The sequence below is a fragment of the Eretmochelys imbricata genome, chromosome 2 (assembly GCF_965152235.1).
Source record: "Eretmochelys imbricata isolate rEreImb1 chromosome 2, rEreImb1.hap1, whole genome shotgun sequence".
NCBI classification, from domain to species: Eukaryota; Metazoa; Chordata; order Testudines; family Cheloniidae; genus Eretmochelys; species Eretmochelys imbricata.
Window position 1 is genome coordinate 5,420,418 of NC_135573.1, and position 70,818 is coordinate 5,491,235.

Here is a 70,818-nt window from a genome sequence, read left to right on the forward strand (position 1 = left end):
TCCAGAGGTCATCTAGTCTGGCCCCCTGTGCTGAGGCAGAACCAACTATAAATAGACCATCGCTGACAGGTGTTTGTCCAACTTGTTCTTACAAACCTCCAGTGATGGGGATTCTTCAGCCGCCCTTGGAAACCTAGTCCAGAGCTTAACTCCCTTTACAGTTCAAAAGTTTTTCCTAATATCTAACCTAAACCTCCCTTGCTGCAGATTAAGCCTGTTAACTTCTTGTTCTATCTGCTGTGGTCATGGAGAACAATTGATCCCCATCCTCCTTTTAACAGCCCTTAACGTATTTGAAGACTGTTATCAGGTGCCCCCTTCATCTTCTTTTCTCAAGCCTAAACATGCCCAGTTTTATTCAGCTTTTCTCATTGGTCAGATTTTTCTAAACCTTTTTATCATTTTTGTTGCTGTCCTGTGGACTCTCTCCAGTTTTTCCATATCATTCTCAAAATGTGGCACCCAGAACTGGGCACAGTACTCCAGCTGGGGCCTCACCAGTGCCGAGTATAGTGGGACAATGACCACCCATGTCTTAACATATGACACTCCTGTTAATACCATTGCATCACATTATTGACTCCTATCCAGTTTGTGAGCCACTATAACTCCTAAATCCTGTTCAGCAGTACCACCACGTAGCCAGTTATTCCCTATTTTGTAGTTGTGCGTTTGATTTTTCCTTTTGAAGTGCAGTACTTTGCACTTGTCTTTATTATTTCATCTTGTTGATTTCAGACCGATTCTCCAATTTGTCAAGGTTGTTTTGAATCCTGATCTTATCCTCCAAAGTGCTTGCAACCCCTCCCAGTTTTGTGTCATCAACAAATTTTATAAGCATGCTCTCCATGCCATTATCCAAGTCATTAATAAATATATTGAATAATACCAGACCTAGGACTGATCCCTGCAGGACTCCACCGGATACACTCCCCCAGTTTGACAGTGAACCATTGATAACTACGCTTTGAGTATGGTCTTTCAACCAGTTGTACGCTCACTTTGTAGTAATTTCATCTAGACCACATTTCCATATTTTGATTGAGACTGTCTCGTGAGACTGTGTCAAAGGCCTTACTAAAAATCAAGCTATATCATGTCTACAGATTCTCCCCATCCACTAGACCAGTAACCCTAACTAAAAAGGAAATTAGGTGAGTTTGGCATGATTCGTTCTTGATAAATCCATGTTGGCTATTACTTATCTCCCTACTATCTTCTAGGTGCCTATAAATTGATCGTTTAGTTACTTATTCCAGTGTCTTTCTGGGCATTAAAGTTAGGCTGACTGGTCTATAATACCCCAGATTCTCTTTATGCCCCTTTTGAAAGATGGGTACTAGGTTTGCCCTTCTCCAGACCCCTGTCCTACATAAGTTCTCGAAGATAATTGCTAATGGTTCTGAAATTGTTTCAGCTAGTTCCTTAAGTACCTTAGGGTGCATTTCATCAGGCCCGGCTGACTTGAATACATCTATTTAAATATTTTTAACCTGTTCTTTCCCTATTTTGGCTTGCATTCCTTCCCCCTTCTTAATATTAATTGTGTTAAGTATTTGGTCACAATTTGCCTTTTTAGCAAAGACTGATGCAAAATAGGCATTAAACACCTCAGCCTTCTTGATGTCATCCATTATTAGCTCTCCCTCCCTGCTAAGTAGAGGGACCTACACTTCCCTTCATCTTTCTCTTGCTCCTAATGTATTTAAAGAACCTCTTCTTCTTGCCTTTTACATCCCTTGCTCTGTGAAACTCATTGTGTGCCTCAGCCTATATGCTTGTGCTATTCTTTCGTACTCCTCCTTAGCAATTTGTCCAGGTGTCCACTTTTTGTAGGATTCCTTTTAGATTTTGCATGTCATTAAAGAGTTCTTGATGAAGCCACATGGGCCTCTTACTATTCTTCCTTTCTTTTGCAGCAGAATAGTTTGCTGTTGCACCTTTACTATTGTCTATGGGAAACTGCCAGCTTTCCTGAACTTCTTTTTCCCTTACATTTTCTACCCAGGGGGTTACTAGTTATTTGAGTTTGTTTAAGTCTGCTTTTTTGAAATCCGTTGTCCTTATAACACTCCTCTCACTTCTTCCTTCCCTAAGAAACATGAAATTTATCAAAAAGAAAAGGAGTACTTGTGGCACCTTAGAGACTAACTAATTTATTTGAGCATGAGCTTTCGTGAGCTACAGCTCACTTCATCAGATGTATACCGTGGAAACTGCAGCAGACTTTATATATACACAGAGAATATGAAACAATACCTCCTCCCACCCCACTGTCCTGCTGGTAATAGCTTATCTAAAGTAATCGTCAGGTTAGGCCATTTCCAGCACAAATCCAGGTTTTCTCACCCTCCACCCCCCCACACAAATTCACTCTCCTGCTGGTGATAGCCCATCCAAAGTGACAACTCTTTACACAATGTGCATGATAATGAAGTTAGGCCATTTCCTGCACAAATCCAGGTTCTCTCACTCCCTCACCCCCCTCCAAAAACCACCCCCATACACACACAGACTCACTCTCCTGCTGGTAATAGCTCGTCCAAACTGACCACTCTCCAAGTTTAAATCCAAGTTAAACCAGAACATCTGGGGGGAGGGGGGGGTAGGAAAAAACAAGAGGAAATAGGCTACCTTGCATAATGACTTAGCCACTCCCAGTCTCTATTTAAGCCTAAATTAATAGTATCCAATTTGCAAATGAATTCCAATTCAGCAGTTTCTCGCTGGAGTCTGGATTTGAAGTTTTTTTGTTTTAAGATAGCGACCTTCATGTCTGTGATTGCGTGACCAGAGAGATTGAAGTGTTCTCCGAGTGGTTTATGAATGTTATAATTCTTGACATCTGATTTGTGTCCATTTATTCTTTTACGTAGAGACTGTCCAGTTTGACCAATGTACATGGCAGAGGGGCATTGCTGGCACATGATGGCATAAATCACATTGGTGGATGTGCAGGTGAACGAGCCTCTGATAGTGCCAGCAATGCCCCTCTGCCATGTACATTGGTCAAACTGGACAGTCTCTACGTAAAAGAATAAATGGACACAAATCAGATGTCAAGAATTATAACATTCATAAACCAGTCGGAGAACACTTCAATCTCTCTGGTCACGCAATCACAGACATGAAGGTCGCTATCTTAAAACAAAAAAACTTCAAATCCAGACTCCAGCGAGAAACTGCTGAATTGGAATTCATTTGCAAATTGGATACTATTAATTTAGGCTTAAATAGAGACTGGGAGTGGCTAAGTCATTATGCAAGGTAGCCTATTTCCTCTTGTTTTTTCCTACCCCCCCCTCCCCCCAGATGTTCTGGTTTAACTTGGATTTAAACTTGGAGAGTGGTCAGTTTGGACGAGCTATTACCAGCAGGAGAGTGAGTCTGTGTGTGTATGGGGGTGGTTTTTGGAGGGGGGTGAGGGAGTGAGAGAACCTGGATTTGTGCAGGAAATGGCCTAACTTCATTATCATGCACATTGTGTAAAGAGTTGTCACTTTGGATGGGCTATCACCAGCAGGAGAGTGAATTTGTGTGGGGGGGTGGAGGGTGAGAAAACCTGGATTTGAGCTGGAAATGGCCTAACCTGACGATTACTTTAGATAAGCTATTACCAGCAGGACAGTGGGGTGGGAGGAGGTATTGTTTCATATTCTCTGTGTATATATAAAGTCTGCTGCAGTTTCCACGGTATACATCTGATGAAGTGAGCTGTAGCTCACGAAAGCTCATGCTCAAATAAATTAGTTAGTCTCTAAGGTGCCACAAGTACTCCTTTTCTTTTTGCGAATACAGACTAACACGGCTGTTACTCTGAAACATGAAATTTATCATTTCATGAGCACTGTCACCTAAATTGCCTTTAACCTTCAGAATTACAACCTGTTCCTCCCTCTTAGTCGAATCCAGTCTAAAATGGTTATCCCCTGGTTGCTTCTTCCACTTTCCAAAACAAAAAGTTGTCCTCAGTACCTTCCAAGAACTTACGGGACATTTTGTGTTTTGCCATATTATATTCCCACAGATCTCTGTGTCTTTGAAGTCCCCCGTTACTAACAGGTCTTGTGTCTTGGATATTTCTGTTTGTTCTAGAAAGGCCTCAGAATCATAGGACTGGAGGGGACCTCGAGAAGTTGTCTAGTCCAGTCTCCTGCACTCATGGTAGGACTAAGTATTATCTAGACCATCCCTCTTCCTGACTTGGTGGTCTACTATGACATCATGTTTGGTGTTTTCCCCCTTTTTGGCTTCGCCCAGCGATTTTCATCTGCTCTGCCTCTCACCTGTTTATGGACCTCAAAACAAGTATCTATTCTTCATGTGTAATGCAACATCTCCTCCCTTTTTTCCCTGCCTGACAAGCTATACACCTCCGTGGTCCTTGCAAATAATGACACAACTGATTTGCCACACTGACATTATTTATTCTGAATAATTAGTCACAGGTTCTTTCCCAAAACGGGCTCCACACAAGTTTCCCTTAGAAACTCGTCTCTGTCTCTCTGGGATTGAAGTGACTGGCAGTAGATAGTGTAGATTCCACTGTAACCTTACAAAGAAAAGGAATAATTGTAATACCCATAATCATTAAACAGCTTAAACCTATCCAAATAGACAGGCTATGCACCCATTAGGGCCAGGCTAATAGATGCATTTTGTACTTATGCTCTAAAAGATTAGAAGAATTCAGGGATGAAGAATTAGTGAGTGGAGAACCTCAGGAGGCCACAGATCAGTTGACACCCAGTGCAGAGCCAAAGAGATTCTGAGAAAATGGAAATACGTGGTGGTGTCTTATACCCCACATTATGCAGATGTTAGGGATGTATATCCATATTTGTTTTGGTACCCCAATTACCATAAGGTCAGTGCCTGCCCCCGTTCCATCTGTGACATTCTGGGTGTCCATAATTAACCATAATCATTAATATTAACAAACCACGTCAATACTGCCTCAATCTTTCTTAATTCTTATGCGTCAGTGCAGTCTAATTGCCTAGGAACCTAACTGCAACCCCCCAAAACCCTCCCATTTTACAGAATCTTGCAGTGGTCCCTCACAAGAACATAGGAAAGGCCCTACTGGGTCAAACCAAAGGTCCATCTAGCCCAGTATCCTGTCTTCTGACAGTGGCCAATGCCAGGTGCCCCAGAGGGAATGAACAGAACAGGGAATCGTCAAGTGATCCATCCCCTTTCTCTCTTCCTTAGCTTCTGGCAAACAGAGGCTAGGGACACCATCCCTGCCCATCCTGGCTAATAGCCATTGATGGACCTATCCTCCATGAATTTATCTAGTTCTTTTTTGAACCATGTTATAGTCTTGGCCTTCTCAACATCCTCTGGCAAAGAGTTTCACAGGTTGACTGTGCGTTGTGTGAAGAAATACTTCCTTTTGTTTGTTTTAAACCTGCTGCCCATTAATGGTTCATTTGGTGACCCCTAGATCTTGTGTTATGAGAAGGAGTAAACAACACTTCTTTATTTACTTTCTCCACATCAGTCATGATTTTACAGAACTCTATCATATCCCCCCTTAGCCAAGATGAAAAGTCTCAATCGTATTAATCTCTCCTCATACAGAAGCCATTCCATACCCCAATCATTTTTGTTGCCCTTTTCTGAACCTTTTCCAATTCCAATATATCTCCTTTGAGATGGGGTGACCACATCTGCACGCAGTATTCAAGAAGTGGGTGTATCATGGATTTATATCGAGGCAATAGGATATTTTCTCTGTTATGATCTATCTCTTTCTTAATGGTTTCCAACATTCTGTGCGCTTTTTTGACTGCCGCTGCACACTGAGTGGATGTTTTCAGAGAATTATCCACAATGACGCCACGATCTCTCTCTGGAGTGGTAACAGCTAATTTAGACCCCATCATTTTATATGTATAGTTGGGATTATGTTTCCCAATGTGCATTACTTTGTATTTATCAACATTGAATTTAATCTGTCATTTTGTTGCCCAGTCACCCAGTTTTGAGAGACCCTTTTATAGCTCTTTGCAGTCTGCCTGGGACTTAACTATCTTGAGTAGTTTTGTATCACCTTCCTGTTTACCCCTTTTCCCAGATCATTTATAAATATGTTGAATAGGACTGGTCCCAGTACAGAGCCCTAAGGCTTGGCAGTGCTACCCTGTGTGCTTTTGTCACCTGGCCTCTTTGAACCTGATCTTTATATAAAACTTCCCTGAGCCACCAGTGCATGCGCCTGGTTATCTGTGGTTAGACTGAGGGTACCAGAGCATGCCCGTGAAGATGCACTGACAAAATCTAGGCTTCGGTCTGCTAATTTTAACCCCCCCCCCCCTTTTTTTGTTGGTAAGGTTCCAAGATACCATGGAACAAAAACCAATGGGGTTGGTGATGAGAACGCGGCCTTCTCTGGAGAGCTGGATGGTTCAGCTGAGGAAGTGGACATTATAGCCAAAGGCAGAACAAAAGAGGAAGAGGGGGAGAAAAATACTGAGAGGGAGTCAGGTTCATTCATCCCTGAGGGGCAAAGAGGGGAGAAACGAGTCAAAGACAGGAAAAGAAAAAGGGAAGAGGAAACGGAGAGAGGGAGCAGGGACCAGAAGGAAACTGAGCGGAGGAAGAAAGAGATCAGAGAGCAGGGGAAACATGAACTAAAGGAAAGTCAAGGGGGTATGAGTAAGAAAGAGAAACCTAAGAAGGAAAGTGCTTATGGGGAGGGAAAGGATGAGGAGAAGAGAGATGGTTCAGAGCCCAGTAAAGCCAAGAGGGAGAAGGGCATCACTGAAGCCATCTCTGGAAAGGGCGAAGGGCTAAAAGAGATGGGAAGGCAAGAGGATCACCCTAGGTTGGAAAGAGCAAAGGAGTCCAAGCAGATGAAGAGTGAGGATGATGCAGAGGGATTGGATGGGGGCGCTGGTGATCGAAGGGAAAAGGAAAAGCGAGGGAGTGAGGCAGCAGGGGAGGTGGAGAACAGGGCCAATACAGGGGAGGATGAAATACAGACAGAAAGAGGAAAGAACAGAATGGAAGAGAGAGAAAGGGCAGAGGGAGAAGAGAAGCCTGCACAACGGCCAGCAAGAGCAGCAGAGGATGAGGAGAAAAGGGAAGGTAAAGACATAGAGGGAGAGAAAAAGAATGTCAAAGCAAATAAGGAAGTGAAGGCAGGAAAGAACCAGAAAGAGAAAAGGCAGGAAAAGAGGGAAGAAAAGATAAAGGAAGCAAAAAACAAGAGGGAGAAAAGGGAAGGAGAGAAGAACAAAGAGAGTGAAGAAAAGACCGGAAGGAAAAAAACACAGAAGGATAAAAAGGTGGAAGATGAGAAAGAAATGGAAAAGGCAGAAGATGGGGCAATAGACGAACAAGAGGGAAGGGATGAGAAAAAGACTGAGAAAAGAGATGATGTGGAGGAAGAGAGGAAAAGAGAGGACAAAAGAATGAAGGATGAAAAAGAAATTAAGGAAGAGGAGGAGGAGGAGGAACAAGAGGGAGAAGGATGGGAAAGGAATGAAAGAATGGGAAGTGAACAGGAAATGGAGGAAAATAGCATTAGAGAGGAAAAGGAAGATCAGATGGAGAAAGATGAGATGAGGGAAACAAAGGAGAAACAAGGAAATGAGACGAACCAGGCCAAGAAAAAAAACAAGGAGAGAACAGCGAAGGATAAAAATAAAGGCACAGAAGAGAAGGGAAGAAAGAGCAAAGAGAAATCCAAGGAGGTGGAGAATGAGGGGGGATCAAGGAAAAGGAAAAGCAAAGAGGAAGGAGACAAGAAGAAACACAAGAAATTAAAGAAGGAGGAAGATGAGAAGGAAAAGAAGAAAGAGGAAAACAAGTGGAAGTGGTAAGCTTTCTGTGGGTTACCAGAGTGTGCTGGTGTTTGACCTGGGGGGAGATGTCAGGGATTATAGAGCCAATGGAATTTTATACTGATATTTTAAAATGTCAAAATATCAAATCTTATTAACTTTTTTTGTGGAATTTTTCCCGTTTTCCAACCAGCTACAGAGGAGGTCACATATTTTTGGAAATCTCAAAACTTTTTGGGGTGGGGGGGGACAAAACAGGAAAAATGCATGGAATTTTTTTGCTACATTTTTCCTTTTTTCTAACCAGCTTTAGCAAAATATACCCATGCATGTGCATTATAGAGCAGTGGGTGTAATTTCAATGCATGGGCATCATCTCATGTATTAATGCTGGCGTGTTTGCCTCACTGCTTTAAGAGAAAAGAAAATGGTTAAAAATAAAAGGGCGTGTGCAAGATAGAGAGATCCTTATACTGTACCATATACACAGGTTTCAGAATAGCAGCTGTGTTAGTCTGTATTCGCAAAAAGAACAGGAGGACTTGTGGCACCTTAGAGACTAACCAATTTATTTGAGCATAAGTTTAAGTGAGCTGTAGCTCGTGAAAGCTTATGCTCAAATAAATTGGTTAGTCTCTAAGATGCCACAAGTCCTCCTTTTCTTAGAGACTAACCAATTTATCTGAGCATAAGCTTTCGTGAGCTACAGCTCACTTCATCGGATGCCTTGAAGTGAGCTGTAGCTCACGAAAGCTTATGCTCAGATAAATTTGTTAGTCTCTAAGGTGCCACAAGTCCTCCTTTTCTTTGTACCATATACAGTATGTTTAAAAAGCACCTGCTATGATTGGTGTAGCCAGCAGATGTCACTGTATGCTGGAGTTTTGTCACAGGTGGTTAGAATTCAGATGGTAGATCAGTGGTTTTCAACCGGGGGGTCCGCAGAGCATGTCTAAGGGGTCCCACGAAAGGTGGTGGTTACCATAGAACAGTGATTTTCAATCTGTGGCTCGGGTCCACAGACGCTGTCTAAGATTTCCAAAGGGGTCCGCACCTCCATTTGAAAATGTTTAGGGGTCGGCAAATGAGAAAACCGCTGGGTTAGAAGATAGAGCCATCAGTTGGATGTTGTCAGGGAATTTTTAACAAGTCCCATCTGCATGATGGTCCACTGCTTTCCTTGCAGAGCTGACCAGTACTTCCCTCAGCAATAATTTTGCTGCAGTTCTTAAATTATCTGGAGTCCAACCCTGTTTTAAATGGTATAATTTGCATTCCCCCTTGGTATGGGGAATCTTATTTAGTGATCCTACCTCCTTGAGCGGAGGGTATCTTTTGATTACTCGCTGGACAAGTGTGGCTTGGCTGAATGAGGTGGTTGCATAGTAACTAGTTAGCTTGCACCATGTGGTCCCCATGCTGACACACGTCTGTGACTACATTTCCCAGGATGCTGTGCTGCCCTGGCATTGAATGAAGTCCAGCGACCTGCAAATTGTTTGGATAGGAATTGCATTTCTTAACTTTTTTTTATAGCAAGTGCCATTCTTTCAAAAGCAATGCCACCCTGGAGTGACCGGCCTTTGCAGCTCAGCCCAGGGGGAGCTGTGGAGGAAGGTGATGAAACACTTCCACGTGAAAGGTCATGGGATGTAACCGAGCTGAGACTGCTGTTAGCATGTGGCTAGCTGCAGAGTGCCTGGCTCTTGCATGTGGTCGCTCTTACCCATGGAGGTGTCATAGCAGCTTCTGCCATGTGACATGACTGGATTTCGGGCATGTTCCAGCGTGGTGGGGGGCTGGTTAGCCAAGCCCTGGGTCATTTTCACCCCAGTCCTGGCCGGGGGTGGCTCAGCAGCCTCCAGTCTTTGATACGCTTGCAGGTCAGTGCCGCTCGCAAGGGAGTGGTGACTGGCAAAGCCAGGTAAGGTGGGTGAGGTGAGATCTTTCATTGGACCAAGTTTCTGTTGGGGAGAGAGGCCAGTTTTCGAGCTACCCCGAGCTCTGCTCCAGGTCTGGGCACTGTCCTCAGCGTCACTGCTAAATACAAAGTGTGGGACAGATTGTTTAGCATAAATATGTATTTCCAGGGACCATTCAAGGTGAAATGGCCTGTTCACACCCCTCCAGTCATGGGGGGCAGGAGGTGGCGAGAAACAGCTGGGGTTATAGATTGTTGTAATAAATCGAGTGTCTCTGTTCGGTCCATGATTTTTAGTGTTTAGCAAAGTTATGAATGCAGGTTTCCTTGGCGGATGAGGGACTGACGGGTCAGATATGGACTGATCGCTTTGGGAAAAGTGTTCCCCCACAGGTGATGTGGTATTCTATCATTTGCCTGTGGGCGTTCATTCGAAAGCGTAGCGATTGTCTGGTTTCACCCACATAGTTGCTATTTGGGTCCGTGCCAATTTGAAGGGCCCTGCAGGAGCGCTGAAACCTGGGTAGAAGTGGGGGGCCAAACCAGGCAGAGATAAGAGCTGCTTAGGGTGCCCGGGCCAATGTGGGGAGCCCTGGACCCTCCCCCTGCCCTGTGAGGGGACTCCGGGGGCCCGAGAGCAGCCCCCAGCCTGTGTCCCTGCCTCGCGGGGCGTGCCGCCCAGGGCAGGTGGAGGGTCTGGGGCTCCCCCACAGCAGCCCGGGCTCCTTGGGCGGCTCTTAGCATGGCCCGGCTCCAGCTTCTGGCCTGGCCAGGGGTGAGGCCTACTGGGGAAGAGGAGGAGCAGGGGGCAGGGCCCCTTGGCAAGGGGGGGCTAAGGCCCACCTTAGCCCCCGCCACTGGGAAGAGTCTGGTGCCACTAGCAGGGGCTGCGTTTCACGGCAGGGGAGCTCATCATGTGAATGTGGTCCTCCTGCCCCCAAAGTATGCCCATGTTAAAAAGTGGGCAGGCGTGGCCCTCCCACTTTTAAAAGCGGGGGAAGGGCATGGCCCCTTGGCTCCCTGGTTCTGGTGCCCCTGGGCCCCCAGGGTGTGGGGGGCCCTAATGTTCTTTGTGCCCAGGGCCCCACTAAATCTGTATCAGCCTCTGTACGTGGGGCATTTAGTGCACGTGTGTGATAGGCGTGTGTAGGACCCCTGGATCCTGAAAGGTGCTTGTGGAAAGTGTTGATCATTGTAGCAGTGGAGGTATGTCTGCAGGTTTTGCATCTGTGGTTCTGGCAGGGCCTGGTGCCGCTTTGAGTTGGTGGGTCCTGGTCTGTGGGGAGCTTGCTTCTGATGATGAGGTTGAGCGGGGTTGAAGGCCAGAAGAGGGGGTTCAGGACAGATTTCATTCAGGAGGGGGTCCCCATTGCGTGTGGGTTGCATTACAACAATACTGCGTGCAAAGGCAGGTCAGGCATTGGTGATACTGTCAGTCTGGGGTAAATTAAACATCTGTGCAGTGTCTGTCTGTATCATGTGAATTGTTGCAGAGCATAGCTATCGAAGGCTCCATCAGAGAGCTGCTTTGGGCCAGCTTCTCAGCTGGTGTAACTCAGTGTAGTCCCACAATTCCTGGATTCTTTAGCCAGATTTTTGCCTTGATTGTCTTTCTGCAGACAGCAAACCTGCTGGTCTGATGTGTTCTTCCTGTTCCATATTACACCCCCCAGGGGAGGGGAAAAGCTAAACTACTTTCTACTCCCACCCAAAAAGGCGTGGAAGTTCTCAGCAGGCTTCGGGGGCCTCCTTAGTCATTTTGCTTATTGTGCCAGGGTTTGGCAGGGCAGCGTGGCGCACGCTTCGGATTTGCCAGTTTGCCTTGCGCGTGGCAGTGTTTTGGCATGACGGGATGATGTGAGAGCTTGGTGTGTCTAGGTCAAAGTCCAAGGGCACAAAATGTATCTGTTATCTAGATCGTCCTCACCCCCAAACTCCCCTCAATTAATTTTTCTCCATCACAGATGTTTGTTGAAGGATCCTCATTCCACAGCTAGGGTTGCAGCGATCTTAGAATCCTAGCTGATCAGCTGGGGTGGGGGGGCAAACTTTGTTAGCGTGAGGATCACACATGTCAGCAATAGTGATCAGGGTGTCCTTGCCTTGGCTCCTGCTCTTGAGCATAGGTGTGTCATCTGTTTCAGTCCCACAAAAATGAAGCCGGCTGGGGGTGGGAGGGGAGCATAGCAGACGGCATAACCTCCCTCCCTTCACAGCCACCGTGCAAGCCTGAGTCTATGTCCCAGCTTAGCTGGGATTTTCAGTCCCCTTCCCAAGCCCTTGCTTGGAGGCTAATGCATTAGGGCGTAAATAAAAGGTGAGTGGACAAATATCCTCCTGCAAGTGCTGCTGTTAGAGGAAACTGCATCACGAAAGGAGCCGTAAGGGTTATGCCGTGGCATTTAGGGACTCTGCATAAAACCAACACTGCGGCTCTGGTTTTTAGTTATGTTAAACGTGGGGGTCTAGAAGTGATTATAACACAGCTGGTTTGTCTGACACTCTCCACCGTATTGTGGTCAAGCCCCACACTGCTTATCTGCCCTTGTCTCCTACCATGCACCTGCTTCACTCCGCTCACCCTCCATTCGACTGCTTCTCCCATCTCCATGCCTTCTATCTAGATGCTTGTGTCACAGCATGTCACCATTACTAACGGATTTTAGACTCACCACACTTCTGTGAGGGAGGACAGTATTATCCCCATTGTACAGATGGGGAAACTGAGGCATGGGGTGGCTTAAGTGACTTGCCCAAGGTCATATAGGGAGTCAGTGGCTGAGCTGGAAATTGGACTCAAGTCTCCTGAGTACCAGTGCAGCACCCTGTCCACTAGAGCTAGACCATCCTCCCTAGCCTGGTTCCTTCCACACCATCCCCCTACCCATGGGGTAACCTCCTCAGCTGGTCCACAAGCCCTCTGCTCCAAATCTTTTCCTAAGACCCATTTCTCCCACGATGCCTACAGGAAGCTCACCGACTGGGTCCCCACTGTGTCCTGGGCTGGTGGTATCCCAAACGGAGCAGTAGGGAATTGAGGATCTGAGTAATGTAAGTGCTGAGACGCTCCCCAACCTTTCCCGATGTTTTTCTCTATAAGGTGGGAAGAGGAGAAGACAGACGATGGGGTGAAATGGAAACAGCTGGAGCACAAAGGCCCCTACTTCGCCCCTCTCTACGAGCCACTCCCTGACGATGTCAAGTTCTATTACGACGGTGCGTCCTGTTTTATCACTGATGCTGCCAAACGTAGCAATATTCATGACACGGCGCAGCTCGTAAAATGGGCCGAACAAAGAATACGGTTCATCTGAAGCAGACTGTCGCTCGCTCTGAGATGAGAGCCCACGTTAACCAGTCAGTTCAGGTCCACGGGCCTGGCAAGAGGCTAATTTTGCAGCCTCTCTGATTGCAGAACGTGGTGTTAAACATTGACTGTTTTTTAAAAGCCAATGCATTTAGAGTAATCCCGGGCATTCAGAAATCATGAGATTGTTCCCCCCCCCACCCCCCAGTTGGTTTGCAAATTGTAGAAGAAAAAAATTTTTTTAAAAGAAAATAATAAATGGTGAGGTTAGGGGAGGGGTAATTGCCTTACAGTATGCAAGCCTTTAGGGTTAATTCGCTTCACGCTTTCAAGTGTTTCTCTGCAGCCAGCTTGGATGGAGGGGGGATTCGAGCAGGCAGGTGACCGATGATAAAGCACACTGTGTTCCTGTACAGGCAAACCCATGAAGCTGAATGTGGCCACGGAGGAAATTGCCACCTTCTATGCAAAAATGCTAGATCACGAATATACAACCAAGGAGATTTTCCAGAACAATTTCTTCCATGACTGGAGAAAGGTACCTGCTTTGTGGGCCCGTAGTCACTGCTCCTTGGCCATAAGAACGCACGTGTGGGGGGCGGAAGGCTACGTCTCTAGGGGACGGAGCTGAGCTTGCGGTGCATGGCCTGTGCTGGGAACGGTAAGGGGTGTGTTTATGGGTGGAGCAGGAGAGGGGATGTACCGTGAGGAGGCTTAGCATTTTCACGTCATTGCTTTTGTGGGTTTGAGTCAAGAGGTGTTTGTAGCATCCCGGCCCGGACTGCTTCACATTAGTTTTTGGGTATTAATTGCCTAGGTTTTTTAAAAAAATGTTTAATAGGAGGTGGGGTTAGATGAGAAGGGGAAGGGTAGGGGTGTGTGTGTGTGTGTGAGTGAGAGAGAGACAGAGAGAGAGCCGTGGTGGGGGTATGAGCTGGGTTAAGCCTTGTCATGGGTTGAGTTAAACCTCATTGGAACTGGTGTGTGAATGTGTCCTTCACTTAACTGACAGTTAAGGGACCATGCCTAAAACAAGGCTTAACAGTCTGCCCAGAAGCTCGCACCATGTGGGCATGGGGTTCACTGGGTTTTGTTCTGCCTAGTTGCGTGTCTGTGAGTGTGGGAAAACGTTGAGCTGGGGGCAGACGAGGACCAGATTGATTGAGGCAAAGAAAGAAAGCTTAGCAAGAGCCTATAACCTCAGTGTAACCCTGGGAGAAGCGTAGAGAGAGAGTTTGGGGGTCTGGTTCTGGCTAAAGGGGTGTAGGGCTGTAAGCATAGAAGCTAGCCCCTGGTTTTGGTTCCTCCTGCGTTTGGAGAAGCAGGACTTTCAGCATTTCTTGTCAATAAACCAGATGGCATCAAATAAAATACCAGATTCCATCCACAGTTTCTGCTCTCAACTGGAACACCACCAGGTCTCTGAACTCTGACTAGCCGCTCAGGGGCAACCGTATTTTATCATGCAGCAGCTACACGTAAGCGATTCTATGTTGCAGGAGAAAATCTCACAGAACAGTGACTCCTCTCAGAGCAGGTTTTATGTGCACCTGGCCACTGGCTATAACGTATCCATGCCCAGCAACCCCATGTAGATCGGGCTTGTCTGCGCCTGGCTTGGAATTTCTTCCCTGTCTGCGCTGAGCTGTGGTTTAGTGCTGCTGTGCCACCCCAGAGGTGGTTGCATTGCACGGCTGTATGAAGTGATCCCCATACACAGACTTTGAAGTATTCAGTTTTGATCGGTAAATGTGGATTTCACCAAACACGTGCAATCCAAAGCAAAAAGGTTCCCACCAGTAATTGAAATTTACAGATAGGCGAAGTAAGAAAAATGGTGTTTGAGAACTTAGTAGAGTTTGGTTTAAGGATATTCACTGGGTAAGTTTTGACATGGAGTGTTGACAGGTTTTGTTTGAACGGTTATAAAGCTTCAACTTTTTTTTTTTTTTGAATCTCAGCAGCAGCTGTCATTAAATAAACATTGTTTGACTCGCCCCCGCCCCCAACCGTGAAAGTTTAAGTCAAGAAAAAATTGGACAGAATGATTGCAAATAAACATGGATATTATCCACTGAAATTATAAACAAACAAACATTGAATTCTGTCAGCCCTGCCTGTACACAGGCCCAGGCTTTCAAAAGCGGCCACTCGTTTAGAAAATAAACGTTTCTGACGCAGCGAAGCCTAGCCTAGCCTAGCACAGCTGCCAGCCTGCTGCTCGGCAGACCCTCCGGACAGCAAGCTTATTTTCCCCCCATGTGGCTTATCCCCCGTCGAAAATGAGATTTGCCTGCCTGTTCTCCAAGTCTCTTCTGGCTTTTGCTCAGGAAATGACCTCGGAGGAGCAGAAGAAGATAAAGCACCTGGAGAAGTGCGACTTCAAAGAGATGCACAAGTACTTTGTGGACAAAAATGAGGCCCGGAAAGCTTTGTCCAAAGAGGAGAAACAGGTTAGGAGGCTGTTTCTAATGACTCCTGTGGATGGTTGGTAGATATTTAGTCTGGGTGTGGGGGGCTTAATTTCCCTTATGTCAGCTGGTGTGTTTCACTGTATGCAATTGGAAAATTAATACTTCTGATTCAAAATCCTAAATCTGTTCTCTGTGCCTGGGTAGTTGTCGATAACCTCTTCCTGTTACCCTCCTCCATCCCTGCCCGTTTCTCACACTCATTTGCTGCATCTTGTCTTAAAATAGGGCAAGGAAAAACTTATTTTTCAAACTTTTCTGGGTAGAGACATGGAAGCAAAGTCAGACTCCAGTAGGTTTCAATTCTCATCCCTCAAACGCCCATAACATTTGCCTTTTTGGATTTGTGTCTATGGAGTTACTGGCCCATTCTCCAGAAGAAAGAATTTGTTTCTGATGCAACTGCTCAGACTTAGGCTCCTGTCCTGTTGACTTCACTGTGACTCCACACAAGCCTCAAGTTCTGCGAGTGTGGATCATCTGGCAGGGTCGTGACTGTTCGAATTCTGTGAGGACACATTAAGCCATTAGTCACGTTCTTATCACTGAGCGTACTTGGGCTACCTGTGGGTGTGGGTAATGTAGTGGCTTTAGAGGATGTAATCCTGTCTCTCTCCTAACGGCTCTCCCCAGCAATGATAAAATCCACGCTAATTACGGGCAATCCGTGAAATTGCTCGTTTAGCTCCAGTGCACTGGGGCTTGTGCTTTTCCTGTCCAGGCTTGATCCGTGATCACAGGTGCTGACTTTTATTTCTCCCGGTGGGTGCTCCACCCGTGCTCTGCCTGGAGACCCCGTCCCTACCCCTTCCCCGAGGCTCCACCCATGCCCCGCCTCTTCCCACCCCCATTACGCCCCTGAGTCTGCTCGCTGCTCTCCGCCCTTCCCAGAGTGCCTCCTGCCAGCCACCAAACAGCTGATTGTTGGCCCTGCCGAACAGCTGTGGCTGGTGGGTGTGGTGCATCCTCTATTTTTTGGTCTGTGGTTGCTTGACCCCCGGAGCGCCCACGGAGTCGGCGCCTACCTTCTGTATCTATACAGCCAGGGATCATTTAACAATGTACCGATTAATACTGGTTCTACCTCTTCCAGTCCCCCTGCTTCCGAAAAGAGAGGGTTGACTTATTTCCAGCCATTGGGTGTCCACTCACTGCCAGTGCTGGTGATTGCTGGCAGTCGGTTTGAAACGCCGTGGGAAGGGGCTTAGGTTTCTGATTCTTAAAGCTCTTGAATTTGTGAACCAGCTTTCTCCTGGAAGACCCGTGGGCAGTGGTAGGCGCAGCACCCGGGGTAGCACTTTGGACTGGTGTTTTCTTCATTGATTGTTTTTTAAATCAGAAACTGAAGGAGGAGGCAGATAAGATCCAGGAGGAGTATGGGTACTGCATCCTCGACGGGCACCGGGAGAAAATAGGCAACTTCAAAACCGAGCCCCCCGGGCTGTTCCGTGGGCGCGGGGACCACCCTAAAATGGGCATGCTGAAGAAGAGGATCATGCCGGAGGACGTCATCATAAACTGCAGCAAGTGAGTGAGTTCCCATTAGCTAGAGCGTAGCTCTTCTGGCCAGCTCCTCAGCTGGCGTCAATGGACTTTGCTCCATTAAAGGCCAACATTTTCTCCCCGGCGTTATCCCTGGCTTTATTCAAGTCACTCTGCAGCCCGCCTGCTTCCAGCAGGGCTAAGTCACTGCTTTGCTCTACTGTTACTCCTGAGATTTAAATTCACATGGGACATCCTGAGCCACCTTCTGAGGAGTTTTCCCCTTTCTACACGACAGGTACATTTCACAGTCAGATCCTTTGTAGATACAGATGGAGTGGCCCAGGAGTAGCCAGTCAACTCCAATTTCACATCTGACCAGGGATTTCTTATTAAAGCTTTGCAAAGGAGAAACACGTGTTGCGATGCCCTCATTGCTGCTTTGGGAGGTCTGAAGAAAGCCCAAGAGATTCTCTCCCTACCCTGCCCCTCCTGCCCCGAATCCTGCTTGTTTCTACCTCAGAAATATCAGGGACGCAGTTGTCAACGTTTTGCCTGTTGGAGGACTGCATGGAGGGCTGTGAGCTGCGGCTTGGAAACTTTCTGAGCCCTTCGTTAAAGAGGGCAGGGTTAGCAAAGAGCGTTTCTTCCTTGGATTTGAGTCAAATAAGTGTTAATCCGATATTATGAAGTTTGGGTAAAAAAGTCACGTCCCCACTCAATGAGTTTCAATTGCTTGGCGTACCCAGTGCTATCAAACCCACTACTTCTCCAGTTGTCTCTAGTCTTCTGGGTAAAAGACTTGGATGTTTAATATTATAACTCAGCAGAAAGTCTCTTTACTCCTTTACAAGAACAAACCTGGCCCATCCAAAAAGAAGCCATCGGGGCTCAAGTCCATTTTTTCCCCTTGGTTGGCGTTTTGTGTCATTAGCTTTGGGTTGGTTTCGGTTGGTCTTTGAATAGAAGGGCCCAGGGGAGTGGTTGTAATTTTGCTTTGTATCCTCTCCACCCACCAGGGACTCTGAAACCCCCAAGCCCCCATCGGGTCACAAGTGGAAGGAAGTGCGCTGTGACAACACTGTCACGTGGCTGGCTTCGTGGACTGAGAACATCCAGAACTCGATTAAGTACATCATGCTGAACCCTAGTTCCAAGCTAAAGGTGGGGTGTGCTGTTCCCTGTCAGCCCACCTGTTTGCCATTTGATTGACCCCTTTTATGCCACAGTCCACGTACATGCCCGTGGAGGAGCAGTTGGCAAAATCTTCTGTGTGCCGCGTCTTTGTGTATTTGTCTGGTGGGACTGTCGGTGCGTCGTACGGCTACCCCAGTAACATCACAAGCCTTGCGAGAGAAGCTAGAGTCTCTTGAAAGTGGAGGCTTTTGCAGTTATGCCTCTGACTTTGGATTTGTATGGAAAGACCTTTCTGGCTTAAAGAGAGGCCAGGTGGCCTAATGGATAGAGCATTGGATGGGTCTCAGGAGACACGGGTTCTATCCCCGTCTCTGCCGGGTAAGCCCCTGTGAAATCTGTTCCTTTGTGTGCTTTTACCCTATACTATACTGATTTCACGGGGGGAGACCAGTGTTTCTCAAATCGAGGGTCCTGACCCAAAAGGGAGTTGCAAGGGAGGTCACAAGGTTATTTTAGGGGGCTTGCAGTATTGCCACCCTGACTTCTGCGCTGCTGCCTTCAGAGCTGGGCAGCTGGAGAGCGGCAGCTGCTGACTGAGGGCCCAGCTCTGCAGGCAGCGGTGCAGAAGTAAGGGTGGAAACACCACACCAGGCCACCCTGACTTCTCCGCTGGTGCTGGCTCTGCCTTCAGCTCCGGGCTCCCGACCAGCAGCCGCCGCTCTCCAGCTGCCCAGCTCTGAAGGCAGCATCGCCGCCAGCAGCAGCACAGAAGTAAGGGTAGCCGTACTGCAGCCCCCCCCACAATACCCTTGCATTCCCCCCCCCCCCCCACACACACAACTTCTTTTTGGATTAGGACCCCCTACAATTACAATACCATGAAATTTCAGATTTCAATAGCTGAAATCATGAAATTTACCATTTTTAAATCCTATGACCGTTAAATTGACCAAAATGGACCGTGAATTTGATAGGCCCTAGTTATAATGATTCACTAAGATGGGTAGAACATGGCTGGGGAGACTGTTCTGTTTTACAGTAACCCAGGCAGTGGTGGTTTTGATAGTCTAAATGGGCCCGTATTGGGCTTAATATTAGCAACATGCTTTGTTCTCCCTTTTTACTTTAAAAAAGGCAGTTTAAATCCAGAAATGTTCTACAAATACAACAGGGAGGTTAATAAACGTGCAAAAGTCAGGGCACAATGTCAAAGCTTTCATTGTAGCGTTAACTCAGCTACGTTGCATTTAGGTTCACATTGAACAATCTGTTAGTAATCAAATATTATAGATGTGCAAAAATTGAGAGTTAGTGCTTTATCATTGCTTGATTTATATTCTTAATCTAACAATGAGACGCGCGTTAGAATGATCTTCTTACAATAAGTACGGTGAAGTCAGTGCTGGTTCAGTGCTTCTGCACAGCCATCAGGGGGCGCCGAAACCATTCTTCCAAAAATTGTCGTTATTCCTCTTTAACTTGAGTGACATGGATAGGTGATTTATTTAAAAAAAATCAACCGAACACTGAACAGTATTTAGAAGCTGGACAGTGTTCTTAATGATTTTCTATCTTCAAAGTAGGTCCAATCTGGAACCAGGAACTTTCCTTGTACAGGGTTTTATTCCTGGAGCAGATTAGGAATTGTTTGACACAACGGTTTTGGCTGGAAAAGGCTGCTTTGTCAAAGTCAAACGGTTTCCATGGGAAAGGGTCTGCTTTGGTTGATTTTCCTACACCAAAAAATTTTTAAAAAAATCTTTTTTTTTTTTTAATTGTTGAAATGAAAAACTCTGGTTTTCTGGCTCAAAATAACTTTTCACTTAGAAATTTAAGCTAACTCTAGTTGGGAAACAATGGTCAAAATCCAAACAAAATGTTTTGAAATGATTGAAAGGAAGCGGTTTGATTGACCTGAACCAGTTATTTTTTAAGATGTTTGATTGGTGAAAATTTTAGATGTCGACTTTTTGCCCCAAACCCAGGATGGGAAATTTTTTGCTTGATCTCGAAATGTTTTGCAGGATGGGAAAGCAGTATCTTGCCTAGCTCTGTTTATTACCTGTGACAGTGGCCGGGTGGCAGTGGATGCTGTTCAGGGCAAGTAGAAACATCCATTTTTCCTTCCAGGGGGAGAAGGACTGGCAGAAATATGAAGTAGCCAGACGTTTAAAAGGTGTAGTCGGCAAGATCCGCTCTCAGTATCGTGCAGACTGGAAATCCAGGGAGATGAAGAAACGGCAAAGATCTGTGGCCCTCTACTTCATTGACAAGGTGCCGGCTTGCTTCTCTGTCTTGTTGGGCTTGTTGCTTGTAAAATTACTTTATCTGAGGTACAGTCACACTTGCTGGTAGCTGCGAGTCATGGGTTAGCCCACGAGTGGAAGCCACTCGTGGTCACAGAGAGCGTGGGAGTGCATTGCGATGGGAAGTGTCCAGAGCTGTCCGTGAAAGCATGCTGGTGATACAGCATCATATGGACTGTTACACACATTTCCTAGAAAAAAACAGCCCTGCCTTTGCTACCCCCCAACACACACTGATTTCCAGCATGCGCGCGATGCTTGTCAAACCTGCTGCCGCTTGCACAGACGAATAAGGGACGCTGCATCCGCTGACAACAGAGTTCTGTGTTGTGAGGGTTATTTCAATGCTGCTGCTTGTTGCAGGGAATTCTCCGACTGAAAATAGGGCTGTATTATCCTTGCTGCATGTAAATGCAACTGAGTCTGTGTCCTCTTCTGATATCCCTCCCCTGGGCCATCTAATTCCTGAACTATTTCCTGCCTCTCTCCGGCCTAGCTGAAGGCATAAGCATAATGATACATGCGTAGCAAGGGCCCTTGAGATGCTTTCCTGCCAGGGCATTTCTGCACAGCTGTTCGAAGGGGTGTAAACATGAGCATAAAGATGAACGATGGAGCAAAGAAACTCAAGATGCTAATGGGGCATTTAGAGTCTGCGGTGATTGGGGCTGTGCCGACCCCGCGGTGGAAAGAAGTATACAGTGTGTTTCTCACAGCATCGTGGCCTCTTTAGCACTGTTTTTGGGGGGAGGAGGTGTATAATGGAAGATTAGGGGTTTCCATCCCTCCTCTGCTGTGTTCCTCCCAGCTGGCCCTGAGAGCCGGTAACGAGAAGGAAGAAGGGGAGACTGCGGACACAGTTGGCTGCTGCTCCCTGCGTGTTGAGCACATTAAGCTGCACCCAGAGCTGGACGGGCAGGAGCACGTTGTGGAGTTTGACTTCCTGGGGAAAGACTCGATCCGGTATTACAACAAAGTGCCTGTGGAGAAACCGGTGAGCAGGGCTGGAGGGAGGTTCGCACGCACTCCCACAGATAGCTAATCGATCCACAGTGCCTGTCCATCTCCCTAGTACCTAAGCGTCTCACAATCTTTAACGAATGTATTCTCCCAACTCCCATGTGAGGTAGGATAGGGTTATTATCTCCATTGTACAGATGGGGAAACTGAGTCATGGTGGGACTAAGTGACTCACCCCTGAATGTACAGGGAGGCTGTGTCAAAGCAGAGACATGAACCCAGGTCTCTCAACTCCCAGACTAGTGCCCTAACCACTTGGCCATCCTTCCTATAAGAGCATAAGAACGCCTGTGCTGGGTCAGAGCAATGGTCCATCTAGCCCAACATCCTGTCTTCCGACAGTGGTCAGTGCCAGGTGCTTCTGCGGAATGAACAGAACCGGACAGTTTATCAAGTGATCCTGCTGCCTATTAATTTCATTGGATGACCCCTAAGTCTTGTATTATTTGAAGGGGTAAAAAACACTTCCCTATTAACCCCTCCTTCCCCCTTCATGTTTTTATAAACCTCTGTCATATGCCCCCTTGGTCATCCCTTTTCCAAGCTGAACGGTCCCAGTCTTATTAATCTCTCCTCATACGGAAGCCATTCCATACCCCTCATCATTTTTGTTGCCCTTTTCTGTACCTTTTCCGATGCCAATATATCTTTTTTGAGATGGGACAACCAGAACTGCACACAGTATTCCAGGCGTGGACATACTAGGGATTTATATAGTGGCATTATGATATTTTCTATCTTATTATGGTCTCATTTCCTCAAGAAAATTGAAACAAAATATTGACACTGGTCTGATTGTCAACTCCAGCCAGTCGTGTGCCATCATCAAGGGCCGGGCCCTCAGCTGGTGGAACTCAGCGTAGTTCTGTTGATTTGAGATTCACACCCGCTGGAGACCTGGTCCAACTTTTCTCCTAGGAAAATGGACTCGAGCTCTTCTGTGTCTTAACACTTCTGAGCTCAGAGACTTTATTTTCGGTCGCCACACCTTCTCCCCCCCGCTTTGTAGTTATTGTCACCATACTGGGTGGAGTCAGTGTAGTTATTTGTACCACATACATGCGGATCTTAGTTTCCCCAGACCATCCAACGTCATTGGGTTTGCACTTGTAAGTTGGTGAAAGATGCTGAAATACACTTGAGTGACAAGCTTTTTAAATCACAAGTTACAGTATAGAGGAAAAAAATGTACTGGGCCATATGTCACTGGCCTCTGCGTATTTAGGGTAATGCTTTTCTGTCCTCATTGACTTCAGCCTAAATTAGCAAACGATTCAAATGCATCGTTATCTACCTGGGGTCTACACTCTATGCTGCCACGCTGTCAATTGGCAAGAGCGTTACCTCTGTGTCCCTTTTCCTGATCTATAACATAGTGTGATACGCACCTCACAAGAATGGTAAGGCTAAATGCAGGTGGGTAATCTTGTGTCCGAGGTAAAAACATTTGCCCAAGGTCACAAGAAGACAGTGGATAACCTGGGGATTAAATCTAGGAGCCCCAGCCTTCAGATGGAAGATGGTGTGATATATCCATCATGAGGGTATTGAGGCTTAGCTAACGTTGCTTTGGGATTCTGGGATGAAGAATCCAGTGGAGGGTAGCATCCGTGAGAGCTGCCACCTCACTTTTGCATGGCCCTTTGATGTAATTCTTCGTGTCGTTGCAGGTGTTCAAGAACTTACAGTTATTCATGGAGAACAAAGACCCAGGGGACGACCTCTTTGACAGGCTGAATGTAAGCTGGATTCGTCTTGCTCTTGAAACCGAAGGGCCAGTCGTGCCGACTTGAGCTAGGCAGATAGTGCAAACAGTTGCCCCAGTCTTGCCTGCAGCACCCCAAGCTAGTTCAGTTCCATACTTCCCTTGAGCAGAGAGGCTGCCAGACCCGGCAATACGGTATTTGCATAAGGGGGTCAGTTGGGTGAGGCCCCTCGTTTCATTTTTACCCATGACCTTGATTTTTAATGCCCATCTTCTCCCGTGATTAGCTAGTGCGACCAGCTGTGTCCCCCAGCACCCCACTGTAATCTTTGATTTCTCAATCCAGTTGCTGCGTGAGTAGTAACTCGGCAGCTGGGCTTTCTGGACCCCGCGCCACGATGGCAGACCCGCTGTCTCCAGCAGGTTATAAAACTGCCTGCAGCAGCTTAGGACAGCTCCAAACAGTCCAGGGGTTCAAAGTCTGCAGCAGACCCACAGTCTTGAGGCCGTATTTAAACAGAGCCAAACCTTTCCCTCACCAACAGGGCAAGTCGCTATTTCCTGAGGGCAGCCATGCTGTCAGAAATGGCCTACATCCACCAGTTTCTGTGGGGGTAGCCTGAGCCACCCTTCAGAAAAGAGGCTAAGCAAGGCTGGGCCTTGAGATTGAGGGCCTGCTTCTCTGGTGCCCTTCACCTGTGCAGAGTGGGGGTTTAACCTGACCTTTCTGACATGTGAGAGGTTTTAACACCTCTCAAGGTGCAGGGCAATTTAGAGCCTGGCCCAGAGCCTTCTGTGGTTTCTCTCCTGGAATCTGGCCTCCTGCCGAGTTGTGTTAGCCACCAGCCCATAAATACACGCTAACGAATCGTTTCCATTTCTGTGGGCACTTCAAAGACTTGTGAGCCGCCCTCTCCCAGGCCACCTCAGCTTTTGTACCCAGTCTGCTCCCCTATGCTGCATTCACACCCCCCAAAACATTGTGTCTTCAAATGCATGTTGTTCTATGGGAGGGCTCTTATCTGTGAGGCCAAGGATGCCTAGCTAAGTAATTGGGTCCTGCGACAGTTTTTGACCCCCCCCCCCCCAAGCACAAACACCGGTGGTCTTGGTGTTTAGTATCTGCGTCTTTTGATGGGACTGTGACTCCATATGGCTCAGCAGTATAAATTCAAGCCGATGTTGGATCTGATCATTAGCTAGTGCAGATCCATTGAGTTCAATGGAGCTATGCCAGTATACTCCATCCCGTATACTCACCAATTTCAGAGCTGATGTGCAAAATGACAAGAAATCTACGCACTTCTCTGCTCCTCATCACTGTAGTTTTTTGTGCCTAAAGTCTGCCCGCTTACAAATAAAAGGGAAATTGAAAACCAAGCACTTTGTTTTCCCGCTTTTTACTACTTTTCCCCTCTGCCTTGTCTCTTTTTTTCAGACAACGGTCTTGAACAAACATCTTCAGGATTTGATGGACGGGCTGACAGCCAAGGTGTTCAGAACTTACAACGCTTCCATCACTCTGCAGGAGCAGCTGAAAGCACTCACGAACGGTAAGAGAACGTTTCCTTCAGCAGCTTGTGGAACTTATGGCCACACGAGGCAGTGGAATCAAATGCCACATGCCCATAGCAACATGCAGTTAATGTGAGTTAGGCTGAAAGTTATCAAAGCCTCCGAGATACCAAATGAGTGTAGTAATAGTCAGGAAGGGAATATTTTTTGCCTTTGCTGCACAGTGGATTAGCGGTATTATCTTGGGCCTATTGTTTTGCCTTGCTCTGGAACATGAGTTGTTAGCTATCTCTGGAGGCAAGATAATGGGCAAACCCTATGCACCTCTGGGCCCTCTTTCCTTCTTCCAACCTCTGATACATCATAGGGTAGCCCGTGATTTTAGTTTATTGTTCATTTATTATGTGATGTTATGATTAACATGTCATATTTTATATAATTATTGTATGTTAAATAGAGTTAAGTTGTAGGATTATAGAGGTATAAGATTGATCAGTGTGTCGTTGATTGATTTCTGTAGTTATAACTGGTACATTGATGTGTATAGGAGCCGGGTATGCTGTGACATTCATAACTTTGTTGGCAACTTCAATACAGTGGATAGAAGATAGTGGGCCTTGCAATCGTCTGTGTTACTTGCCTGTGGTTTCATCTGTTCCGATGAGCTCTAGATCTAAAACAAGCGGAGATAATTCTGTTTAACTTGAGGCTGTAGCTACCAGAGCTTAACCCTCAATGGTGTCACATAACACTGCTAAAATGAACCTGCAATAAAAATAAAGGCTGCAGATAAATAGGGGAGGGATAGCTCAGTGGTTTGAGCATTGGCCTGCTAAACCCAGGGTTGTGAGTTCAATCCTTGAGGGGGCCATTTGGGGATTGGTCCTGCTTTGAACAGGGGGTTGGACTAGATGATCTCCTGAGGTCCCTTCCATCTCTGATATTCTATGATTCTATGATTCTAAATAGGTATATCCTGTAAATCAGTTAAATTTTTTCCCATCTTGAAAGCCTGTAATTTTTACCCTCCTTCCATTTCCTTTACCGGGTGCTTAACAATTACATTGTGTTTTTCCAGCTGAGGACAACGTAGCAGCAAAACTCCTCTCCTACAACCGAGCCAACCGAGCAGTGGCCATTCTGTGCAACCATCAGAGAGCCACGCCCAAGAGCTTTGAGAAGTCGATGCAGAACCTCCAGGCCAAGGTAACAGAGGAAGGATGCTGATAACAGCCCGAAGAGTTATTGCTTCTGTGTATCAGATGCATTTCAGGGTTGCTAATCCGGACTTTGACCAGGTGCTGTGTGGTTTGGGAGAGTTTTTGTTTTGAAATTACTTACCGGGCATCAAAAATGATTTGAGGGCTGGAAAAAATGCCTCGCGGAGAAACTTAAGGAGTCATTCTGTTTAGCTTATGAGAAAGGAAGTCAAGAGGTGGCTTGATTACAGCGTAATGGCGGGAAAATCCTGGGTACTAACCAGCTCTTTAATCAGAACAAGAGCCGGTGGCAGGAAGCTGAAGCCAGCCCAATTCAAATTAAAAACTGGACACACATTTTGACTAGTGAGGATGACGGAACTCAAACACTGGAGCAAACTCCAATGGGAAGCGCTGGGTTCTCCATCTCTTGATGTCTTCAGATCCAGACTGGCTGCTTTTCTGGATGCTTTGGCCACGCACGAGCGATTGGATTTGGTATGGGGGGTAACTGGCTGAAATTCTATGGCCTCTTGTGCAGGAGCTTGGATTAGATCTGTGAATTCAGGGTGCTTTTCCTTAGCCCCGCCAGACAGTCCTATTGATGTATCCCTTACATTTCTATCGCTTAATTATTTCAGTGTCTGAGCTCATTATCAGCTGTCTTTATTTGTTACACTGCCGTAGATTAGAGTTTAAGGCCAAAAGGAACCACCAGATCATTCAGTCCAACCTCCTGTATCTCGCAGGCCACAAGCAGCACCCAGCACCCACACACCAAACCCAACAACCAGAATTAGACCAAAGTGTCACAGCCCTCAGGAAAGCTAACTAGTGCATGTCACAAGCAGAGAACAGGAGGGACTGAAGTGCACCAGTGCCTGAAACTCCTGCCGTGGTCACAGCAGGAGTCGTGAGCTCTCTGAGCAGCGAGGCTGCTTTCTGAGACCAGCTCTGTCCGTCTTTTTACGATGCGAAATGCCTAAAACCAGGCCAGCAAAAAGGGACTGGCCTGTGGGACACGCAAAATTCTGGAGCAGGTGTGATAGGAAACCCAGGGTGGAGGTGACAAGGAAACCCAGTAGCGCGTATGATGGAGGCACTGGGTCGCCGTTGGGGTGGAAGCGATGTCAGGTCTTCTCCGGGAAGAAGGGAAGTTCAGGGTAGTTTGTGTTTGTTTTCCCAGATCGACGCCAAGAAGGATCAGCTGGCCGAGGCGCAGATTGAGTTGAAAAGAGCCAAGGCTGATCTCAAAGCCAAAAAGGATGTGAAATCTAAAGCGTGAGGATCTCGTTTATTACAGTCTTTGTTAGCAGAGGGAAGCGGGCAGGACTGGGGACATGGCTAGACTATACGATTCAGCTGATTTAAGTTAAGTCGACATACAGCCACCGCAGTAATTAAGTTGATTTTTAATGTCCACACTATGCTCTTTCTGTCGGCGGTGAGCATCCTGACCAAGAGCACTTGCAGCATTTTAACTGGCATTTTGGGGCCCTTGCAGCCGGAGCCCCGCTGCCTGGGCCTGACAGCCGGAGCCCCACTACCCAGGCTCAGGCTCTCCTCTCTCTTTTGCCCCCCACCCCCACCAATCCCTCACCAGGCAATGGGGCTCCGGCTGTCAGCCCCTGGTGGCAACAGTCAGTGTAAGCACAACCCAGTGTCTGCCCGGACATTGCGTTGATCTAACTACATCGACCTGAGCGCTATGCCTCTCGCGGCAGTGGAGTGAAGTCCGTGTAGCGGGAGAGTTACATCAGCGGGAGCGATGTTTTAGTGTAGATGCTTGCAGAGTTAGATCGAGGTCAGCTGCCTTATGGCGACCTAACTCTGTAGTGTACACCAGGCCTGGGTGATACGGGATCCATGGACTGGGGAGAGGGATCGGGCTTGGTAGTTTTTCTTAGCCTTGTTTTCAGTTTCTCCTGCCACTCCAAAATTAGAAAACCCTTGCTGTGAAGCATCAGTGTGGGAGTCACTGGGGGCCATCATGACTTTGAGGATGTTCCTTACTAGCATGGCCTGCTGGTTAAAAATGAGCTTCTGACCTGGCTCTTAGGCCTGGAGCCTGCAAGAGTGGAGGGTGAGGGGGTTTCTTTATGGGAAATCATCCTGTATAAAGGCAGGTTTTGGACACCACGAGCCGCCCACCTTTATCGATGCTCCTGCTAAAGTACTGCCCAGACAAGTGGCACATGCTTCAAGCTTCTTGTGGATAGAGACATTTGATCTGGCACAAAGCTGTGCCCTTGGCCGGAATAGGAGGGGAGGAGGAGGAGGAGCACTGGCATTGATAGAAGGCACCTTTGCCATCCAGCGATGGTTTCAGAGCTCTTAATCGCTTCACTGATTTCCCTTCTGGGGACTGGTTGTCATGGTGACCCTACTCTCGAAGATCACATAAAAACCCAGGTGTTTTGGTTTGTTGAGTCTGTCTTTTGAGATCCACCTTAGTGCCCTAACCAAATCCTCCTCGTCGCTATCTTAGGAACATCTCTAGGCTTCATGCCATGCGGTCTCATCCTGTCGATGCTAATCTATGCAGCGATTGGCCCTAAAATGGGTTATTGGTTGCTTCATGGACTAGCAGATTGGATGCTGTGTAGGTCTAACAGGCTTGTGCACAATGCTGAAGCCAAAGACTCTTTCCAAGCAGTCGAGTCTTTCAATCTACTTCTCCAACATTAATCTTTACACTGTCTCCCACATCATTGTTACCAAATTTCCTTGCAAATGATGGAACACTCTCCATCAAACGAATCCCATATATCCATGACCTTGTGCCACCTTTATCCTGTAGCCTTTTATTTTATTTAAAGTGAATGTAGTAATGGGGTATTACACCACCGTGGGTTTGGCTCTGGCGGCTAGTTTCAAGTTCAATACAGTGCAAGTCACCTCTGCTACTTGCTTCAGATATAGAGTCTCTAGGACACATAAAGACCCAGGATAGTGACCACACAGACATTCAAGTACAAGGTCTAGTCTGTTTTACAAGTTTTATTAAAGTTATGATTACCCAAGCATGTAGAAATGCTATACAGACTTATGCACAAGTTACAGCTATAGTTATACTCACATCCTTAACTATAATGTTAGGGTCTGATGGGTCTCTCATGGCTTGATCGTCAGTAGAGGAATGGTTCCTGCTGGAGTTTCCCATAGGGAGCTCAATTTTCCCAGTCTGGCCACCCCTTTTGTATAATGTGGTTCTGTTTAAACCTACATTCTGCGCATGTCCATAAAAGGGTCAACCCTCTTTTTCCTTATTGGTCTGATGTCCCCATGAAACTTAAGGGACCCCAATTTCTATAGGTTGTGTAGATTCTCTTTATTCTCATTAGCACTGATGCCCCCTGTGGTTAGGGCATGTGTTAGAACAATGTGATTACCGGGTATCTTGTAAGCAAAAAAACTTTTACTGTTAATTTTTTGCGATATCACCCATTGGTGCATCTTTTCCCTTAATTTTAGGGCATCGGGTTATTCTTCAGTCACTTATTTATGTCAGCATATCTTATCGAAAGGCCTAGTATGGCTAAGCTAAAATCTTACAGGCCTCAACCTGTAGGCCTTGCGTTTCAGCTGTACTTACTTAGATGCCTAATGCATGATTATTCCCTTCTAACTACTGATCAATCTTATACTTCAAGAATCTTACAACGTAATTCTATTTAGCATACATTGATTATATATAAGATAATTAGGAGGCTGGAGCACACGACTTATGAGGAGAGGCTGAGGGAACTGGGATTGTTTAGTCTGCAGAATGAGGGGGGATTTGATAGCTGCTTTCAACTACCTGAAAGGGGATTCCAAAGAGGATGGATCTAGATTGTTCTCAGTGGTAGCAGATGACAGAACAAGGAGTAATGGTCTCAAGTTGCAGTGGGGGAGGTTTAGGTTGGATATTAGGAAAAGCTTTTTCACTAGGAGGGTGGTGAAGCACTGGAAGGGGTTACCTAGGGAGGTGGTGGAATCTCCTTCCTTTGAAGTTTTTAAGGTCAGGCTTGACAAAGCCCTGGCTGGGATGATTTAGTTGGGGATGGGTCCTGCTTTGAGCAGGGGGTTGGACTAGATGACCTCCTGAGGTCCCTTCCAACCTGGATATCCTATGATTCTATGATAACGTTAGTTAATTATAACATCACACAATAAATGAACAATAAACTAAAATCATTGGCTACAATCCCTAGCATTTATAGTTGACACCAATGGGAGCCTTTCCACTCACTTTAATGGATCAGCGCCTCAGGTCTTAGTGACTGTTAAACAAAACCTCTGGGACTCGACCCTCGTGGCTGTGGCAAACCGGGGGTCTTGGCTCCTTCTCCTGGCTTGGTCAGAGCGGCAGGCTCCGTCTCTGTTGTTGAAGCTAGGTGTACGGCGTATTTGCTTGCCGTGCCGCACGTAGGACGGCTAGAGCGCTGAGGGGCTGCACTGCAGTGTATCGCTCTGTATTTCAGCCCTGCTTTGTTTCCCTTTTTTAACGTCCCGTCTGCCTTGTCCCTGCTCTTCCGCCAGCGCCGTGGAGAAGAAAAAGAAGCTGCTGGAGAAGATCCAAGAACAGCTGCTGAAGCTGAACGTTCAAGCCACAGACAAAGAGGAAAACAAGCAGATTGCTCTGGGCACATCCAAGCTGAACTATCTGGATCCCAGGATTAGTGTGGCCTGGTAGGCTGCTGGCTCTCTTCAGAGCTGTTCCTTTACCCTCCTATGTGCCTATCCCATTGACGCGGAGCAAGCGCTGCCCACGCCGAATGAAACATCCACTTGCCCCCTCAAACATAGGCGCCGACTCCGCGAGTGCTCTGGGGCTGGAGCCACCCACGGGGAAAAAAGTGAGTGCTCAGCACCCACTGGCAGCCCCACTAATCAGCTCCTGCCCCCCACCCCCAGCCCTCCCGCCAATCAGCTCCTGCCCCTCCCTCCAGCCCCTCCCACCTGCCACAATCAGCTGTTCAGCAGCAAGCAGGAGGCAGCTGGGTGCATTTGGGGAATGTGGCGGAGCAGAGGCAGAACAGGGGCGGGGAAGGGGTGGCGTGGGGGCGGGGCCTGGGGCGGAGCAGGGGTTGAGCATCCCCCGGGAAACGACAAAGTCGGCGCCTGTGGCCTCAAGTCTCTGGATCTGGGGGAAAGGGGGCGTTTTGCAGACAAAACCAGGCTTGGCAGGGCCAAGGCTGCCAGGAGAGGGGCCGAGTTGCAAAGCTGCGCATCCCTCACAGGGAATGTCCTGCAAGCAGCTCTTCTTGTGTATGACAAGGGAGCTTCAGCTAAGGCAGCTCTGCTCTCCCCCGCTGTGGCAGGATGGCCCCGGGCACAAAGGCGATCCCTCAGGAAACTGGGTCCCAAACCAGCCTCTGAGGGCTCGTCTGTACAGTGAGCCAGCGTACGGCAAACTGGGGTGGGAATCTACAGTGCTGTAGCCTGCAGCCCCCGACTGGCCTTATGGACCTGCTCCCGTGCGCTAGAAGTTGTGTAGCATGGCACCGGGGTCCCTACCGAATGGTCAGTGTGCAGCGGCCTGCCCTAAGTTAAAACCAACACCTTGAGTTGCACCCATTGGAAGCTAGTGCGGATCCCAGGGCACCTGGTGTCTTGCACTGCTAGTGGGAAACTCGGCTTCCCTTATCTTTCTAGCCCTGTGGTATCTGAGCACTTCACAGTCGTTAATGGTTTTATTCCTCCCAGCACCCCTGAGAGGTAGGGAAGGGGTATCCGCCTTCTACAGATGATTAGACGGTGATGTGGCCAAAGTCAGACAAGGAACCAGGCTGAACTGGGAATTGAACCCACATCTTTTGAATCCCAGGCCAGTCTCTCATAGGCCAGAAGGGACCATCATGACCATTTAGTCTGAGCTCCTGCACATTTTAGGCCACAGACCCTCACCGGCCGTCGCCCGCAATAGGCCCCTGCTGAGTTATTGATGTCCTCATGGTTTAAAGACTTCACGTTACAGAGAGTCCACCATTTACACTAATTCATACCAGCAAGTGACCCTGGGGAAAATTCCTTCCCACCCTCAACTCTGGCAGTCACTTAGACCCTGAGCATGTGGGTGAGACCCACCAGCCAGACACCCGGGAAAGAATTCTCTGTAGTAACTCAGAGCCCTTCCCATCCAGTTCCTGTCTCCAGCCGTTGGGGATTTTTGCTCCTGGCAGTTGCAGATCGGCTCCATGGCATTGTAGGCTGTCCCCTCGTACCATCCCCTCCATAGATTTATCAAGCTCCGTCTTATCCACTGGCCACCCTTCCTCCCTCCATTAGTGTGTAACAGAAGACTAAAAAGCCTAGTATGCTGTATAGTGCTGTGAGTGGGGAAGTGATGCATGTCACTCACAAAACTGCAGTTCCATACCTCTGTTATCTCAAAGCATTTATGTAAAGCTAGAGAAAACCCACAGAATCTGACAACATTAGCAAATGCCCAGTGGGTAAGAATCCTTCCCTGACAGGGTGTTGAACTGGCGGATCTAATAGCAACTGCCTGCTGCTGCCGACACCTTCTGCTACCATTCAGCGTCTGCCCTGTGCTTGCCCGCAGGTGTAAGAAGTTTGGAGTGCCCATTGAGAAGATTTACAATAAGACCCAGAGAGAGAAGTTTGCCTGGGCAATTGACATGGCTGATGAAGACTTTGAGTTCTGAGAATGGGGCTTCCCACTGAGAAACGGAAACCCGTGTTACCTCTTGTTCTTCTGGCAGCTTTGGAAGTTTTTATGTATTGGGGAAAATACGTGTAATGGAAGAATTTGATACCTGTATATCATGTCTTTTTTTGTATAAAAAGAACCCCCGAGTTTAAATCGGAAACACAGGTACCACTCCCAGTGGTACTAATCCTGACTATAGTGGCCTTATATATGAACTTTCAGATCCTTCTCTCTGCTCCCAAGTGCTTCATGTCTTCTTTCCCCTTCAGTTCTGAGATGATGGAGGTTAGGTACGAGTCTTAAGTATACAGTATAAAACTACATTAGATTATCTAATCCCATCTCCATTCTCTGTATCAGGGTGTCTCTACCCTTGCACTCTGCCTGAGAATTAGCTTGACAAGAAACACTAAGGAATGATAGTGCTGGAACCAAGCGATTGGGGAGACTGAAAGCAGCTGTAACATGACTGAAGGGCTGTAGCAGGAGTCCTGGGTATACTGTGAGAAGGGATAGTCTACAGATTTCTAACCCTGTCTGAGCTGGAGTAAGAATTACAGGATATTTTATTTTCTCTATTCTTTGGAAGGGGAAACTGGTTCAGATGCACACAGATAGTCATGGTGATCTATAGGAAACATTTGGTTTATGGAGGGAGGAAATGATTGAAAAGGCCAACCAGCACTTAGGGTTGTTATACAATAGATGGTTGAAACCCAAAATGAAAATCCTATTGATTTGAGCAAAGCCTGCTCAAATGCACCTTCACTGTATAACCTTGGTCTAGCAGAACCGTTCTCTGTGGCCCTGATCCAAAACCCACTGAAGTCAATAGATGTTTTCCCATTGACTTCAGTGGGCTTGGGATCAAGCCGCAGATATCTTTAGACACCATATCAGTTGATGCAAATCTCACCACACCCGTTCACTTTCATATTGTGGAAAGGTGTCAGGTCCATGGCAGGGGTTGGAAATGTTAGGTAGGGGTCATGATTTTGCTGTAGAAACGACAGTAAGTGGCATGTGACTTCACTGACTGAGTCCATGTTTCTCACTGCTCTGGTGACATAGGGCAGCAAGCTGCCCTCATCACAAACCAGATGGGGATCTACTGTAGGCAAAATACAGTAAAACGAAGATATTTGCCATATCACTATTGATCACTTGTTTTGATACAAAGCACAAAGTTTTTTATGGATCTTGCAAGCAATAAGCCTGAAAATACTTTTGTCAGTAAACCTTTGTATGCACATTAAGGGTTAATCCTTCTACCATTCAGTGGATAAAGTCCATGTCACTGCGGTCTGGAGGTCCTTTTCTGCATGTTGATTTTCAGACCATCGCTCATGTGTTAACTTATTTAAGTTCTCATTTCTGTTTGAAGTTAGGTGCTTGAAACATTTCATTAAAATCTGAAATATTTTTGGGTACATTGGTCCTCTCGTTTATCCAGATAATCCAGTCACAGAACCCAGCCCTAGGTCAGGAGAAACCTGCACTGGAAGTTGGTCTCTGGGGTGGTGATGAAAGGGCTGCCTGCAAAAGCGATGCACATGCAAGTTTTTGTGAGGACATATTTGGAAACAGGGCTCTAAAATGTTAACTTTAAGAGAGGGCGTTGGACAGCGGTAAAAGCAGGAGAGAGGACTTGTGTGCAATTGACCGCCATCTATTAGGAAGCAGGGACTTTGGGTTTCTAATCTGATCGTTGGATGGGTCCCAAAGTGATTTTGCTAGTTTGTGTCTGGTGGATACATGTCTCCTAGTAATATAAATAGGACCTTACCAAATTCACAGTCCATTTTGGTCAATGTCTTTGTTTAAAAAATCGTAAATTTCATGATTTCAGATATTTAAATCTGAAATTTCACAGTGTTGTAATTGTAGGGGTCCTGACCCAAAAAGGAGTTGTAGGGGGAGGCTTCCAGTGTTGTTATGGGGGGGTTGCGGTGCTGCTACCCTTACTTCTGCGGCTGGCGGCAACGCTGCCTTCAGAGCTGGGCGTTCAGAAATAAAGGGAGGCGTCAGCTGCTTATGTCGTGACACTTCCTGGGCATGCCAAGGGCTGGGATGCACCTCGCTACCACCTGCCCTCAGCATGAGGGTGTCTTGTCTGTGCCTGCCAGAGGTCAGCTCGCTGACACCCCCAGCCACAGACACGCACTCCTCCCCCCTCAGCCTACGCAGGCTCCGCTGTCCCTCGGCAGGTTAGCAATAGGCACACGCCAACCCCCGAGCCCTCTGAGCATCCGCCTGCAGCGTCCAGCCTCAGAGCCGCTGGACGCTCCCAGAATTCCCAGCGCCACAGCTCCCAAAGGAGCAGCACACGCCGCTGACCAGTGTCACGGCTGGACCCCGCAGCCCTGAACCCGCAGCATGTAGATTGGCTCATGGTAAAAGCCCTGACGACGTTTATGTAACAAAGGAAGAAACTGGAGAAGACACAAATCATAGAATCATAGAATATCAGGGTTGGAAGGGACCCCTGAAGGTCATCTAGTCCAACCCCCTGCTCGAAGCAGGACCAATTCCCAGTTAAATCATCCCAGCCAGGGCTTTGTCAAGCCTGACCTTAAAAACTTTCAAGGAAGGAGATTCCACCACCTCCCTAGGCAACGCATTCCAGTGTTTCACCACCCTCTTAGTGAAAAAGTTTTTCCTAATATCCAATCTAAACCTCCCCCACTGCAACTTGAGGCCATTACTCCTCGTTCTGTCATCTGCTACCATTGAGAACAGTCTAGAGCCATCCTCTTTGGAACCCCCTTTCAGGTAGTTGAAAGCAGCTAGCAAAGGGGACTAGTGGCCTCAGAGGGTTACAGACAAAGTCAAACCAGAACACACATGCTAGAGCCGAAACGGCGCAAACAAGCTGCCTTCTCGTCTAATACAGGCTGCTTCCACAAAGTGCTCCTCGGGGGGCTTTTCACCCAGGCTGGCTTAGACCAGAAGAGCCAACTCTCGAATGTGGTGGGAGGGGGGCTCCCCCCAGCTTTGCCCCAGGCCCTGCCCCGACTCCGCCCCTTCCCCCAAGGCCCCACCCCACCTCTTCCCAACCTTGCTCCTCCCCCCCTCCCCAGTGCCTCCTGCGTGGGCGGGCAGGAGGGGCTGATGGTGGGTGCTAAGCCCTGGAGCACCCGTGGGGTCGGCGCCTATGGCTCAGACCCTCCTTTCATGAGACCAAGCCTGCCGGCAGCTTGTCTTCTCAGATGCAGCATGCCAGGGCATTCCTCTGCACCCCTAGGTATGTCAGGCCATGTCTACACTAGCGAGCGCATGGCTGTACCAATGCAAGTAACCGCGCTCCTGTAGCCGCACTGTGCCGGTGGGAGAGAGCTCTCCCGCAGGCAGAATTAAATCACCGCCAGTGAGTGGCGGTAGCTATGTCCGTGTGAGAGCTGTGCAGAGGAGCGCTTATGCCAGTGAAACGTATGTCGCTCAGGGGGGTGTTTTTTTACACCCGAGTGACACAAGTTTTGCCAGCATAAGCAGTAGTGTAGACATGCCCTTAGACCAGTCCTTTGTTCTTCTGTAGGCTTGCCCCACCTTCCCCCGCTGCTCACCTCTCCCTGTTAATGTCTTCTCCAGGAGTCCCCACAATTGCGTCACTTGACTCCGCGTTCAAGTACATTTCCATTGTAAGCCACACGGTACACAGTGGACAGCCAGGGAGCTGTGTGTGTCCCACCTCCTGCCTGGTGGGACCTGTCGTAAGGCATGTACCTCTGGCAGACCTGCCCTTTAATTCAAGGCTCTAAGAACATGATTTCCAGAATATGTGCATAGCTCCTTCCATATTATCTGCGCACACATCTGGCAATGCGTATGATGCCGACTGTGACACAGGCGTTTGGTAGACACCTTACATGACACTCTTTGGTGACCTAGTGCGAAGATACAGTACCAGACCCAGGGGATCCCTGTAACTCTTATGTAGCCCTCTGCCAGCTGGCATTCTGAGGGCCTTCGGTCACATATGTCAATCATCTTTCTTGTGTGCTTTGATTAGCAGTGAAATAATTGACAAGACTGACATTTTACCCACTCATCATTAGGTTTCAGAGTCAACGTGCTGAGTGGCACCTCACTCTGGCATCACGAGTAAATGGAATTTAAGTAGTGAGTAGAGAGTGACTTTACCATCAGTCATTTTCCAGTCCAAAGCCTGTTAAAAATAGCTAGTGATTGCTTCATTATTACCGGGCCATGGGAACTTCCCTGTACCTAAGCCACAGGAGGCAGGTCTCTTGAGACACCTATTGCACTTCCTAATAACTTTCTAAATAGAGAACTGGAACTGTAGGGTGAGGTTTCTCCTTTGACATTGCTGAAGTGAAGCTGTTGCCCTGGGAAAACAGCCGTGGATAATTCACGTTTGTTCTCCAGCTAGAACCTGTTCGGGGTGGGGCTAAGAAGTGATTTCAGTCATGATGGGCTGCAATACATCAACTGTAAGCTCCTTGGGGGCAGTCTGTGTTTGTACAGCACCTTGCACGGTGCGGTTCCTGGTCCATGATTGGAGCTGCTAGCTGCTACCACAATCTAAATAACAACAGGCAAGTTGGTTTCATTCTGGAATGCTGAAAATCTCAGCCCTCTTGCCCTGGCTGTTCACAGTCAGAGGATGGTGATATACATGGCACGTTCTCCTGGGCTACCCCTTGTGCATGCGAGGCGGGCCTGTACAAACCTCCAAAGCCTCCACTATCCTCCTTCAAACTCACTTCTGTGGCGATGCCCAAACCCCCTCGACAACGGCTAGGCAGTTGTGCGGTAGCTGCCCCTCACGGCAAACTGGCTTGTCTCCCTGTTAGCTTGTCCTCCGCCCCTTTTATGTCCACCTGTTGTTCTCTCATCATAGGCTGGGCCTGTGAGCTCTTTGGAACAGGGGCTGTCTTTTTAGCTACATGTGTGTACAGTGCCTAGCACAATGGGGCCTCAGTCCCTGACTGGGGCCTCGAGGCTCTACGGCAATACAAATAATCAATAGTTATAAATGCCCTATGCAGGCCTTGCAGTGGGGTTGGGGTGTGTTACTCCTTTAGGCAGTCCATGTGTTTTTCTTTTGGAAGGTACTAACATGTGAAGCTAGGCGGGCTGTGAACCCCAGTGTGTACAGACCCAAAATAATTCCTCACAGCTCGGGGGCGTGGGCCTGAAGTGCCCCCACATTGGCAAATGCCAACATTCCCCTTGGCATTCTCAATCTAATGTTCAGAAACGGTTCTTGTGCCCATAGTACTTACGTGGCTCTTTTCTCTGCATTACCTGAGTGCCTCATTGTCTTGAGTGTATTAACCCCAATGACCCTCCTGTGAGGCAGGGCAGGACTATTAACTTCATTGCTGAGATGGGAAACTGAGGCACGGACCTGCTAAGTGACTTGCCCAAGGGCACACAGGCAGCCTGTGGGAGAAGCAAGGACTTCTCCCAAGCCTTAGGTGAGTGCCTTTAATCATTGATCATTCCCATATTGTGGTCTGTGGGGCACTTGTTGGTTCTGGCTTCTCCCCCTGTGTCACCTACTAAAACACATTAATAGAAGCTAAAACCACACTTAATACTTTTCTAGTTTCACCTTGCCACGTCAGCAATTGCTATACTTGCAGAGGGATATTAGCTGGATGCAAACAGGAGAGGAGGGTCTTGTGGTTAAAGGGCAGGCCCAGGCCTCAGGAGACTGGGATTCAGTCTTCGGTCTGACACAGACTTGCGGCATGACCTTGGGTAAGTCACTTAACCTCTCTGCATCTGCAGAGTGTGACTGGTAACCCTGTCCTGCCTCACAGAGGGGTTGTGCGGGTAAATTCATGAGCAAAGGTAACAGGCTCAGATCCTGCAATCATGAGCATCGGCGCAATGCCTGCGAATAAAAGAGGAGGTGTCTGGGGCAATCTCGGCATTAAGATCATAGGATGGAAGGGACCTCGAGAGGTCACCTAGTGCAGGTGAGGCAGGACCAAGTAAATCTAGACCATCCCTAACAGGGTTTTGTCCAACCTGTTCTTCAAAACCACCTATGATGGGGATTCCCCAACCTCCCTTGGCAGCCTTTTCCAGAGCGTGACTACTCTAAGTTAGTTCCTTATATCTAAGATGTGGGTCGCACTGTGGAAGAGTTCGAGAACCGCTGGCTAACGTGAGCAGACACAATTTGGTGGGTTGCATCTCTTGCTATCCTCGCACGCAATGAGCCTGGGAGCAAACTTCTCCAGGAAGTTATTTCAAGTGAACATGCCTGAGAGCCTTGCCCAGGTCATTGCAATGAAGGTGCAAGGTCTCGGCAGAAACACACAAAGACAGTCACAGTCTGCAAGGTCTCTGGCGCAAGGGGTAATGTTTTCATTGAGAAATCAAGATAAATTCAGAGAAGCGGCAACCAAGAGTCACCAGAACACCTCGACTTGGGGCTCAACCCAGTTCTGTGACCTGGGGTGGAGACCCTGACCTTCCCAAAGGGAATTCTATCCCCTCTGTTGCCCCAGCAGCCATGCCCTGTGCAAAGCAATGCTGATGCTTCTCTCCCAGGGGACTCTGTCAGTTGACATGGGTGGTCATTCATTTTGCTTTGAGAATTTGGGCTTGATAACTATTGCTCCGTGCTGGTGTTCTGATGCAATGCCAAAAAATCTGCCCCTTGCTGACCATGTGTGGGGCTGGGTGTGTATTAATTGCAGTGCATAGAAAACTGCCTACGGACAGCACTTAATTAGAAGGCTGTCCCTCGTGGCTTACATGATGTTTTACCTATTACCAGCTACACCCACACGCTCCCCGCAGCGTGAGATCGCACCAGGTAGGAACATGCATTTTCTTACCCACAGCACGTGGTAGGCCACGTTACTCCAGTCATTTGCCTCTCCTAGCTGTCTGCAGAGATGTCATGCTTCTTGCTTTTAATATGTGCTCGCCCTGAGGCAGTCGCAACTTCCATACAGGGACCGAGTGCCCTGGAGCTGTCTGTACAGAGCCATCAAAATGACACTCCAGATTCTGGAGGGATGTAGCTTGGCTCTTCAGGGGTCAGTGGTCGTAGGATTTGGATGGATTTGATTGACAGGATGCACGGATCTGGATGTCATTCTACTCCCTCAAACAATCTCTGCTCCCATTTCTCAGAGAGATTTTCTGCATCCACCAGCCGCGTCCCCTCCCAGGCTCTTCCCACACGTAGTGTGGCTCGACTCACCCAGTTCTACAGCCTCCCTGTTTTGCAAAGATAGAAAAGGAGACACCAACGGGTAAATGGCTTTTCTAAGGTCACATGTGGAGATTGCAAACACGGCCCAGCTCCTGTGACTCACAGTCGTGTGCATTAGCCCCTCATTTCGTTGGTTGCCAGCTGTGAAACACTAGGCATTAGATCTCCCTTGTTGTCTCAGTTACCATCTGACACGGCCACCTGGAAATGAACCATACGTGTCCCTGCCTGCATCAGCTACTGTAGTTACACCATTGTCACAAGAACATAAGAACGGCCACACTGGGTCAGACCGAAGGTCCATCCAGCCCAGTGTCCTGTCTGCCAACAGGGGCCAATGCCAGGTGCCCCAGAGGCAATGAACAGAACAGGGAATCATCAAGTGATCCATCCCCTGCCGCCCATTCCCAGCTTCTGGCAAACAGAGGTTAGAGACACCATCCCTGCCCATCCTGGCTAATAGCCATTGATGGACCTATCCTCCATGAACTTATTCAGTTCTTTTTTGAACCCTGTTATAGTCTCGGCCTTCACAACATCCTCTGGCAAGGAGTTCCACAGGTTGGCTGTGCGTTGTGTGAAGAAATACTTCCTTTTGTTTGTTTTAAACCTGCTGCCTATTTTTTAAAAAAAGTCACCTATCCGTCCCCGAGCTGTGGAGAGCTCAAAGATCTTGAACACCTCACTGGTGGACAGTATCTTCTTGTTGCTCAGGCAAATTTCCCTGACTCTGGTATCGTGACAACTTCAGAGTCCTAGCATGGTTGGGGGAGGGGGGGCCATCTACAGCTATTACAACATCGCTACTCAGGAAGTGACGTTCGCTCCCTCGTGCCATATGCATTGGACTCAATCTTACAGGTGCCTCCTTCTCCTCTGTTTGCTCTGCCAGACTCTCATGCATTGCTGACCTGCCTTGGCAGAAGGTCTTCCCATGTGCCTGGGCTTTGTGGGATACCCCGGGGATGCCCTGGTCTGGTCCCGCACACAGCGGCTCTGCACCCAGCACTTGATTGGTGAGGTTTGATCTGGACAGCTGAGTCACCACCAGACACTGTTCTGTGCCCCAGATGAAACTCTATTCTTTTTACCCCTCACTTGGAATCAGAGGAGGAGACAAAGATTCATAATAAGGATCATGAACAATAACCCTACGCGGCTGATTATGGTGATGCTTCCTTAGAAGAGGCCCTAGGTTTACTGTCAGTGACGTGACCTAATCCCTAACCTCTCCCAACTGCCCCCAGACAGTCAGCCCCCTAGAATCCAAGACCAATGCAAGCTGGGGACAAGGCTGGGCATGAAAAGCCAGTACTTGGTTCCCATGCGGATTCAGTGCCCAGTAAACCATCCGGCAGCTCTTCAGCACAGCTGCCACGTGAATCAGAGTGTGTTGTCATGAGTGACCCAGCCCACTTCAGAAATGGACCTTTAAAATTCCAGCCTTCGTAGTCACAAGAACCCCGGGGAGGTATATAACCCACCCCTGCGGTGCAGGCTGAGGAATGCAAAGCAAGATGAGGACCTGCCTGACTATATTGCTGGGTGCTGTCCTGTGTGCTGAACAAGGTGAGGTTCCCAGTGATTCTCTTGGGCTGCACGGTATTACAACATGCTCAGAAAGGAGGGGGACATGGGGAGGTAGCTGACGTTATTCTGAAATGACCTGCCTTGTGGTTCGGAGACCAGCATTTCTGTAGAGGGCATGATGGTCGGAGCTATTAAGCATCAGAAGGTGGGAATCCCAGAGTCTTCCCCCCTCCCCCCCCCATGATGTCTCTCAGCTGAAAGTGAAATTATTCTTTGTGGACCTGTCAAGGCTGAATCCCCACTCTGGCACTTCGAGTGCAGGAGGTGGGGGCCCGCAAGGATTCTAAAAATTACTGGCCACTCCAGGCTTGTATTAAACGCTCAAGGTTACAGCTTAAAGGTTACAAGAAAACAAAAGCATCTGGGGTTAGCACAGAGGAGATCCACAAGCCAAAATAAGAAATAAACCTGATCGCATCTAACTAAACATTCCCGATCCAAATTATTTCTTCTAGGTATGGAAGGTAATTTTTCATACCTGATTCAAACCTTACACAGCATTCTTGCCTATAGCATTGCTGCTCCGTGTCCCTGCAGCCCAGAGAACGACAGACAAAGGGAAAGTTTCTTTCCAAATTTTAAAATTTCTTGCCTTCCCATTGGCTCTTTTGGTCAGGTGCCCACTCCTTTTCTTTTACCTGGGGGCTTGTTAACCCTTTACAGGTAAAGCAAGCAAAGAACAGCTACCAAGAGGGATTTTACAGCTAACTGGCTGGCTGGCTGTCCATCAAAGGGAGCTATCCCCCCACTTTATTTATCAGAGGATCCTTTCTGTATAATTTATTTCACCCATTTCTTGCATTGTCGCCGACCTATCCTAATTCCTAAAGATGGGTTTTCAAACATCAGTGTGCTTCACTTTGCCCAATGTAAGTAAATGGAAATGTAATTGGCCAAACTGAGGGCAATTACATTTCCCCATCTGAATGGGGTGCCTTCAGCCCGAACTAGCTGAGGGTGTGCTATCTGGCAAACCCCTCGCTCAAATTCTTCAAATTTTACCCTCAAACTCTACCCTGGTCCCTGGCTTGACCTACCAATTTTCAGGCCAATCTGTCGTTTCTTGGGGGAGTATAGAGAGGGTGCAAAATTCAGCCGTAAACAGAGACTGCAAGCTTCGCTCTGGAGAGACTACTGCCATGTTACTGTTTGCAGAGTGCTCTAAATGTGCAGAGTATTATTAAAGCCAATCTTGCAGGTATAGAATTGCATAAGTATCCCAGTGCTTTAGTTGTGGGAAGGGTTTCCTGGTAGGAAGCATTAGTGTTGATCACTATTGGCAGTAAACAAAGTAGAGGGATCTGGCTTAGAAATCCCTATGTCATCTTAATTATTTTCTGATGTGTGTTGAAAAGTGAGACAAATCTATTAGAAAGTGTTTTTTACTATTGTAATGGGGGTTAGGTGTTTGTCAGCAGATGGATTGGGGGATGGAGGGACAGGATGGTGGTGTCATGTATTGCAAACCTTGGTGTCATGTATTGCAAACATCTCTGTGATCTGCATGGTGTTTCCCTTCCTTAGCTCACTCGCTGAAGTGCTACACCTGCATCGCCCAGTCCAGCAACGACCAGTGCATGATCCCCACTGACTGTACCAATGGTGACAAATACTGTGCAACAATAATCGGGACTGACAAATCTAGTAAGTTTCAGCATTAGTGACTAGCAGAGAGAGTCTGTCTACTAGTCTGGGCACATCACTGAGAACAGAGAACTCCTGCTTTCTAATGCCACATGCTACATGACACTGACTCTTTCTCTGAGCTTGGTCACATCACTTACACTCCCTCTGCCCCACTTTCCCCAGCTTTGAAATGGAGATAATCAAATTCACTCAACCTACCTCACTGGGATATTGTGAGGCTTAATTAATGTTGTTCACAGGTATAGCCCCATATAATTGCTAATTATTCTCCTTATTACTGACCAGTGAACACATTATTAAAAGGTCACTGCACTCATTTGGCTCAGCCATGACAGCCTGGGACTTCAAAAGTGCTCACCTGCTTCTTACCAAGGATATCATAGAATCACAAAATATCAGGGTTAGAAGGGACCTCAGGATCTAGTCCAACCCCCTTTGCAGTGAAACCCAGGTCCTCTGCAAGCACTGGGAGTCCTGTTACGGTTATGACCCGGCTCTTGGTCACTCCTTGTTATTACAGCGGTGGCAGAACAGACACCAACTCCGTGTGCTTCAGTAGGGCGCTAAATACTCCTGCAGGTGGTGCTTATCTGGCCCCCACTGCTGTCGTACCTGAGCATCTCCCAGTCTTTAACCTGGCCTCACCCCGGTGAGATAGGGCAGTGCCATTGTCCCCATTGTACAGATGGGGAACTGAGGCACTGATCCTCAAAGGTATTTAAGTGCCTAGCTCCCACTGATTTCAATGATTCTTGAATCTGGGCCTAAGCAACCTGCCCAAGGTCCCACAGGAAGGCTGTGGCAGAGCAGAGAAGTGACTGTCCTCTCTCAAGCCTTAGAGCAATGCCCTGAGTACTTGGCTATGCCGCAATGCTGGAGCTCCCTCGCTTTACTGAGACCCCCCACCCCGAACACCACATCCTTGTCCTCTCTAGCAAGTGGACGTGTGGGTTTGACTTAACTCCACATGCAGCATTCCACATTAGAATAGAATAGACTATCAGGGTTGGAAGAGACCTCAGGAGGTCATCCAGTCCAACCCCCTGCTCAAAGCAGGACCAATCCTCAACTAAATCATCCCAGCCAGGGCTTTGTCAAGCCGGGCCTTAGAAACCACTAAGGAAGGAGATTCCACCACCTCCCTAGGTAACCCATTCCAGTGCTTCACCACCCTCCTAGTGAAAAAGTTTTTCCTAACATCCAACCTAGACCTCCCCCACTGCAACTTGAGACCATTACTCCTTGCTCTGTCATCTGCTACCACTGAGAACAGCCGAGCTCCATCCTCTTTGGAACCCCCTTTCAGGTAGTTGAAAGCAGCTATCAAATCCCCCCTCACTCTTCTCTTCTGCAGACTAAATAAGCCCAGTTCCCTCAGCCTCTCCTCATGAGTCATGTGCCCCAGCCCCCTGATCATTTTTGTTGCCCTCCGCTGGACTCTCTCCAATTTGTCCACATCTCTTCTGTAGTGGGGGGACCAAAACTGGACGCAGTACTCCAGGAGTGGCCTCACCAGTACCAAATAGAGGGGAATGATCACATGAGCTCCCTGTTCAAAGAGGTGGCCACTACCAGTGGGATGGCTGTAGATCATGAAGATTTCTCAGCCCTTGATTGCCAGATGAGCTAGTCCATGAGGCTGCTCTCCCCTCCGGGCCAGGCTGAGCACCCTGAGGAGAAGGCTGCAGTACCCTTTGTTTCTCTTTTGATTTAGGCTCTTCCGGTGCAGTGCGCATCACCAAGCTGTGCCTGCCTATGTGTACTGCTGCCAGCCAGCACGCCGGCCTGGGAGACGTGTCTACCTCCTGCTGCCAGAGGGACTATTGCAACCGCAGCGGGGCGGCCGGCTTGAGAATCAGCTACGCAACGCTGGAGGTTGGGATTTTGGCCAGTTTTGTCTGTCTCCTTGTCTGGAGCGGACTGTGATGTGTTGGGAAATCAGGGGTTTGTCTTGAAAAACCCATGCTGGTGCCCTAAGCACTAGCTCTCGTACGCGACTCGTGTATCGCCCTTCCCGCCATGGTTCTGTTCCCAGCCGCAGCTCGGCATGTCCAGTACGTTCACTGCCATGTTCGTGGGGTTGAAAGCACAAGAAGCTCAGTTGAATAGTGCTGCCCTCTCCGGACAAGCCTGCCTGGGCTCTAGCTTGTGAGCTCTCTGGAGCAGGGACTCCGTTTGATTTATCTCTATAGTGCCTAGCAGAGTGGGGCCTTGATCCCTGAATGGGGCCCACTGGTGCTACCCTAGTAATAAATCATCACAATGCCTGTTCTGGCCGGAGATGCCAACACACATTGACTGACGTTCTGTAGTCTGGGGATTGCGGCGTGCCCCTGTATTTCCTGCTGAACGTGCGGGTGCCATGGAGGTCAGGGGCTCTCTAGGGAGGAATTATGTCAGAAGAGCAGAGGTTTTCAATTCCTCAGGATGAGATTTGTGTGGATCCTGAGACCCCCACCCTTACCCAACAGGTAGTCTCTGGCCTTACATGGGAAACAAACACCTCGAATGAGTTATCTTTCCTCATTGTCTGTTCCAAATGCACCACGGGAATGAAGAAACTAAGGCTACCCCCGAGTGGAGGGCAGCTGGGTAGAGCCCTCCAAGGAACTGGAGGATCCTGGACAAGCCCTTGCAAAGACTGTTTGCTGCTCCACCCTTAAATTTTATAAATCCATGGTATGTCCACACCTTGAATATGCTGTGTGTAATTCTGGTTGCCCCATCTCAAGAAAGATATATTAGAACTGGGAAAGGTGCGGAAAAGGGCAATGAAAATTATTAAGGGTATGGAACATGTGAGGAGAGATTTAATAAGACTGGGAATTTTCAGCTTGGAAAAGAGGAGACTAATGGGGGGGATACGATCAAGGTCTATAAAATCATGACTGCTGTGGAGAAAGTGAATGGGGAAGTGTTATTTACTCTTTCTCATAACATAAGAACCAGGGGCCATCCAATTAAATTAATAGGCAGCAGGTTTAAAACGAACAGAAGGAAGTACTTCACACAATGAACTGTCAACCTGTGGAACTCATTGACATGGGATGTTGTGAAGGCCAAAAGTATAACTAGGTTCAGAAAAAAACTAGATAAATTCCTGGAGGATAGGTCCACCAATTAGCTATTAGCCAGGATGGGCAGGGATGCAACCCCATGCTTCAAGTGTCCCCAAACCTCTGACTGCCAGAAGCTGGCACTGGATGACAGAGGATGGATCACTCGACAATTACCGTTCTGCTTATTCTCTTTGAGGCATCTGATATTGGCCACCGCCAGAAGACAGGATACTGGGCTAGATGGACTTTTATCTAACCCGGTATGGCCGTTCTTATGTTCTAGCCTGAGCTACATTAATGACCATGAGACCATACAGATCAGCAAGCCCAGGCTGACCAGCATGAGAGCTAGGAACAAAGTGTTCTCAGCTGAGGGGATGTGGCTATGAACCAATCTGCCAGAGGAGATCAGGCAGCCCCAGAGCCTGGCCATTCTTAGGAACCACTGCAAAGCCCTCCCCTTCGAAAAGGCCTTCCCATCAGCAGAATGACACTCCCAACCCTGACATCCCTTTCTATCCCCAAATTCCCAACTAATCCCCCAAAAGCCCTAAACAAATCAACCTAAAATAAGTAAATTAATAAAATGTACAAAATCAAACCCAAAGCAGAGTTTTTACCGGGGAAAAAAGAGAAATGGCATCAACTCCATGGACCACACTAGGGATTTGACTCTTGCTGTTGATTTTACATGGAAGGTTCCCAGATGCCACAGTGATGGGCGGCAGGACAACCCCTAAGATGGATGGATAACATTGTCGCATAGCCACCCTCCCCTGGATGCCAGGCTAGGAACAGGAGAGCTGGGAAGTTGATCTTGGTTGCACCTACTCACTGGCTGCAATATAGAGGAGAGACCTGTCACAGTCTCGCCTAAAGATAATTACCCTGGAGTGGGTGGTACTGTGGTTATATAAGGCCCAGGACAGAGCCCATCTTGGATACTGTGTGCTAGGCTAATCACTGCTACATGGGAAAGACAGAGTTGTGGTCAGTTATCTGCTCTTGTCTCTTATCATACCACCTTCAGTCACCTCCACGGTCTTCACCCTGGGTACGTCTACTTCCATAGCAGCTTCCCAATTGCCAGCATCTAGCACGTCGGCCATTCCTGCCCTATCAACCATATTTGGTGGCTGCAGTTGCAAGATGGATGGAGTTTTTGTTCACCCATGAAAAGGAGAGTTGGAGCCTCACCCAGCACTCTGTCCTCTTGGACAACGTATTAAAAGAGGGACTTGCTGTGAGACCTGAGATCAGTCTGATGAACATACGGTAACACTGGGCTCAGCCAGGCTGCAGATGGGAGAGAGACATGCCAGGCATGGGAGAGCCCAAAAGGTGACTCAAAGCTGCAGAGATGTTTGCCAAGAGAAGATCCCTCCTGCAGTATTTAAGTAGGACAGTACATCTCCTAACTGCTATGTGGGCGTTCCAAGAACTAATCAGAACATGCTGCAGAACTTCCTGCAGTGCCCGTGAAATGCAGGCGTTGGATTTTATGTTGTTATTCTCTTGATGATATCTGTTGAGACTATAAACCACAAGGGACAACACCCCCTATGCTGCATGATAGATGCACCTTCCAGTTAAGCACTGGATCCTACACTGCTCAGATACCTGTGCAGTGTTAAAATGGGCTAAAATCCATTCTTGCAATCCTGGCGCTATTGTTCCAGCAGCTGAACCAGGAACAACGGCACCCTGCAGATCTTCGGCATCTGGGTTGGGGCTGTTCCTTCACCAACAAACTTCTCCCATGCCCAGAGCATGTGTTCATGCGAAGAGCAGGATTTTCAATTATCCCATCAATAAGGGGCATATGGACTAAGCACTGTCGTTACCCTGCTTCTGTCCAGGTCTTTGTGTGGTCTCGAAGTCACATTCCTGCAATGTCTACAGTTTTCCGATGAGCTCCCTTACTGTCCCTCCATCTGACCAGCACCCTCCAGTCTTCCTCCTCTTTCTTGAATCTAAAGATCCTAGTGACTCTAATGTCAACTAAATACAGACTCAACCCCAAAAGCCAAACAGCAGGAGCAGATCTCCCCCACCATTACCCTGATGGGTTAAAGCCTGAGGGAGAAAATGGGCTTTACATCACTGGGGAAAGGTCAGCAAGCTTGAATTACACTGGACCACCCAGGGAAGCAAATTCCAGAAATGCAAGTGCTTCACTGAGAACTGCCAGCATCCAGGCATCCAATCTGGGGGAAGGAAAGTATGAAAATCATTGGCTTTTTGCAGCTTTTGTGCTGATTGAAGGATGAAGCCATAAGAACATAAAAGTGGCCATATTGGGTCAGACCATTGGTCCATCTAGCCCAGTATTGTGCCTCTGACAGTGTCCAGTACCAGAGCTTCAGAGAGACTGTACAGAACAGGTCAATTTTGGGGTGCTTCACCCCTGTCTTCCACTCCTAGCTTCTATCAGTCAGAAGTTTAGGGTCAGCCAGAGCATAGGGTTTGACCATGTTGGCTAATAGCCATGAGTGGATCTATCCTCCATGAACTTATCTAGCTCTTTTTTTGAACCCAGTTATACTTTGGGCCTTCACAATATCCCCTGGCAATGAATTGTGCAGGATAATTGTGCATTGTGTAAAAAGTACTTTCTTTTGTTTGTATTAAACCTGCTGTCTATTAATTTAATTGGTTAACCCCCGGTTTTTGTATTGCGAGAAAGGGAAATAATGCTTCTCTAGTCACTTTTCCCACACCATTCATGATTTTGTAGATTTTTTTCATATTCCCCTCCCACCCCCCGCCGCATGTCTCTTTTCTAAACAGAACAGCCCTAATCTTTTTAGTCTCTCCTCATATGGAAGCTGTTCCAAACCTTTGATCATCTTTGTGCCTTTCTCTGAACCTTTTCCAGTTCCGCTACATCCTTTCTGAGATGAGGACACCAGAAATGGACACAGTATTGAAGGTGCGGGTGCACCATGGATTCATATAGTGGCATTATGATATTTTCTGTCTGATTTTCTATCCCTTTCCTAATAGATCCTAACATTCTGTAAGCCTTTTGGACACAGCTGTGCACTGAGCTGAAGTTTTTGGAGAACTATCTCAGAATCATAGGGTTAGAAGAGACTGCAAGGGTCATCTAGTCTAACCCCTGCCAAGATTCAGGATTTGTTGTGTCTAAACCATCAAGACAAATGGCTCTCCAGCCTCCTTTTGGAAACTTCCAGTAAAGGAGCTTCCATGACCTCCCGAGCTCTCTGTTCCGCTGTTCTTATTGTTAGGAAGTTTTCCCTGAGATTTCATCTAAATCTGCTCTGCTGGAGTTTGAACCCATGGCCTCTTCTTGGCCTGCCCTCTCTGACAAGAGAGAACAACTTTTCTCCATCTTTTTTATGGCAGGCTTTCAAGTATTTGAAGAGCACTGTCATGTCCCCTTTTAATCTCCTCTATTCCAAACTAAACACACCCAGTTCCTTCAGCCTTTGCTCATCTGGCTTGTGTTCCAGCCCTTTGATCATCTTTGTCGCTCACCTCTGGATCCTCTCCAGTTTCTCTACATCCTTTCTGTACATTGGTGAGCACAACTGGACACAGTTCTCCAGCTGAGGCCTAACCAGTGCCGAGTAGCGAGGTACTGTCACCTCCCGTGATTTGCACGCTGTGCCTCTGTTAACGCAACCTAAAATAGCAATTTCTTTTTTTGCAACAGCAGCACATTGCTGACTCGTGTTGAGTCACGCTGACTCCCAGCTCCTTAGCGGTGCTGCTGCCAAGCCAGTTATCCCCCATTCTGTATTTGTGCATTTGGTTTTCTTCCCGAAGTGTAGCACCTTACATTCGTCTTTGTTGAATTCCACTTTGTTGTCTGTAGCCCAGTTCTTCAATTTATCGAGATCCTTTGACTTTTAGCTCCATCCTCCAAAATGTTTCCAACCTCCCCCTGCTCCAGTATCGTGCCATCTGCAAATCTGACCAGTGTGCTCTCTGTTCCTACATCCAGGTCATTAATAAAGATGGTAAATAACATGAACCCAGAACAGATCCCTGTGGAACCCCACGAGACCTCCTTCCAATCCGACATCATTCCATTCAGAGTTACTCTTTGTTTGCGCTTGTTTAAGCAATTATGTATCCATTAATGGTAGTTCTGCCGAGCCCCCATTTCTCCAGTTTACTGATCAGAACGTCATATGGGACTGTGTCACAAGCCTTGCTAAAGTCTAGGTACATTAATAGTCAATTGCTGCAACCAGTTTTAATTAGGACTAAAAATTCCTTCCTGGTGGTGCAATAATTTATCTTTGGAGAACTGTGTAATTACTTCCAAGAGTCCCTCCCTGGTGGTGTAATTGTTCTCTCCACAGAATCCAGAGTCTGGATGCAAGCTACCCCACCCTTTCAATTGCTGCTTGTCCTGGGGTCAAAGCTGCTCCCAGTGTATAAGCACCTGTTTCTCTAGCTAATATGAAACTGGGCGATGGGTAAATTGCGAGACAGCTTGCACTTGGGAGGATTCTAACTCAATATGACGGATTTAAATGGGTGGGAAAATCTCTCAGATGCCTAATCTGACCCACAAGAGATTTGTGCATTGCTAAGCCCATGTTCCAGGTGTAAGACCAGCAGGAGTCCACAGAGGTAAAGGTTTCTGGGCAGCACCTGCCTATCTGCTTGGAACACTGGCAGTCCCTAACGCATTCAGCTCTTTCTTCCTAAGGAACACAGCACCTTCACAACTAACCCCCTGCTTCTCCAGCCAGGGGCGGTCACGTTTCTAGCCCTCCTGGCTGTGCAGAAAAGCTAGAAAACACAAGCCAAGTGTAACCTCAAGGTAAAGAAAAAGACGCCCCTGCCCGCTTTTTAAAAATCTCATGATTTTTAAGCCAATCTCAGGATTTTGGGGGGTCTACCCCAGCACCCCTGCTCTTTGTACCCCTCACCTCCCTCGCCTTCTCTGTCCCCCTCTCCCTTTACCACTCCCCTTTCTTTGCCCCACTTCCACCTCAAATGGCCCACTCAAATCCCACTCCAGCTAAGCATTTATAATACAAATAAGGCCATTATGTTAGAAAGCTAATACATGAAATATACAAGCCAGGAATCACAGAATCATAGACTATCAGGGTTGGAAGGGACCTCAGGAGGTCATCTAGTCCAACCCCCTGCTCAAAGCAGGACCAATCCCCAACTAAATCATCCCAGCCAGGGCTCTGTCAAGCCTGACCTTAAAAACCTCAAAGGAAGGAGATTCCACCACCTCCCTAGGTAACCCATTCCAGTGCTTCACCACCCTCCTAGTGAAAAAGTTTTTCCTAATGTCTAAACCTCCCCCACTGCAACTTGAGACCATTACTCCTTGTTCTGTCATCAGCTACCACTGAGAACAGTCTAGCTCCATCCTCTTTGGAACCCCCTTTCAGGTAGTTGAAAGCAGCTATCAAATCCCCCCTCACTCTTCTCTTCTGCAGACTAAACAATCCCAGTTCCCTCAGCCTCTCCTCATAAGTCATGTGCTCCAGCTCCCTAATGATTTTTGTGCCCTCCGCTGGATTCTTTCCAATTTTTCCACATCCTTCTTGTAGCGTGGAGCCCAAAACTGGACACAGTACTCCAGAAACGAGGCCTCACCAATGTCAAATAGTGAGCAACACGGGGCATGGACCATGCCTTCCTCTGGATGTGTGCAGCACTCAGCCCAATGGGGCCATTCTCCTGACCAGGGCAATAGAGATAAGTAATAAAGAACAATAATTCATTTCCCCATAGTAATATTGACTATTTGGGGTGATTGCATCATGCTAGTCATGTAAGATCCTGCCTCCTGCCTTAGCAGCCCTGTGAGGCAAGATGGCCTCCCATCAGGACATTGTGTGGTGCCTCATTGCCCCGTTTTTACACACATATCCCAAATTTTCATTGGCTACACACTGAAATACGTCCATGGTTTTTCATTGCTGGTTTTTTTTATATGCCCAGGAGTGATGATTAGTGGAATACATAACCAAATTTTTTGTTAATTGGATTCCCACAGATTCCACTGGATATATAGCAATAGTTAGACTGGGGTGTACAGTTACTACATATGCTTGTAGAACCATTTGATCTTTATTTAGGGTAAAATTTACCAATTTCCACCATGCCATTAATTGTTTTTTCCCTTCTGTAACATTTTCCAACAACTTTTTTATTTTCAAAGGAAAATTTTCTTGCATGCCTTTCCACACAGGTTGACTGTGTTGTGTGAAGAAATACTTCCTTCTATTTGTTTTAAACCTGCTGCCTATTAATTAAACCTGCTGCCTATTAAAACATGCTACTTAATTAAAATCCTATTAGGGCTCCAAAAGGAGCCACAGTAGGTTGTGTTTTCTTTTTCAGATTGCTGTGTGTTTTGGAAGCAGGAGTTGAAAGTGGAAAGAAATCAAAACTGGTGGAAGTTGATTGTGTCCCTTTTAAGACAGTCTCTGAGATCTGCTGATCGCTTTGGATCCAAAAGCAAGCCAAAAAGCATCCCTGTCAATGAAAATTACCTAGCTGATACAGGAAGCAGAGTACTGCCCATAAATGGCAGCACAAAGGAGCTGCAGATAATGAACATACCTGGTCAGCAAACAAACTACCTGAAACAAAAAGGCTCAAATTACGACCCTCGAGAGGAAGGTGGAAAAAGAAGTCAAACCTAAAAATAAGAGAGGAACAGGTTAACCCTAAGTAGAAAAAAATATACTTTTTTGTGTGCGTATGCAGTGCTGAAATCTGAAGACAGGTACCAAAGGAGTCTGCTTATACACATGACACCCCTACCTTTTAATTCACCAAAACCCCAAGGATATAATTAAATTAAAAAGCCTATGCAAAAATTTCAAGAGAACATTAAACACACTGGCCTTAAAAACAAATCATCTAAATAAAAGGCATAGTATAACAAGATACTTTTAATGGATTGGATGTTAATATTAAACATTGGGTTAAATTTAATGTTAATAAGTACCCCTGTAACAACATATAGTGTGTATAATTTAAAAAAAAAGTCTTTAAGGTCATATGGTAATGATGCTTCTCAGCTATTACCTGTGAATAAACTTGAAGCTTAGCACGGCAGAAAAAACATTACAAACTTGGTCTGCTGTATAAGAAGGAAAACTGAGGTACCCCACCTCATAAATTTAATAACTGAACAGTGGGATAATTTCCCCTAAACCCTTAAAGGGTAGAAGCCATTGAAACCTGCCCTGCCTATAAAACAAAAACACAGAAAAGGTGGCGGTGTCTAAATTAACCGGGTTATGCCTGAAGCCCTACAGCCTGGGAAAAGGTGAGGTGCCCCAATGTGCACAGGTAACACCGTCACCCCTTTGCTTTGCACAATGTTGCCCGCTGGGCTCGTTAGTGAGGTTCACAGCAATGTTACACGCCTTTCCACACCTCCAGGGCGGGCCAGGGAGAGGTGCTGTGGAGAAGTGCAGCACGTTGCTATGGTGTTAGCAGGGCCTGATTCACCGTTGTGTTATCCCAGCTGTCTGCCTGCTGGACTGCCTGCACCGAAGGTTCAAACATCATGAGTCAGACCCTCAAAATCAGGAGATTTGGGGGCCAAAAAGACTATCTGGTATTTTTGTTTGATCTGTCTTTTGATTTTGAACTCCCCTGCCCATCCCCAGTGAATGAGTGTGTGTGTGTGTGTGTGTAAGACAGGGAGAGACAATGAATGCTGCCAACACTCCCACATTCGTTGGTCAAGGGGATTCGGGCCTCCCACTGTAGGAGCTCTCACCCCATATCTGCCCATCCCCCTGCCCAGCAATTAATTCTGCCTCAATCGCGAAATCAATCCCATCTCCCGAGCCCAGCCCCCCACAGCCTCAACTCTGCTTCTCCCGCAGTTCCTGGGGTTCATCTCCCTTTTCCAGGCCAGGGGGTGGGGCTGCAGCAGGGTCCCCATTCCAGGCTGGGTGTTGCATGGGGCCTCCCTGAGCTGATGGGCTCGTTCTGCTCTCTCCTTCACTCCTCCAAGAATAGCTGCAGCTCCTGGGGATTGGAACTACCTGCTTCCTGCAGCAGCCCTGATTGGCTGCTCTTCCCAAGACGGCAGGCAAGTGGGGAAGGCAACCAATCAAAGGGTCGCCCCCCCCCCCCCCAAGGTAGGGGTTGAAATTCCTGAGGGGGGCTAGAGCTTCATCCTCCACCTGGAGATGGGCTCTAGTTAGTGATGTGACTCCTGAGGAAACCATGAGAGCTGGCACCACTTTTCTGTCATGCCAGAGATATCACCGGAGAGACCCCAGGATGCAAGTGTTTCATGAACTGCATTCTGGGTAATAACACATGAGGCCTTCATTCCTATGAAACTGAACCTGCTCTTTACTAAAGCAGCTATTTACAGAGCTACTCCACTTGCAGCTTAGCATTCCAGCCATGTGCACACAGACAGACTTCTTGGTGCCTCTTCCAAACCCTTCCCTCCAGCAATCTGTGCTCCTCTCTCCAAGTTCCTCACTGATTGCTACCAAAGCTGGAGTGAAGCAGTGGGGAATTGGCCCACAGTTTTCTTGTTCAGTGTCCCAGTCATCAAATGTCCATTGGCACAGCAGATTGCACAGGTGAGTGTTGGCCACCCCAGGTGTTCAAAAATCATGAGTCAGGCCCCAAAGATCATGAGATCAGCTTATAAAATCATATTTTTTGAAAAATAAAAATAAGAGGTTCGTTATATTTGCCTTCTGGTGATTGAGCCTTTAGGGTGAACTTCATTCAAGTTTCAAGCTTCTCTCTGCAGCTGTGACGGCTATATGCTTCCTTTTCTCCCCCCAAGAAAGCAGAGGCTTTCATGAAATAACATGAATCCAAGAGCAGGGGCTTTAATAAAAATACCAAATAACACTAGATGTGCAATAAAACTGTTAGGGTTGGAGACTCTATATTTTTTCTTGCATTTCCTAGTGGATGGGACAATATTGATTTTGTGAATATTTAAGGCTTCTAAAATATACCCCAAGATGATGTGTGTTACTGAAACGTGATATTCACGCACGCAGACAGAAAAAGAAATGCCACCAGAAAACACTAAGACCACACCCACCTTGCCCTTTTTTCTACATGTCTCAAGTCTAGCCGGTCAAGTCTAGCCCACACTTGCTCAATAAAGATGGACTCTGGCTGGACCTATTGTTGGGGTCGAAATTCCTGAGCTGAGGGGCTTCTATTGAGAATGCCCTGACTCCAGCAGCGAAATCTAGAAACTGTTCTTATTGTCATAATTTATGAGTATTATGGTAGTGTCTAGAGGTTCCGGCTGAGCTTAGGGCCACCGCAGTGATAGGTGCTATACAGACACATAGTGAGAGACAGTCCCTACCTACAATAGTGTCCAATCGAGTGGCCTGCTTCACAGCCGCATAGAAATCAATGGAAGGAATTCTGTTGGCTTGAATCAGACCCTGTACAAACCATTTAGGGCTTTGTGAAGCCACGTGAACGCCTGAATTCTGGGGCTTTGCTGACTTTGGACAAACAACGGGGAGTGGGGTGTAACGGAAGGAAAGGGGAGTGGCATTTGTTTGTCAGACTTTCATACTGCAAGGTGGGAAACTGAGGCAAAGGACGCTGACCAGCGTACTGTGGGTGGGTGTTTACTTACGGTTTGCATGCTTCGGAGTTGTGGTGGTGATGTTTTCCCACATTAATGCCGGATTCCCTCTGCCTTTTAATACGTTTTCTTTCATTATACCTAGACTCTGTGCTCGCGAGTGGGGCAAAATGGCTTCCTAGAAGCGCCTAGGGGGTGGGGCTCTGTTTTCCCAGATTGCTGGGTTTGAGCCCGACCCAATTCTCTTTTGTAATTCTCACAGGAACCCCTGCACGCTGAACCCAGCCCTGGTTGCTGCTCATGCCTCCCAGCAGAATGGCGACATATAGAAACAAAAGCAATCAGGGTCAGGACCTTTCACTCTGCACCGGGTCCCTCACACCACCCTGCCAGCACAGGGCGAGCCGGATCTGAGCCTCCCACACACATTCCACCCCTCCCAACCCGAGCATTGCCCCAGCGGGACCCAGCCTTCTAAATTGCTGTCTCCCTCGTCACTGAATCCAACCAGGGAGATTTATATCCTGCCCTGGGAGAAGCTGTTCACACCAGGACATGACCAAGATCCAGGGAAGATGAAGGTTGTCCTGGCTGTCTTGTTGGCCGTCATTCTGTGCGCAGAGCAAGGTGAGACGTCGAGAGAGGCTCCCTGTGCTGCTAGACAAACAAGATGCAGATCGGGGCTGAGCAATGGGGGGTCCAGGGGATGCTGCCAGCCCACCAGACCCAGCCTGGCCCAGCTAGGGGCGCTGACAGCACCAGGGCAAGGAAGGGGGCAGGGCAGCATGGTGGCAGGGCCCCATGGGTGTGCTGTGGTGAGAGCCAGTGGGTTGGAGCCGCACAAGATAAGCTCCTGTGATCTCTCACACCCCAGGGGCAGCACCCATCTCCCCTGCACCTCCGTTACACCTCTGGGGGCAGGAGCTGCTTCTCCAGGGGCACCTATCCCACCGGGGCAGGACCCAAATCCCCTCCCCCCCAGGTGGTCACATCCCCCAGCCCAGCAAAGGGTTTCCGTGGATTTTGTGGCCCCCGTACGACTTCATCCAGAAGATGGGGAATCAGGGGAGCATCTTCCCCTCTGGGCTAGCAACAAAAGTATGAAGCGCTGCCATAGTGTTTGCGGCAGAGATGCGGCGGGCGACGGGAGGTGCTGTGGGAAAGCCCTGCTCTCAGTTGTCTCCACTCATTTGCCTGCGAGCCGATGGGGGCTCTGATGCTCGAGCTCAGCCCAGAAGTGAGTATGTTTTTGATGGGGGAAAAGAGGAAGAAGTTTCCACCCTCATTCCCGAAAAGGGCATTTTTCAGGGAGGTTTCTGGGCTCCGATAAGTCAAACCCAGCATTGTTTAAAAGCTTCTGTGGGCTGAGAGCGGGGCACAAAGCCAGGAGTTGCTGCATAATTAATTCTGGCTTGGAGGCTGACTCTTTTCCTGTTCAAGTCATTGACAAATCTTCTGTTGACTTCAGTGTGTGGCCCTGGGCACATGCAGCGGTCTGGTTAGTTCACATCAGTTCTGTGTCCTGTCGGTTTGGTGATTTTAAGGGGGTTTGGCTCCATGCCTGCGAGTGGTTTGGTTCGCTGTCCGAGCGAGTTTGTGTTGGTATTTTTATTATTTCTGCTATACAGTCGCCAACCTGGGTCAGTGCCCCCTCGTGCCAGGCGTTGCACAGGTACATAGTGAGAGCGTGGAGGGGGTCTCTCACCAGAGAGTGCGCCCCCCCCCTTGTGGCTAGCTGGGGGTAAGGCAGCCTCTTTGATTCAGAGCCCCCGTTGAAAGCCCCTCAGAGCCTGCAGTGATTTGCCCCTTCTCATGACTCAGCCTTCCAGCCAGGTCACTATATTCCTCACCTCCCTCCAGCCTACTTTCGCAGACCAACTCCTTGAGCTGCTTCCTGCCGGTTTGAGCTGATACAGTGTCCCCTCAGATTCCCTGGCAGACCCCTTCTGCCTGGGCCGCAAGCTCTCGCCCAGCTGTTGGTGGCTCGCCAATAAGACGCAGCTGAGGAGGTGTCTACTCCATCTCTGAATCCCTTATTGCCATGGCAGGATGGGGTTTATAAACCCCCTCACAGACAGACAGTCCCTGCCCGGATGAGCTTACAATCTAAACTGGCAAGCCAGGCAATGGGTGGGTGAAAATGAGCGTTATTAGCCTTATTTTACAGCTGGCCAACTGGGAGGCAGAGAAATTAAAGGCCTGATCCAAAGCCCATGGGCGTCAATGGAAAGACACCCATGGTCCTCACTGAGCTTCCGATCAGCCCTTAGTGCTTTAGCGATGGTCACAAAGTTCATGGAAGAACCTGACTCTCCTGGCTTCCTCTGCCTTTAACAACAAGGACATCTTTTCTCTCTAAGCTTTGCTCCGGTGGTGCGATGCACTGAATGCTTTCCCCGCCCCCGATCCAGTGTGAGAGGGTAGTTTTTCTACGGTTTGGGAGCACGGCCGAAGGGCAGTTGTTGCAGGGTGGGTGGATTGATTTAGAACCATGGGCTTGGTTCTCCTCTCACCCCAGTGTCTCACTGCACTGGCGTCAGTGGGCTAACTCCTCACTGACGCTACAGTAAAGGAGAGGACTTGGCTGCTGGAGTGGCCATACCATTTTACATGTCTAACTCCTCCATGTCTCCCTTCCACAGCTGACTCACTGTGGTGCTTCACTTGTGAAAACCAGTCCAGCAACTGGCACTGTCTGAAGATCACAAAGTGCTCGGATGCGGACAAGCACTGCCTGACGACTGTTGGTTTTTTGGGGTTTGGTACGTGCCAGGATTGCTGACTAGGGAATGACTCCCGGAGCGTGGAGAACAGTGGGGTTTTGCTAGGGGATGGGTCCAGGATTTATTTACCTCACAGGAGACGCATGTTAGGAAGGTGGAGAACCTTACGGGGCTGAAGGAGCACCCCTGGTTCAAATACCCCAACCTTTGTGGGGTGTGAAATCCAGATCCCAGTGTTACATCTTGAACCCATCCTCAGAGGGGTCAGTTCAGCCCCTTTGTCTTCCTGTTAAATCTGTCTGGAGAAGGAAGGGGATGCCAGAGATTGGAAGAAGAGGCAAAAGCCAGGGCCTTGGAAAGAGAAGAAGAGGAAGGAGTGGAGAGAGAGGGGGATTGGAAGGTTTAGAGTGAGGTGAATGGAGGGATAATTTTACTGTAGTCTCCTAGAGACTCCTGGAGATTAGATCTAAATCCTTTCCTGCAAAGGCTCTGGGACCTCAGGGAGAGACCTTTTAATAATAGTTTTCTCTTTCTTCTCCTTGGTTAAGGCATGTGGGCAGCCAAGAGGCAAATCACCAAGAAATGCTCCCCAATCTGCCCGCACTTCAATATCAACCTGGGCTTAGCCTCCTATTCCACTACCTGCTGCCAGAGCACCTTGTGCAACCTGAGTGGGAAGCCGCCACCCAAACCAGGTTCTCAGTGATGGGGTAAGAGGATCGGGGCCTTTCTTAGAGCTGGACTGTGATGTGCTGGGAAAAGAGGGGCTTTAACCCTGAAGAACCTGCTCAGATTTCCCCAGCAAGAGACCAACACCTTCTGTGCATTGGGTTTAACGATGTATCCTAACAGCCAGGCCTTGCCTCAAAACTTCTGAACAAATAGCTTCTCTGTTGCCTTTCACACTGGGGTTCTGTCACCTGGCATGTCTCTTGGAAGATGCGGAGTCTTCTATTGTGCGGTCTTAGGCATTGGACTGGGCTGAACGGAGCTGCCGCCTGTGGCCAGGCGGGGCAGGAGGATGCTGAGTGGTATTCTGCAGAAAGGGGTTCTGGTGCAATCCCAGACAGTTTCTATAATATTTCCTTTCCTACAGACATTTCTAGTCAGTGTCACACTATGATAACGCAGGCCAGAGAATTGCCCCCCAAATAATTCCTAGAGCAAATCTTTTAGAATAACCTCCCCTCTTGATTTAAAACTTGCCGCTGATGGAAAATCCACCATGACCCTTGGTAAATTGATCCAATGATTAATTACTCTCATTGTTAAAAATGTACACCTTGTTTCCAGTCTGAATTGGTCTAGCTTCAACTTCCAGCCACTGGCTCGTGTTAGACCCTTCTCTCCTAGATCGATGATCCCATTATTATATATTTGCTCCCCATGCAGGAACTTTTAGACTGTGATCAAGTCACCCCTGAACCTTCTCTTCGTTAAGCTACCTAGCTTGAGCTCTTCGAATCCATCGCGATGGATTGTGAACTCAATGGTGAAAAAGGAAGCAAAATTCGTAGGCAAAATCATAAGACTCTCCCCATCCTTTCACTGTCTGCAGCTGGTGATGGGAGCATCCCCCCGCCCCGATTTTGAAATCCTGGCCCCGGGTTGATTGTAGCAGGAGGGGCAGTGTTGCCTTCTAGAAGGCTCTGGGCTGGGACTCAGAAACCCTGGCTTCTGTTCCCAGCGCTGCCCCTGGCCTGCTGGGTGACCTTGGGCAAGTTGCTTCCATGCCTGTAAACAGGGGACAATAGGACCGAGCTCCTTTGCAAGGCGCTTTGAGATGGACGGATGGAAAGCGTGGGATAAGCACTAGGGATGGTTATTATTATTACAACCAAGTGGCTGGCCTCAGACTTCATCTCAGGGCAGCTTCCAGCCCTGGGGATCGTTCGACCTCTTCCTACCCCATTGCCTTAGCCGGGCGGCCATCCCTGGCTCTCTTCTGTCAGAGCGCCGCTGCCCGCTATCACACCTCTCTAACCAAATCCCGTTGCTCCTCTTCCTCTGGGCCAAGCTCCCCCTCCCTCTCAGCCACTTCCTGTTTAGCTGTGGTGACGCTCTTTATATAGATGCACTTCTCTGCATGCATTTTTAACCCCTCCATCATCCCCCTCTCTGCGTGCCTTGAGCGGGCAGACTCCCAGATTCAGCACCATGTCCGGGACTGAAGGGGCCTCCAAGACAGCTGTGCGAGAGCGGCATTGCCAAGCCAAGCTCTGCTCCTCTCGCTCCTTCTTTGACCCACACCTCTCTTTTGTCTCTGCTGTTCATAGCCATGATCCTGGACCCTGGGCCCTCCTTCTCTTCCCAGAGCTGCAGATCTTCCCATTGCCACCCTGCTGCTGCCTTGGCCCCTCCTCTGCTGAAATCCCACCTCCTCTTTTGCCTGGACTCGTACAATTCCCCCTCCTCCCCAGATCCAAGCTGCCAGGACTCCAAGATGTGCTGGCTTCTCCTCTGCAAGATGTGTGAGCTCACTGTCTGCATTCTCAAACAACTCCCTGGGCTCCCCATTCATTTCAGGACCCAGTTCAAAACTGCCCTCCTGGTGGGTAAAAAAAAACCCATCTGTAACATGTTTTCATCCAATATGTTATTCTGCCACTAGATGTCTCTCTGTGTTGTGTAGAGTTGCAAACTGAGGGTGGGCTCCTGGTAAACAAGGGAGACAAAGAGAGGACCTGAGTTGTGTGGAAGCCTATTTCTTTGTGTCTGGGATTGTAGCTCTCTACTTTAATACATGACTCCTGGTTAGGATGGATTGTGATTCTGTATAGCAGGAATCTTCCAGGATTTGTCCTCTCTCATCAGTCTGCTACCCATTTGGCTCCCTCCATTCCCCTAACCCTGGCCTTTCTGGTCCTTGTCACCTTCACACAGCTGTTGGCGTGAGTGCCTTCTTCTCCGCAGCTCCTGCCATGTGGAACAGCCATCTTTTACCAGTGCATCAGCCCTTGAGCTCTTTGAAACATCATCTAATAATGCACATTTTTCTCCCTTCCCTGAAGCAGTTAACCTCCTTCTCCCTCTGGCATTGCTCTTCGTGATTGAATGTTTTAATTCACTCACGTGTGTCAGGTGTTTTCTGTACCTTTTACAGCATACCATTTGTATCCTTGCACTGTGAAGCTCTGCAAAAGCTCTGTGGAATCCCATGTGTGTGACAGATAATAAATGCAGCCAACATTTGATTGCACTGGAGGATACTTGTCCTAGAATTATAACTGGTCAGGTTTTGTTCTGTAGATTGCAATTAAAAATCATTTTTGCTTTGCTGTTAAGAAGTTTCTCTGTGATTCTTTTATGCCATCATCAGTGTCACATAAAGAAAACAGGTATGGGCATATTTAAAGACAAAAGGCCAGGATCTCTTCTGAATATTGGCTCCTATGTACCGCTTAAGCAGCTCAAAGGAGCCAGAATCTGACTGCGATGGTCCACCTGAAAACTAGCTGGGCATCATAGGCAGCTCTTACATCGTCTGCCCTTCACCAGTGTAATTGGTGTGTTGGGGGCAAGAAGGGGCAACTAGAGTCCACCAATCTTCACCTGCTGTATGATCCCATAGGCACCACAGCTAGCTGGCATAAATTAGAGCAGCCACTAAGCTGCTCTAGCTCACACAAAGGCCCAGGCCAATGCCAGTGCAGATTGGTCCATGAAATCAGAGAACTGTAACTGGCTCCTTGCCAGTATATCCCTCCTCCCTTCCACCACCTGCAACAAGTGGCTCTCAGCCTTGGAGAGACACTAGCTCTAACTGCTGAATTTAAACTGGAATCGAAGAGACTTTGGTGGTTAAGGAACAGGCGAAGGAGCCAGGAGATCTGGGTTCTGTTATGGGGTCAAGCTCTATGACTCCATTTCCCCATTTATAAAATGCCTATTTTGAAGGCTTAAGTGGGACTGAAGTGGTGCCAAGGCTTTTTGCCGCCTTCCTGCATAAGGCTGAATTCGCCCTGATGTTTGCAAAGTGCTCGGAGATCACAAGATGTAAAGTAGCTGTCCACTGAACGGAAAAGTACAGGGTATTGTTCTTCTAGCCTGCCAGGCCTGGGACAGAGTGGAGATCAAGCACCCCTAGGCACATTGGAAAGTCGGTGCCTCTGGGCTGGAGGTTGGGTCATATGAGGAGTGAAGTTCTGGAGCAGCTTTCCACGGGAAGCTGGCGGGGCAAAAAAAGGAATGTGTTTCAAGACTGAGTTTGATAAGTTTATGAAGGGGAGGGGATGATGGGACTGCCTACAATGGGGTGGAGCCGATCTGCAACTGCTAGCAAAAAATATCTCCAACGGCCGGTGATGGGACATTAGATGGGGAGGGCTCTGAGGGCTCTGAGTTACACCTGAGAATTCTTTCCCAGGTCTCTGGCTGGTGGGTCTTGCGCACATGCTCAGGGTCTTACTGATCGCCATATTTGTGGTCAGGAAGGAATTTTCCCCATGTCAGTTTGCTAGACACCCTGGAGAGGGGTTTCCCTTCCTCTGCAGCATGGGACATGGGTCACTTGCTGGTTTGAACTGGAGTAAATGGTGAATTCTCTGGAACTTGAAGTCTTTAAGTCAAGCTTTGAGGACGTCAGTAACACAGCCAGAGGTTCTGGGCTGATTACAGGAGCGGGTGGGTGAGATCGTGTGGCCTGCGATGTGCAGGAGGTCAGACTAGCTGATCACGATGGTCCCTTGTGGGCTTAAAGTCTATGAGAAAGATGGCTTTAAGGGCCACGCTACATCTGACAGCTCAGGGACATGCAATGGGAACGCAGATTGAAGGACCTATCTGATCAGGGAAGAGAGACTTTCCCCTCCAGAGCAGAACTGGTCCGGAACCGGAGTTTGTGTTCTGCAGGATATCCTGACATCTTGAAAAAAAATTCATTCCGAACTGGAGCGCAAAAACCAAGACGTCCCACTAAACACAAGATTTGAAAAAAATTCATTTGGGATCAAGTGAAAGGTTTTGCTTTGATCCGGCAAAAGGGCTGGAATTTGACCTTTTAAAACATTTCTAATTTTATAAACAAATTTCAAACCAAAAAGCCAAATATTCCATTCCCAAAATGTCAACCATGAAATGGTTTGACATACCCTGAATGCTTTGTTTCCATTGTTCCCCTCAAAATTAAATGAGGTCAAAATGGACATGTTCCCGCGGAAAGTTTCGATTTCAACAAGGTGGCATTTTCCAGGAGAAAAACCTTCCCCTTGAAAATCAAGATTAGCTGGAGCCAAAGTGTAACTAAAAAGCAAGCAGAACTCCACAGGGGGGAGCTAATGCTACCAAACAGTGACTGGTTGGTAAAATAATGCTTGTTGATACGGGCTGTTTGCAGACGGAACCCTAAACTGACTCACGGGGCGTTCCACAAGGCAAAGGCAGCAGGACCAGCCAGGGACCAGAGTAGCAGAAATGGCACAAGGAAAGGCTCCTGGAGCATGCGTGAAGCCAGCAGAGACCTGCAGCAGCCAGAAGAAGGCCTGCCAGGCTAGGAGAATCATTTGATCCATTTGTGTGGCAGACCTTAGGCTGATGTTTGTTATGTTCACACAGGAACAGTGGAAGCTCCCTAAAAGTATGTGTGAGGGGGAGGGCGGGGGGGGGGAGATAGGCATCCGAACCATGGCATGTCGCCCCTTTTCTCAGAGCCCCTGCTCTTGTGCCCTTTTAAAAGTGATGGGGCCATGGCCTCCTGTCCTTCCCACCCCCGCCAGTCCGGGCGCCCTTGTGTTCACATCATCCACACAGACAGTTAGACAACCCCTCTCCCCAAAGATCTTCTTCCTATAAGTACCTACATGGGGAACAAATATTTAATAATTGGCTCTTCAATCTAGCTGAGAAAGGTCTAACACAGTCCAAAGACTGGAAATTGAAGCTCGACCTATTCAGATTGGAAATAAGGTTAAGTTTTTAACAGTGAGGTAATTAACCATTGGAACAATTTACCACGGGTCCTTCCTGGTGGATTCCCCATCACCGACAATTTTTACATAAGAACATAAGAATGGCCATACTGGGTCAGAGCAAAGGTCCATCTAGCCCAGTATCCTGTCTTCCAACAGTGGCCAGTGCCAGATGCCCCAGAGGGAATGAACAGAACAGGGAATCATCAAGTGATCCATCCCCTGTGGCTCATTCCCAGCTTCTGGCAAACAGAGGCTAGGGACACCATCCCTGCCCATCCTGGCTAATAGCCATTGATGGACCTATCCTCCATGAACTTATCTAGTTTTTTCGTAACCCCGTTATAGTCTTGGCCTTTACAACATCCTCTGGCAAGGAGTTTCACAAGTTGACTGTGCGTTGTGTGAAGAAATACTTCCTTTTGTTTTTTTAAACCTGCTGCCTACTAATTTCATTTGGTGACCCCTAGTTCTTGTGTTATGAGAAGTAGTAAACAACACTTCCTTATCTACTTTCTGTACCCCAGTCATGATTTTATAGACCTCAAACATATCTCCCCTTAGCCGTCTCTTTTCCAAGCTGAAAAGTCCAAGTCTTTTTTAAATCATGTTTGGATGTCTTTCTTAAAGGTCTGCTGCAGGAATTGTTTTGGGGAAGTTCTCTGGACTGTGTTATAGAGGCGATTAGGGCCCCTTCTGGCCTTGGAATCTATGAATCTATGAATTCCTGAAAGGTTGCAACTAGGGCTGTCGATTAATCGCAGTTAACTCATGCGATTAACTCAAAAATTTTAATTGCGATTAAAAAAATTAATCAGGATTAATCACAGTTTTAATCACACTGTTAAACAATAGAATACCAATTGAAATTTATTAAATATTTTGGATGTTTTTCTGTATTTTCAAATATATTGATTTTGATTACAACACAGAATACAAAGTATACAGTGCTCACTTTATATTATTTGTATTACAAATATTTGCATTGTCAAAATGCAATATATTTGAAAATGTGGAAAACATCCAAAAATATTTATATAAATGGTATTCCATTCTTAACAACACGATTAATTGTGATTAATTTTTTTAATCACTTGACAGCCTTAGTTGCAATGCAACACGACTTTATTTCTTAGAATCCAGAAATCTAACACACTGCAACCAAATACAGAGAGAAACAAAGCAGGCTGCTCCCTAAGGCGGCAAGGCACGACTCCTCCCACCTTGCTCCAGACTGCTGTTTTGCAGACTGTTGAGGACCCAGATCGCATGCTTCCCTCGGAGCCCACTAGCCTACAAGGAAACCCTTTCCAATGTAAAGTGATTGCTTGTAATTTTAACACGGTTTTCAATACAGCACAATGATGAACATGTGCCGACCCCCTTGATACTCCTTGAAAACGCCACCTGACCATCCGATAAAGTGAGCTGTAGCTCACGAAAGCTTATGCTCAAATAAATTTGTTAGTCTCTAAGGTGCCACAAGTCCTCCTTTTCTTTTTGCTGACCACAATGGCACCCCATGCTGCACTTAGGGGAGAGCCCATGGCCTTGCATAGGCCTTCCGCAGAGCAGCAGGGGACACAGCTGGCTGAGTGGATCAGGAGGAGGAGTTTACTACAGGCCAGGTGGACAAATGGTCCCTTTTTACTGCTGTTTGGGGCGGTCTGGCAACTGAGGCAGAGCCCGGTAGGCTGGCCGGTGGCTGAGGCCCTGCACCAGGACTCAGAAGCCAGGCAGCTGGCAACAAGGCGGCAGATTTCGCTGCTAAAACACGGGATTCCAGCAAAATACTCAACTCCGCTAAGTAGAGCGGCAGAATGTGCAGGGCTCAGCCTTCAGGCTGGCGCTCGGGCGGGTCTCCACCGCCTGAGCACTTGCATGCCTTTTAGCAAAGGGGATCTTTTACTGCAGCGGGTGGCAAAATGTCTTGGTCTGGCTGCACGGCCCCAGCTTTGCTGATCTAGCCCAACCAGCTGCTGGGGGGCTAGGGGGCTCTGCATGAGGCAGCGCAATCTGGGGCTGGGTTGGTACACAGGCCTGTTTGCTAGCCTGAGAGAGAATTTTGGGTCTGACTCTTACATCCCTGCTAATCTGTGTGAACAAAGAACAAAGACAGCGCCTTGCTTCTGCCCAGCCAGAGGGGTTTGTTAGTACAATGAGAAGAGCTAAGGGATAGAGTTAAAAGTGCCACAGGGCCTGGTGGGAGTGTAGTATGTGAGCATACACTGGAAGGCTGCCTGGCTCCTTTCTCAAGCCGATGTCCAGCAACCAGGCAGGAGAGGCAAGAGGGTGGGTGGGTGCGCATAAGAAACAGTAAAAGCCAAAGAAAAGCCTGGCCTTGGCCAGTACATAACCACACTCCTTACCCCTCCCATGGGATACAACAGTGGTGGGACCCAGGCTCACGACCCTCCGAAATGGACCATGACCATAAGCTGTAAGCGGTTGGACCAGGGGTGTGCACTACGGGTATATTTGGGCCTGCTAAGAAGGATGAGGTGGGACTAGGGAACGGGGACATGGGTAAAGGCTCTGTGATGTCAGAGCCATGGATATGCTTGCTTGAAACTAACCCCAATAAACATTGCATTGCCTGCACTTCGGATTTCCAGTCTGCCTTCTGTCTGCGTGAAAAGAACCAGGGGAGGGGGTGAAGGGAAAGCCCCTAACATGCTACTGCCCCTTTAAGAGCAGAGAGCTGGTTCCAGGCCCTCAGCTTTCCACCCAGGATGCCTGACTGCAGCCACATGGCTGCTCCAAAGTGGGGCATGGACCCTCTCCACTGCAACCACCAGGATGGATACTTGCCTGTTTCTTGCATCCAAGCTACAGGCCAACACAAGGTTCTTGGGAGCTGCTAGCTGCCCCAGCCTGAGAATCAAAGACTCAAACCAGATACCTTCACACCTGTCACCAATGCTTTTACACATGGAGAGAGTCTCTCCTCTCCCAGCCATCTGGCAACCACAGTTCTCGCTCTTTAAAACTCACTTCTTTCATTTAGCCGCTGAAGGCCACTAACTCCAGCGATGGCCTCTGTCAGCCAGTGCACGTAGGTTATATACACTCTCACACCCAGGAATAGGTGTTAGGGGTAGGGTACTAATATGGGATAGATTATATTGAACATGGGCATTGGGTAGCCGTGCTAAATTGTAATATGCTCCTGCTTGCTGTCTTAGGCTAAGGTGTGAATCCCTTAATACCCAGCATTGCATAACTCAGCATTTGGCAGAGGCAGATAGGAAACCTGTCAAAGGCAAGATACATGGATGTTCTGCCCTGGTACAAGCTAGGGAGGGACTTTCACAGGCAACTGGTTTGGAATGTAGCATGCAAATCCGAGATAAGGTCTGGGTTGCCGTGGGACCAGGAAAACAAGCTAAAAAGCTGATGGATAAATGTCAGTCGTAGGCGGCGTACAGAGTGCTTTTAGCTCATCAACCGCTGATATAAATCTAGGTAATTTGGGGGTGTACTTCGAAGCTCACCTGGATAAGGTGAATGCACGTTGCAGACACGAGCTTCCCAGAAGGATTGGCATGGCTTTAACTCTTTCTTTTCTGCATTGTGCTGCTTTGTCTTTAGACAACACGGTGACTGAGCTTGGTTATTTGATCTCTTGAACATTTTTCATATCAAACCACAAGCATCGGCAAAACCAACCGGCTCTGCTTTTAGCAGTTCCTCCATTGCTGTGTCCGCACCTGACCATTGCAGCGACCAAAAAGCCAGTTAATGAGTAATGCAACAAGACAAGTTAAAAAAAGGGGGGGAATCCCTAGCACATTTCCTCCTGGCCCCTTGGGGTTGAATCCCTGCTCTCCATCCCCTCCGGTTCCCCATGATCTGGTGCATTTACTGGCTGTGTTTCCTTTCTTAGCCAGAATACGGTAGAGGTTTTGTTTTCTTATATCTATAAAGCACCCAGAGGGGAAGGATGATCTTTCGATTACAGCACTAGGCTGGGACTCAGGACCCCTGGGTTCAATTCCTGGCTCTGCCACAGACTCCCTGGCTGACCTTGGTCAAGTCACTTAGATCTAGATCAGTGGTCCTCAAATTTTTCAGGGTCATGCCTCCCGTACCCCCGTCTGCACTCCCCCTGGGGTTGGAGTGGGGATGTGGCTCCAGGGAGGGGGGGAGGACAGGAGTAAGGGGGCCGAGGCTGGGGCCACAGTGGGGGGCTGGGCCAGGGCTGGGAGTGGAGCCCTGACTGGGGCTGAGGTTGACAGCCAGAGCTCCGGGAGTGGAGTCATAGGTGCGGTGCCGGTATCCGGGACCCCGGGAATGGAGCCTCTGGCGTGGGGCTGGCAGCCAGGTCTGGGAGCAGAGCTCTGGGCCTGTGGCTGGCAGCTGGGACTGGGGCCAGGAGCAGAGCTGGGTGGTGCTCCCTCCCCACCCCCTGTGCGGCTGGCTCGGGCCTTAGCTGTGCCCCCTCAAACATTCCTCATGCCCCCCCGACAGTTTGGGGACCTCTGGTCTAGATCCTCAGAGATATTTATGCACCTAAGTCCCACTGAAATCAATGGGGGTGAAATATCTAAATATCTTTGATGGTCTGGGTCTTAGTCTCTCTGTGCCTCATGTCCCCATCTATAAAATGAGGATTACAATCCACCCTCCGTCAGTTGTACTGATTTCGTTTATAAGCTTTTCGGGGAAGGGACCGTGGCTCACTACAATGTATTTGTACAGTATCTAACACAAAGATGCCTCGAAGCTTTCGAGTAATATAAATGCGTGTCACCTTGGACCCTCTGTGGTGCAATACGAAAGGACTTGTGTTAATGGAATGCTGATGTGGTAAGATCTAGGCCATTCTGGTGGTTGAGGGGACTCCCACAATATTGACCCAGCCAGAGTGGGCGTATGGAATTGTTTCTGTTCATGTTTTCGTTGCTATGGCTTCAGCCTGGAAGAATTATAATTTGTTAGCTAGGGAGGGACTAGCTAGGGAGGGACAATAATCACAAGCAAATAGGTTGTGCTCCCTTAACCAGATCCTGGGTCCTGCTACAGTTGACTTGTGCTGCTTTGGGTGGTGTAAAGCAGCTGGAAAGGATCTGTCCCATGGAGGATTCCTTCTGGGTGTGGGGAGGAGGATCCCAGGTGACTCAGAGATGCCATAGTGACTTGTATGGCACTTCCCTCCTGATTTCCAGGGGATCCCAGGGGGAGAGGAGCGTGGCTGGAGAGTGCCTACATGGCTATGTGGAACAGCCCCTTAAGGCCATTGACAGTCAGGCATAATCTAGAGCAGCTCTGAGGCTGCTCTAACTCACAGGCGGATGAGCCCAGCCCCAGGGGATCTGAGTACTGTGGGTCATGGACCCAAGGTAGCTGTGGCAAATGGCTTATTTGCAGCAAGAGGGGATGCACAGTGGGCACTACGGGCAGCAGAGAGATGCAAAGCAATTGATGCAATGCTGCTGAACTGCCCCTCAGACCTGCTGGGATACTTCAGACTTGCCCGCAGGCCCTCGGTGACCCGGCCAGAGCCATGCTGCTCCCCTCGCCCCGGGATGATGATCTGTGTTCAGCTTCCGGGGTGGAGTGGTCCTGTCATTAGCCCTCCCTCTGCCGGTAGACAGAACTTCCGATCACCTGCTCTTGGGCCCCTGAACATATGTGTGTGTGCGTGGGGGGGCGGGGGGGGGGTTGAATGAATCTGGCTTAGGGGCTGATCCTGAGTGGCGCTGAACACTTACTAAGAGGTTTTGAGCCTCCTCGGCTCCCAAGGAAATCACCAAAGGTCACGGGCGCCAAGCTAACTGCTGAAGATACTATCTTACAGGAGACAGGCCTGTAGGTTCCTTGGATTACTGCTGAATATAATGAAGGCAAGCGTGTCCTATGGGCTACACAGAAGCACTCCCCAGGCTGTATAGAATTGATCCCACTTTGGAAAGGAGCTACTTGTGTATGAATCACAGCTCCGTATGGCATCTGTAGACACCAGGGTTATCAAGGGACTTGAACCTGGGACGCTCTGCATTCACAGTACAAGCCCCTTCAGCTGTGTTAAATCGCAGGTAGTTATTGTTACCAGAGGGCCAAACACTGGAGGGGCACATGACAGGACATACTAAGCCAGGCTCTTATACTGGGTGTGCTGATCCACATCCTTTGCCCTTATCATAGATTATAGACAATGGCCTTCTATCTATTTATTGGCTGGCTAGTTCCTCAGTCCTCCATAGCATCTCTGTTGCTTATGCAACATATTCAGTTATTTATGTTGCTTTGCAATATATTCAGTTATTCAGTTCCTCTGGAAGCTCTTCGAGATACTGTTCTCTGCCCACCGTTTCCAAGAATCCGCTAAACCAGCTGTTTGCTTATGATAATCAGTTTTTGTCTGGACAGAGTCAGGGTAGTTTGTCAGGGCCCTTCCCCTCCTGCCTAAGTTTTCGCCAAAACCAACCATGTTCAGCTCAAATCCTGGTAACAAAAGAGGTGTAAGCCTATGGTAACTCACAGCAACATGGCATGACAGCTTTCTGTATTCAAAGGTTTCAGGCGCCAGGGAGGTTACAATGGGGAAACGCTGAGATGGCCTATGTTGTCCCTGAACTGCCAGATGTCACCCTTTGGAAAGGGCTTCCCAGCGTAATCA

The 70,818-nt window shown here is 48.1% G+C and overlaps 2 protein-coding genes across 2 annotated transcripts; both read left to right on the plus strand.

Annotated features, from left to right (window-relative positions):
- The first annotated feature begins 7,699 nt into the window (after positions 1-7,699).
- TOP1MT (DNA topoisomerase I mitochondrial) lies at positions 7,700-33,325 on the plus strand. Its single transcript, XM_077808810.1, has 14 exons — positions 7,700-7,828; positions 12,815-12,930; positions 13,438-13,559; positions 15,352-15,474; positions 16,832-17,019; positions 17,994-18,138; positions 20,242-20,385; positions 21,226-21,411; positions 23,108-23,176; positions 24,581-24,695; positions 25,736-25,863; positions 27,043-27,137; positions 30,381-30,530; positions 32,407-33,325. The coding sequence occupies exons 3-14, from the start codon at positions 13,446-13,448 to the stop codon at positions 32,507-32,509; spliced, it is 1,560 nt and encodes a 519-aa protein (XP_077664936.1). The 5' UTR covers positions 7,700-7,828; positions 12,815-12,930; positions 13,438-13,445; the 3' UTR covers positions 32,510-33,325.
- Positions 33,326-56,142: 22,817 nt separating this feature from the next.
- On the plus strand, positions 56,143-58,996 carry LOC144260255 (lymphocyte antigen 6E-like). The gene is made up of 3 exons (XM_077808812.1): positions 56,143-56,194; positions 58,210-58,329; positions 58,839-58,996. Exons 1-3 carry the CDS (start codon positions 56,143-56,145, stop codon positions 58,994-58,996), a joined length of 330 nt encoding a protein of 109 aa, XP_077664938.1.
- Positions 58,997-70,818: the final 11,822 nt, after the last annotated feature.

Bases quoted from the DNA above. Each gene is read 5' to 3' on its own strand.
- TOP1MT (XM_077808810.1), top strand. From the start codon at position 13,446: ATGAAGCTGAATGTGGCCACGGAGGAAATTGCCACCTTCTATGCAAAA. The intron at 17,020-17,993 runs GTGAGTGAGTTC...TCCACCCACCAG, and splicing joins GTCATCATAAACTGCAGCAA to GGACTCTGAAACCCCCAAGC. The intron at 18,139-20,241 runs GTGGGGTGTGCT...TTTTCCTTCCAG, and splicing joins ACCCTAGTTCCAAGCTAAAG to GGGGAGAAGGACTGGCAGAA.
- LOC144260255 (XM_077808812.1), top strand. From the start codon at position 56,143: ATGAAGGTTGTCCTGGCTGTCTTGTTGGCCGTCATTCTGTGCGCAGAG. The intron at 56,195-58,209 runs GTGAGACGTCGA...TCCCTTCCACAG, and splicing joins CATTCTGTGCGCAGAGCAAG to CTGACTCACTGTGGTGCTTC. The intron at 58,330-58,838 runs GTACGTGCCAGG...TCCTTGGTTAAG, and splicing joins TGTTGGTTTTTTGGGGTTTG to GCATGTGGGCAGCCAAGAGG.